Here is a 71,369-nt window from a genome sequence, read left to right on the forward strand (position 1 = left end):
ATCGGTGACCAGTTGGCCGTGGTGAAACGCCCATTGATACGGCCCACCAGCTGATCCATTTCTTCCTTCAGTTCCTGGTATTCTTTCACATCCGTGCGGGACGGGACGGATATCTGCAGCAGACTTACGTTCTCCCGATGTTCGGGATGCTTCTCCAGCAGTACCTCGAACGCCTTAAGCCGATGCACCAAACCCTTCGTGTAGTCCAGCCGGTCCACACCGAGAATGATCTTCTGGTTGGTATTGATCACTTTACGAGCCGTCCGGGCAAGCTCGACGAACCGCTCGAACGGAATGCCGATCGGAAGCGGGCGCACCCGCACCGATCGGCCACCGTGTTCGACGAGCAGATTCTTACGGTCCACACGGCACCCGAGGTTACGCTGGCAGCAGTCGACAAAGTTTAGACAGTAGTCGCGAATGTGAAATCCGATCATGTCGCACGCCAGCACTCCCTGTAAGATTTCATCCGACCAGGGATAGAGCCGGAATATGTCCCACGGCGGGAACGGAATGTGCAGGAAGAACGCCATCTGGTACGGCAGGTTACGCTCATCGGCCGCCTCACGGATCCAGTTAGCCGCCAGCATCAGATGGTAGTCGTGGATCCAGATGATCGGCACACCCTGGTGCGTGTTCTGCTGCAGGCATCGCTCGAGCGCCTCGATCGTGCGGGCGGCGAACTCTTTGTTCACCGTGTAGTACGACTGCCAGTGGTCAGCACAGAACGTGGCCCGACCCGGCATCGAGTGGAACAGTGGCCAGAACGTACCATTACAGCAGCCGTTGTAGTAGCTGTCGAACAGCTTCGGTTCCACGTTCACCGAGACGACTTGCTCCGAGAGCAAACCGGCGGTCGGCGTGACATCGGTCGGATCCGACTCCGGAATCAGTTCGTTCTCATCGTCGAGCGTGATGCCGGACCAACCGACCCACAGTCCTTTGCCCTTGATCACGACCGGGGCCACCGCTGTGACTAGCCCGCCGGCACTGAAACGAAATCAACCATTCATTTAGATTACGTAGATAGTCCGTGCAGCGCACGCGCACTCAATCGCTATCATCCTCCCGGTGGATGGACTATCTGTCTCATCTAACCTAGCTAAACGCGCCTAGTAGCCGTAGATAAGTGTAACTGCAAACAGGAAACCCGACGCGTGGAGCACGCCATCAATGTCATTCGGTATCGTCGTGCAAGGAAGGAGCCATAAAACGGTTCTCGAAGACATTTTACAAACGGCACGAAAGCAATTTTCTTACGGATTACGGTCGCTGCTGATAAGAAGATGATGATAGTTTACACACACCCGCGCATACACACACATAATCCACCATGTGGCGCGTCGATGCGTTCGATGGAGCGTCGTCATACAAGTTTTTCCGGCAGGCCACCAGTGGACCGCAAAAATCCGGTCCGATCACGTGAAGACGGACTGTCTGAAAAATGGTTTCCGATCGCCCGCGAGATGCAAGCTGATATGCTATGCAAGGTAACGACCTCCATAGATTGTCTTCCGCTTCTCGTCTCTTAACACGTGGAGTGAGGTTAGTAGTTAACGTTACCAGGACAGACTCGCGCCTTTTCATAAAGATTACGGTAGATATCGTTTTGCTGGCGAAGAAATGGTAAGGGGGGGAAGTACGACCGCGTGGAACTAAACGTGTCCTCCGATAAGTGGTTGGGAGAATACCCCATCAGAGGGTCGCAGTCGGAGTTTTGAGTAGGATAAAGGTTGCGTATGACAACAGTCTAATCGCAACGGCAGAAAGTGGCTTTAATTGTATTACTGTCTCAATCAATCGGCCAATAAAACGATAAGACAATGTGTGCGGTGCATGGTTATCTTATCGGGTGGTTAAGCGGGTAAGATTAACAGCACAATCAATCTAACTGTCAAATCGAATCGATAGGGATTCTCAAAGTTAAAGAAAGGTGTGGAAAATTAAACCATAATTAGCAGGGGCGTGCCCTTTAATGCTTTTCAAATGGGAAACAGCCCCCTGTTCGGAAGATGTTGGTCAAATTTCGTCCCACGAAGGATCGCGAAGTATCAAACACTGAGCCCACGGAAACGCACAAAATATCAGTGCCGATCCTCTGAGCCCTGTTTGTGTTGTTTTGTTTTTCTGTTGATGTTTTTGTTGAAATTCTTGCCAGCTTCCTTCACCGATCGTCCCGTGTCGTCAGCAGTTAAAGGTCAGCCAACATTGACACACTTTTGATTAACACACCGCGGGAAAGAGTAGGAGAGCAGCAGGGTAAAAGAGAAGCTGTGGAAAAATACTTGAAATAATTGGAGTAAACAAAAAGAACACAAAACAAATGTACTTTGAGGTCATTTACGTAAGTAAGACCCAAGTGGGAGCTAATCGTGCCCGGTGGATTGTGCTAAGATGAGGACGAAGAAGTGGCCATTGTGTGTCATAGACGCTAGACATAAAATAAAAACTCCTAAAATTGTTACTTCAGTACACTTAGCTACCCATTAGAGACGACGGTAATGCGAAGGACTTATCAGAATATTCCATTCCCTAATCAGTTCCCTTTCCTATTGACGTTCACTGTCTGGCGGATAGCGATGACGTTAGCGACCATGGTATATTAAAATCTGACCTGTCTGCTCATCGGATGATTCTCGATTCGCGTCACAATTCTTACCTTGCGTGACGGCTCAACTTGCCCGTCTTGGAATCCCGCTTTAGCACAAATGGCAACCTGTTGGATACCACGATCAGACTGCCCTTGCTATGCGCCTCCTGCGGGCTGGTGATGGTGATCTCACAGTTGGCCGACATCGTGTGGATGATGGTATACAGCCGGGGACGGACACTAAGGGCTCAATCGATCGAATTCACCACATACACGCACACACTGTGCCTTAAGATTTATCTTTTTGTTTTTTTTTCTGCAGGTTCACTACAATGTCCCTTTTCTCTGCCTCTCTTTTCGTAAAGAGTAGAGTATTATTAACAGCGTTCGTTGACGGTTGAATTTTGGGTTCCTTTTGGGATTTTATTGCTTTCTCTGTTTGGTTGTGATTCCAGACTCGATCGACCTCGCATGCAGGATACTCGACATAAAAGACATAAAACGTTCACACACGCACACACACTAAACAGCCACGAAACGGGCCCATAACCGAGTAGACCGTCCTTCTGGTGCTTCCTGGCGCGCTGGGAGCTGCGGCAACACTGTGTCGTCGGCCCGGTTCGCTGCTGAACGCTAATTCACGGTCGCTATCGACTGAAGAGGAGGAGGAGATTGGCCTCGCCACCAGTACAGTTGAGATTCAACTGAGCCCGCAGCACTGTACCGCACCAGCTGATAAAGGACACTTTAAAGCTCGTGCCAGCTGATCCACCGCTGGGCGAAGGAGAGGGCAGCCAGAGGTACGAACGGGGGTGCAAATTCTTGTTGATTTCCAGCAAAAGTCCCCTAATAATAACAGGGCAGCACCGTGATCACCACTACCACAGGAGTCGGAGTGTTCCGGCAAGTAATTGGCCCTTCGATTTGTGCATCGATTTCTTATGTGTTCGTCCCAGCTGCGCTGTTCAATCACAACAAATCGGGAAGTTGTTATTTAGCTTCATACTCCCCAAATTACCGCCGTCCAACGCAAACATCGTTCCTTCCCGTTTTTCCGTTCTTGGACGTTCCACGGCTTTGGATGAAGTGTTCCCTCCCCCGATGGTCCCCGGATCAGCCCTCGAGCCCGTTATCAGCGGATTTGTGATAGTAGGTACTTGAAGCAGCGACATCGGTCGGTTTGTTCGTGAGCACATTCAATGGTTGTTGTTTATTTCCCGGTCGGTTCGAGAGTAACGAGTGGCCAAAGCTCTTGCGACCGGAACGGTCTCAACAAACCGCGCCGAGGAAAAACACCAGCCTTCGCATGCGCCCATTAATGGCTGGAGAGTGGATGGCTTGGCCGCGCATTCTAAACATCATGAGGGAATATTTTCGGATGGAAAAATTATGAATCGATCAGTTCGTACAAAGAACTTGGGGATGCAAAATTCAACGCCACACACACCGAATCGAACTATCTCTCAGTGAGTCCCTGATAAGCACCAGGAATAAGACCATTGGGCACCGTTCCTGGAAGATGCACTTTGTCCCCCGCCCGGTCAAGACTGTCGGGTGTCTTCTTGAGGCGCCCTGAACCGGTCCAATACTGGCTTCGTGTGACGTACCGACTAAAAATCTGGTACAAAGCGGGGCGTGGTTCTTAGTTGGCCTTTGGAAGTGCAAAGACTCCTTGCTAAATCGGTTGAACGTGGCAAAGAACTTTACACGTCAGAGGTTATCGCAGCTTGGACGGGCGGTTGCGATTCCCAACGGGGAACAGAGAAGACTGTACGACAGCACGAGTCGCACGGGTACTACGTCAATTTGGGGATTATCTCCCGAATGGTGAGTTGACGTCTCGGATTTGTTTGAGACCAATTTTTGTACTCTGTTTGTTGCTGATTGGATCCTCAAGTGTACCTATTTTCGGGGACGTGATAAACCCACACCAACAGTTGTTTTGCTGCGGGTCCAGATTAGCATCACGAGTCATGGAAGTTCGCCTGGTTCGGGTGGGGCGCACACAATGCCGAGCACTGTTGGTTTATTTTGACTAGCACCTTCTCAAGGAAATGGATTGCTCCAAACATTCCAGTCAGAGCTGTTCGTGCCTTCGCGTGCGCCGAATGTGTCAATTATAGTGCACAGCATCTATGTTTACAACAATTCTTCAACACGAGATCGATCCGGCAAAAAAAAATGCACCTTGCGCTTTTGATAATGTGCATCCGCACTTATTATAGTAACCCCAGCTGGTGATCCCGGAATATAAGCGAAGGCACAGGAAGGCAGTGATTTTTCATAAACATGGCGCTGATTGAGAGATTGGCAGGATAAGGGCAGAGTAATTATTATTCACAGCCCCGTAAAGAAAACGTTCGATGGCTCCACTAGGCCGCGGATTCAGTCAGCCGAGTAAACCAGAGCCGCCGATGATGCGCTGCAACCGGTTGACGTAATGTCGTGATCGATAGGGCGATCGATAGCGATGATCGTTAGGGGCGAACGAAGGGATGCGGAATAGTGAAGAGAGAAATTCTGTAAAATGCAACCACTCGAACCATCTCGAGTTTGGAACCATTTTTCTTTATTTGATCATAATGCTTCAGCTTCATCTGACTGCGTCCTCAAATATTTTCCTGATGATTTAAAACCATTCCCTAACAGCACTTTCTGGCGATCCCTTTCCCTACACTCAATAAATAGTACTCTGAAGCGGACTATTTCCACCACGAAAAACAAACAAAACGCACTTCCTTGCACGATCCTCATGATTATCTATCCGTCTGTGCGCGTGTTGTAGCCCTTCATCAACACAAGCTTAACCAGTTTAAAACTCTCAATATTTCCGCTGGATCTTCTGGATTTTTTTTATTTCGTATGTTTTATTCAACAAGCTATCAAACTGTGCCCTTCCTAGGCTCTGCCTTGGCAACATTTTTGGTTGAGATTTGTGTTTTTAACATAGGTTTAGCCACCCAATGGCGGTTTTATTTTTATATAGGTATATATGGCTTTGGTTGAACAATTTAGCACTACTACTTTTGTTATCAAAAAACGGTTCTCCTTGCCCTCGTTGTTCTATTTCTGTTCTGCTTGGTTCTATTGGTTCTACACCGCTACGACAGTTCCACGTCATTATGTTTAAAATACTTTCTTGACTGACGCCTTTCCGAGCAGGATCGGAGGGTAGTTCCGGTGTCCTTTCGTATGTAATATATTTTTCTGTTTCAAAGATTTAGTTCTATTATCTGTTTTTTGTTCGTTCACATTTGAGAGTGTGTTTAGTGTGGTAATTTGTCTTCCCTTTTCCATACGGCACAATACTCCCTCCGCGACTTCAACTAGAATGAGAAAAATCTACTTGTCCTTTGACTAACATTCGCGTCCAGAATTGACTTCCGCATGGTGAGGGAAAACATGTCCCAGGAGGATCAAGCATTTACTATATGGAGTATATTTGTGTTTTTTTCCTTGCCCTTGCGTCGCCAGCAACCGACACCTACCGACCCGTCGATGGCACGGTTTCACTACTTGAAGTCATTGCCAATGTTTGTCCTCTATCATTTGGTGAAGAGAGCGAAAAATGTTTGTATTTCCTCCCAACAGTTGAGTACTAGCACTACGGTGAGGATTTCGATAAAATGTCAACACTACCCACTACTACTGGTAAGATCTGGTATGTTTGTAGTTCCCTGGATCGCTGTTATGCTCATTGATTGCTGTTGCATTCGAATTTGTTTTCTACGACAAATTCTGATATCCTTTTGTGGGTGTTTTCGGTAAGGTTGGAGGACTGGAGAGTAGTGAAATAAAAATCAACTAAACGCACAAACATAGGTGTATCCTCTTCTGGTCGTTCAACAACAACTTCATATCATGGGGGTCCCTGGCATGGTTAGATGGTATGTTTATAGTGAGTGTCGTGCGTTGTGTCGCATGCATAAACGAACAAACAAACAAATATTCAATCAAGTTAAAATAAAGTTATACCCATGTAATTTGCAGCACGAGACATATAGCGGCGCACCTGACTTTGTTGTTTTTCCCATAACAAATCGTTCCCCTAAGTTTGTCCCTCAAATGTGTCGGAATGGATCTTTTGGGTGGGCTGTTTTGTAGGCTGAACCATGGCTCCCGTTCCCTCTGAAATCACAATAATTCTTCTGCGGGTTCTCTTTTCGCCCTCCAACCTGAAACCCTGCGCTCTGCTATCACTTTGGCGACTGTCCGTTCGATGGCTCACCCTCGGTGTGGCTCCAGTGTATTAAGTTGGTATTAATTTACGATTAGAGCACGCAACTAGCTGACCGGTTTCTGGTGCTTAGTGTATCGCTTTATCTCTGCCGCCATGTTTGTTTAGTGCTACGCCCGCCTACTTCCGCCCTCTCCCGTCTATATGCGCGTGATTCCGTGTACGTTTTGGATTAATATAATCAGTAGTAATCATCTGTATTATTTCTTCTTCATCCGCTGGCCACACTCGAGTCAATAGTACAGCCGGTCGCGCTTCAGCTCGTTGTCCAGATCGGCCAGCTGCTGCAGGAATCCTTCGTTCGGCCGAATGTCCCGGTGCATCCGGACGGTACGGACCGCTTCCGCGGCCGACATCTTGCGGGCAATCATCAGATACGCCAGGACGCAGGTCGCCGACCGGGACATGCCCATCATGCAGTGGACCAGTACCTTACCTGGATGGTGATGAAAAAGTAAAATCGAAGAAAAATGAGGTTAGCTTTTGAAGTCCTTCAATATCTGAAAAGACTTCGTCTTACCTCCACTGTTGATGCCGTTCTCGATGAACTTCGACGCGATGTAAAAGTACCGGCTGATGTCCGTAGTCGGTTGGTCGATCATCGGGAAGCCCATGTACCTGAAAGTGCACCTTGGCCCACTGAGTGATAGTAGAAAAGCCTGTGCACTCTTGCGCACGACCTGCCAGCTTTCGGGTTATAGCAGATATGGGGTCACTTGGGAAGGCCGTTCGGGAGTATCTCACAACGCGAATGGTGTCTTAAAACCACCGTCACTTTGATAGGAAATCTCTCTGGCGACCGGGGACCCAAGGTTGTATAAGGCCGAAGTGTGTGTGTGCGAGAGTATTCAGGTTGAGGTGCCAAATTTTGCCTAACCAGTCTATGGGAGTTTCTTGTGCTGTGGTAGCAACAGAAGCGGACACTCGTGACTTCCCGCGCGACTTACCTGATGCCGGACATGTCCCGGTAGTAGCTGTGACCGGTGTCAACCTGCCCGAATCGGGTTCCTTCCGCCGTGTTGAGGACGTGCGTGATGCCGATGAGGCGTAAATACTGTTTGTTTTTAGCTGAGTTCCTGTTTGTGTGAAAAAGCGCAGCTGGACGATCATGTCTTCACCGCTTCGATCGATCGACCCAGGGCCCCAATACTTACGCATCACCAATGTACAGCCTTGGGTAAACTTCATCACAGTCAACGTCATATAATGCACATTCGGAACGGCGGAGACCCAGCATGGGCCGGCACGGTGTGACCGAGTAGTGGAGAATCCGCTGCAGCTGCCGGCCAGTCGTCTGCTCGGCCATTTTGTCGTTGTTGCGGTAATGCGTCAGATACTGGAAGGTGGCGGGCGAGAGAGGAAGGAGAAAACAATAGATCATCAGTATACTCCTCCAAATGGTTGACTTTGGTCGATAGGAGCTGTATCGGAAGCCATAATTAAACATCACAAAAACCAATCCCATTCTTCCCGTTGAATGGAACAACCTTTGCGTGACTTGATGGAGCTTTGCGAAGCTTTACTCCCAACCCATTCCGGTGGAATCCTTTCTGGCTTCCATCCTGAGCCCTGCCATCTCCCCACTAACATTCTCGTGACACGCCTTCAGCTCGTGATATGCCATCCACTAGGGCGGTGGGTACGTTGTCTAGATTGAAGTGAGTCATCAAAATGGACAAAGATTTGACTCGGCCGATAAGCACTCCAGGGCACGCGCTAGAGTATTATCACGTCTCACAGCTCGCATCGAGCAGTCGCTGATTATCGATCAACGCTGCCAGCGCTCTAGTGTTTGCCAGCCGGATTGTGTTCCACGCTTGCGGACGAGAATTGTTTTCCATTTTTCCCATCCCCGTGCAGTTCTCGAGTGTCTTCCATTCGAAGGCGTCTCGACAAGTGTATTCGCACTTCATAAATCCCTGATAAAGCTACCTACCCGGGCTGAAGTTTTATATTTTATTTACAGTCCCGCCAACCCGCGGGAGCATCTTTTCCGTCAGCCGTACAACGTGGGCCGGGCCACGTGCCGACACCGGTGCGTGCCGGAAGCCGAACATGTGTCCGTTGTCAACCCACCCCGCTTTGATGAAGGTAGCTTCGGTCCTTCATTTAATCCAATGCTGCAGTGGGTCCGAAATTTCGATTTATCACTACTGTTCTTTGTCGTCCCATCGATAAATACGACAAAACTAATCTATTACCATGATTGATGTACATCTGTCCTTCGCACGGAGGGCGCAGAGCCAAAGGGCACACACGGGTAATGTGCGAACGCATCGAGGAATAACATTGAAATGGAGTCACGAAGGGGTCATAGTCGGTAGACAAGGGAGGAGGGAGAACAGAGGGTACACTTTCATGACCCCACACTAGAGGATGGGTTCCCAAAGACACCCACGCGTTCACGGGCGCAATGGATTGTCTCCGTGTCACCAGTATTATTGGCATTTGATGGGTTTTCGTGTTTTATAGATAAAATATTCAAATCGCAGTATCGATCAGCCAACGGATAAAACGCGGTTACAGCTATGAAGATTCCATCTTCTTCGTTTTTCACTTTATATAAAGCAACATTGTTTGTACTTTAGTATGCCTATGTTACATATATGCATATCAAATGCACACATAAATTTGTTAAATTACGTTCTGTGCCACTTGTTCGAGAAAACTTTTATAGATTATGAACTTTATCTTACTTTAATAACACAAGTTTAAATCTTTTTATATTGTACAATATAGTAGAGTTCATATTTTTTTGGGAATAACTAACGTCTTATGTTTAGAATTCATTAAAGTTTTGTTTAATTTTAAAAATGGTTTAGAATTAAATAAAAAAATAAATCTTCTAAAGTAGAAACCGTCGTGAATGTTCAAAGAATAAAAAACAAATTAGTTTCCACTATGTTGTGTACACATAATTTGCTGAATAAATAGGTTACGTCGTTCGCCTAGACGACAAAGAAAATTGAACACTCATCTGATTGATCCGTCTATTCACCTTTTTAATGGTTTTGGCCATCCTGAACGAACTACGAAACCTGCTTTCAATTTCCTTCCTTTACCGAACACTCGTAACGAGCTACGTTTTAATGGGATTTTGACACTTTTGTCGCTGCTTTCTATGTTTCGCCCCCAAGCGTTCGCTCGGCAGAAGTCAGCAGCGAAAGGACACAACTGTGCGAGGACTATTTTCGAGTCGTTTTGCTCGTTTAGCGGCTTCCACTTTTCACTTCTTGCGCTACGATCCACGGTTTACTGAGGTAAACTTAGATTTGCTTTGCTTCGAATCGCGTGCCACGCTATCTGTTAATAGTTGCCAGGAAAAGTTTCACCGAATTCACGACAGCTCACGCCAACGTCACCGAAAGGAATGACTAACCGCACCGGCAAGTCAAAGCCAGACACCGTTCGACTCCGAAATGCGGCCAGGTAGCAAACCAGGATTCGTATTCAAATGGATGGCCCCATGTTCGGGTTTCGGCTCGGCCACCACGACAGTTTTCCAATCCCTTCAATCGGCGCTGACGAGCTTTCCATCCGCGCACACAGGAAATGTGCGGCAGGATGTGCCGGCGGCACGATTGTATGTGTGCCGACGTTTGAGGACCAAATCGTGTCCGCTATTTGAAACGAACTCCTGTCCCTACCGTTGCTAATGAATAATACAAACTGAACGACCGAGTCGGATTCTTTCCCCTCTGTGGGTGAGCTTTTCCGGATAAGCTTTTTTCCTTTATTTTCCGGCCCATACTTAGAACGGTTCACGGTGGAGTCATAGTCCCACCTTCCATGCGCTTTGTCATTTCTTTGGTGGCATTTTTTATTCAGTGGCCACCCCCGCTTTGGGGTCGACGTACGACGGAAGGAACACACACGGTTTCCGATAACGCCAAAGACGCCATTGTTGTCGCCTTATGCCTGCGGGTAATAATATGCACACATTACTTCTTCTGCGCGTCGACAACTTCCTGCCAGCACGGGGAAACTCGAGAAATCCTTCAGGGCACGTGGTCGTCCTGCCGCTTTTCAATTTGTTTCCATTATTCACCACTTCACGATCGTGTTCCTTTTCACTTCATCTCTTTCGCTCGCTTGTTGACCTCCAATCGTAAAGGACCAATCGTGGGTGGTTTACTAGCACACAGAAAAAAAAGGTGGATTACTTTCCCTTCTCCCAGCTCGAGTCCACCCGAGTGCCCTGTTCCGGTCGGAGGTATGATTGAATTAAGTTCGCCGCACAAACGAAATCCTCTTTTTCATCCTGTTTTTCCACTTTTTTGCGCCAACCGTCGGTGGCAGATTGCTCGTTAGGCCACTTTACTGGACCGTTGCCAAAAATATGTGGCTTACGTTCGTAACATCTTGCTCGAAAGGTGAAACGGAACGGTTTGTTGTTCGGCAAACGGAAGGGTTTACGTATTATTAATTACTCTCAATTGGAGAGCTTTGCGGAGGATTCACCAAATGCGCTGCACATTGAGCGAAACGTGGAATCGTGATTATTTCCCGCTCGGCTTACGTTTCCCCACGCAATTGCCTCTTGTTACAGGAATTTGGGTCTTAAGCGGCCTTCGGTGAAAGATATTTTCGGCCGTGCGGTTTCGGGAAGGCTGATGAATTATGCATAAATGTTTGCAAAACGGTCTCAATACACTTCGCACCCCCACACCCGCCGAAACATGAAAAGGGTCGTCCGATGGACGTATGTTGAATTATTTCATTTATCAGATCCATTTTCTTACAAAGCGACCAAGGGGTTACAAAGTTGTCAACGACGAAACCACGGCGAAGAGTCACAGGCCACGTTCGAAGTGGACACATTTCCAAGCACTTTCCCCGAGAACATCGGGTAGGGCGCCAGGGCGTACGTGAAGCTTCGTTCTTCAATTTTGGCATTTTTTCACTTCCAAGGCAGCAAAGACTAAAGGCAAGGACAAGGGGTCACTTAATTTATGCAGATTGTTTTGTTTCGTCCGGCGACGAACGCAAATGTCTCCGCCGCTTGGATGTGGTGCAAATATTGAAGCAAAAAATAGCCGCAGGAAACGGTGACCGTTTGCCAAGAATGGCTCGTCGAGATTTGCTGGAACACACACCTCCCCCTCCCCTTCATGGGTCAGTGATGTAGAAACGGGTCATCGATCGAAGTCCGCTGGACGCCACTGGATGGAAGCGGTAACAACTTGATCCACTTTCAGTACGTGCCCTATGGACAAGCGTTAGTTCAAGGTCGACGGTAATGTTGTAGGGTGAATGCCACTACGGTTGTCAGTGTTTGGAGTGTTCGGAACGGTTGCAATACATCAAAGTATACGCAAGGTGGCGCAATTCAGACATTTACGGGAAAATAAAAGGCAAAATTCTGTGGAAATTACATTGCGAGAATGATGTTTTGAACATTACTTCGGAATCACTAATATATTCTACTGTACTTTGTTGTGTAAAATACATTCGAGGAATAAATTGGCTTTGTACAAAATGCCCAAATTTCCAAGAGCATTTCAAAAATCACCAATCTAGAGTCAATGTTATTAACATTAAAGTGAACACATCTGAATCTCTTCACGGAATTCGATCCAACTACGGTAGGCAGTAAAGTTGCCACCCTGAACGCTCGAGCAATTAAATAGTTCGAAAAACTACCGCCCATAAAGTTTTTATCCGATACCGACCACCCCTTCAGTTTGCCTTTCGAAGTTTTTCAGGGCTACAATCGAAGGCGTTAGAAGCAGAAACACAAACTTCACTATTCAGTGTTTCAATCGACGGTAGCAAAGCTCCCTAATCCCTAAATGACCGCTTGTTTGTTTGTTGATTGGAAAACCCGCAGGAGTTGAATTCATCATTCCATGTGGTGGAAAACCCCCACCCAAACAACACGCACAACCCAATCGGTCTGGTTCGTTCTTTTCGTAGTAATTTTCTCTTGCCTGACCAGCAGATACAGGGGACTCAATGAGCACGGTGAAAACGGAGGTAATCTGCGCTGGAAATGGACCACATACGAAGTACACTCCCAATCCCCTCCCCCCACTCCTTTCCCAACGATGGCCTCGTGGTTAAGCAAACAGTTTTCCGTTCACATGTTTTACATTTCCCCCTTGGTTTTCCATCACGCGATTTTATGGCCGCTTGCTTTACACTCGCATTCGAACAGATTGGTCTGTTTGCTTGAGCTTCGCCCTTTGTGCCGAGTGTCCTTCAGGCCAGCGCATTCCAGCGGGTGGTGGAAGCCATCCCCAAAGGGTACGTTATTGGCAGGTCATCGTAGTCGAGTTCACCTCGTACCTGGCTCCACGAGGGTCGGCTTGTTGGAAATTATTGGGGCAAGGCCAACCGGAAGTCGACGGCTATGACGGTCGCAAACACTCACCGCTCGGGGGGCGGCCTCCTTCGGCGGAGACACTTGATGTTTCGCTCCACTTTCCACGCCGTTCCAAACACTCGGAAGGTAGCAACGGGCGACCGTTTACTAAACGCGGCAGACGTAACGGTGCTCGAATTGTGTAACCCATCGTAGCGCTTACACTTAGTCACGGAAAACCGTGGACAGGATTAAATTGAAGGTTGTAAAATGAAGTTTCAATAACAATTAAAAATAATATTTTTTCAATTTATTTAAACCATTTATTAAAACCTCCAGGAATTACTAAAACAAAATTATTAAAAGAAAATTTTATCACAAAAAATATTTTTCTACATTCGACAATGTGCAAAAAAAAATCATTTGAAATGAAATAAATATTCATATCAATTTATGTCATTTAAACTTTATGGACTTTGAAAAGAATGCCGTTCGCTTGGTCCAGTTGTTGAAACAAAGATCTACAAACCAAAACGCAATATGCATCAACTCATGCATATCAAAACACATCGTTTAGTTAAGAATTTTTGCAACAATCTAGCTTTATCGGGCTAAAAACGCAATATAACGTGATGCACGTGGCATTCGGGCGCATTTTTTACCATTTTAAAAAGTATTTCCAACCGTACGACAATAAATTAGCAATTCAACCTCAAACCAAGCTGGGTGTGCATGGCACAGGTAAATTTAAAAACTTTTTATCCTTCCATATTTGAGCGCATCTCGTGACAACCTGCTTGCATGGTAAAGAGAGGTCGTCTGAAGTGCTGCAAATAACAAATATTACTTATGGAAGTAAACCTCCGTTACCCGTTGAATGCACTCGACAGAGGGTTTATATATAAATTTCAAATTGATCATCCAACCCCCTAACCATCCCTAAAGGGAATTTCGATCAGGTAAAACGATCAAAACCTCGCACGGTTGCCCTTTTGGGGCCAGCACTCAATCTCCTATCAATCGATAATCCCAGAGAGATACATGTAAAGTGCATGTTTACTTGCACGCCCTCGGCATATTTCGCGATAAAATAGGGCCACCTCCCGGCGTTCAGTACGTTCGTTCGGGGGTGGACAGATCCCGTAAAGTATGGCCATGCTTCATTCCGCCAGGATGGAAGTGTACTTATTTTGAGGTCCCCAGTAAGGGCAATAAATATTTGCGGAGGTTTCGATGTCACCGAGTGGGCAATACATCAGCGACGCCCACGCTAGATGGGACTAATTAGTTCATGCCCTTCCCTCCATTCCTCGGTCTCCGGTTTCCAAGCCTCGTTGGTTTACTCCGTGGAGGTTCCCAATCGAAGCGACCGAGTTGGTTGGTCGGTGTAATTGGATTATAATTGATTACACGCCGTGTCGTCCCCCGAGCGGGTGCATGGGACGTGCGTGTCGTGAGTGGATCATGTAATTATTGATGTTCCGGTGGTTTATTATGCTACCTGCAGCGGTAGAACGGGGTTGTTTTTCGTCGGTTATCGAGTTGTCGCCGGTTGCTGAGAAAATGTACTCAGCTGAATCACGAACGTGAGTGTCTTGAGGGTAATTGAGGATAATTTTGTTTACATACACCGCGGAGCTCGATACATGTGAATATTGGGTGATTTATAAAGATGAGTCAATATTTTTAATTACAAAACACGTCAGTAACTTTTTTTTTGCTTTCCTTGTAAACTGTTGATTAAACGGAATGATATATTTTAAACCGTTTTAGACCTCGACAAAGTTGATCGAAATTTTCCAATTTATTTCTGCACTTCAGAAACCCATCAATGGTTCGATTTTAAACGACTGCGCGATTGATGAGCTATGAAGTGGACAGTTGAAGAAGAAAATTTATAGCAAACTCGTCTTCCCTCGGCTCGTGTGTTCTATATCCCACAAAGTGTATCATCCCGCCAAGCACCTACTCACGACCGGTCATAACTCTAGCATCGTAAAATCACTCAATTCTAAATCCACCCGTCAAGGCTAAGACACCACGCACTCGAAGTGATCCATGTGCCGGCCCTCCTCACGGGCTTTGCTTTCCTTATGCTCCCAACATCCAGGCATTCCAATGTCATGATCTCGTGCCGCACTTTCCCACGCTCCACACGGTTTTGCTATTTTAACGCATCATTCATCGGCTTTCGGCCACTGCGATGGCCACTGCACACGTTCGGCCCGCCAAAAAAAACCGGACGGGCGGTTCCCGTGTGCCGCTAACGTAACGTGATGCCGCGGCGCGTGTTCTAACCGTGAGGAGTAAAAATAGTTTGCGACCGCTTGAGCGTGTGTAAATGTGCCAAACTTCACGCGGAATGCGTATCGAAACGTGAGACTAACAAGGGAGGAGAGTGGGGAGGGAGGGTTGTTGGATTGAATGCCGTCCAAAATGGAGCATAACGGACAAGGGTACACCGGGCACCATCTTGAATTCCACCAGTGGGATTATAATTAACTTTCAGACCAGGTTTTTGGGTCGATTGAGAAGGTTCTGTTCCCATTCGGAAGATTGTTTGTTTTCTTGCATGAAGCATGTTTCCACACTATTGCCCTAACCTCATTTCCACAAAACTACACGGCTTTCTTGTTAATGACGTTTAGAAAGCGTCTCAACTGCAACGAATCATTCCCTTGACTAATGCAAACGCTTTCCAAGAAGCGTTCTAACCACAGGACCACTAACTAATTGGTGTGGAAAGAGGCGACAAATGGTGGATAATTGGAGACAGCAATGGAGAATGTCAGGTGTACCCGATGGGCTCACATCCAACGACAAACGACAGGTACTTCGAGTGGACCCCATACCATCGTTACGCGCGCACAGACACACACGCTCAGCATGAGATTATTTTCTTTTATCCTCCCCTAATGTGCCGTAAAACAAGCTATAGATTTCCTACGAATCCCTCCGGCGGGTATAATTACGAGCCATTAGAATTCTTACACACGAACACGTCCGCGGCACGGGATTACCCGGCGTGGGATTACGGTGTCGGAAGGAAATTATCGTGTCGTCCCTCCATCTCACGGCACGGCTAGGCACGCTTCGGTTCGGTACCTTTTCCTTCCGCCGTCACGACATTGAAGAAAATGGTCTCGTCCGCTCGTGCGGCCATTCGAGCGGCTTTACGAGGACTCCTAGACGCCGCATGAATTCGCCACCGAGCGCCACCGGGGGCCAACGGGGTTCACGCAAGCATACAGCGCACTGGATGTTTTATGGATATTCCAGCCGCCCCTTTTCCCGCTTGCCCGCAACACCGAGATGAGGAATATTGATCCTTCCCGACGGTGTTCCGACAGGTTCGAGCAATTTCTTCATTTCCTACAATTGCCGTCCGTTTCCGAGCACTCCGGAGTACTTCGCTGCGGAATGAAAGATACGTCGGTGGCACGTGTTCATGGGAATTCCCAGAACGGAAGCTTTCCGGTGGACCGGAGAGAACTGGTCACCGTGGATGCCGGTGGGAAATTAATGGAATTGAGGAAAATTAAACAATGAAAACGACAACGACAACGACAACGACGACGACTGCGATGACAACGGTGACGTTCCAGATAAATTCAATCTCAGGAATACTAGTTTTCATTGGAACCGTCGGTGGACCGGGTTGTCTAGGGAGAGAGGTGTACCAGAGAGCATGATTGGCTATATTGCAGGGAGTTTAATTGAACGACGGTGCTTCGTTAGAAAGCTTGTTCCTTGTTTAAAGCCATCCATGGAGACGCCTGGTGTTTGACTGTTTTTGAATCCGGTAAAAATGTAATCGAGAAAAATTGTAGAGGATGAAAATAAAATCAACTTTTCCCGTACAATAAACTTTTTTAATAATTTACTTACTTACTAGGTATAAAGGCCCGGTTACACGGGCCCATGTTGATGAAAGAATTTGCATTAGAATCTGGTAAAATTGTGGCAAATTCAGTAAATCAAAGCCTTAACTCAGTTAGAAGATTTAACCTGTATCAAACTGTGAGAGGCTAATCTAAATCCCGGCATGGCCAAATGGTAATGAAACATTTTTTTGGGGCCAAACAGAAGAATTTTTTATCACTGCAAACTTTACTTGAGGGATGTGTTTTACATTGTCCGGATACAATAATTTTCTGACTATCATACAGCCAAATTCAGTCAAAGAAAAATAACAGGGCCAATGCCTGTTATTTGCCAAGCACCATTAATTGTCTAATGTGTCGACAAATAGTCCTGGTAGATATGGGGTACTCGGGAAATACAGGTTAATTGCAAAGGAACAATTTTAATTTTGCATAATTTAGAAGATCTAATAAAGTGAACATGGTAGATTCAATAGATCAAACGCTGCATCTCCTCAAAACCTCATGCCGGTTGGAAGAGCATTGTCCCAATAGGAAGCCATGGGCTTATGGCATTAGAAGCTTGACCTAAGGATTGTGTTGTAACCCGGTTAAAACTCAGAAGCTGTCACCAAGCCATACGTAACAGTCTAATGTAACCTATTTCAATGAAGTATGAGACCCTCTTCTTTCAATGAAGGATATGTTTTCGATTCCTACTAAATTCGCCCATTTTGTAAATGCGGTATGAGTAAGATAATCTGCAGACCATTGCATATTTTAAATACCGTGCTTAATTTTGTTTGAAAAAATTATGTACAATCATTTCAAGGAAAAATGTGATTAACTTTAAAATCAGGCGAGAAATATAATGTTCTCCTGTGATTTTCTGGCTCCCGCTGTTGATAAAATGGTACTAATCAAGCCATACGGACAGAATGGTTGTCCCACTGTCCCATAACAAACCAACTGATTAAAAAAAATATATTTGCTTTAAAGTGCCTACCAAATACCACTTTCTTTCATTCGTTCGTGTAAAGGTCCAGGCCACTGTGGAACGCATGTTCAATTGAACGCGATTTAAAATTCCCGTCATTGGACCTGTGCAATTGTGCTCTTTTAACGATCTCAATTTAAAAACCGTTGAATTTAAAAATATAATGCAATAGAATTAGTGTTTGGTGAGTTTTTTGTGACTGTGTTTTTGTTTCAGTGATAGTGTTTTGTGCGAAAACTATGTCATATGTGCTTGTTTTTAAGTGTTTTTTCTTCTTTTTTGTGACCTTTCGCGCTTGTTTGAACCTTTCGAAAACACAGCAAAAGTGATTGAATCGAGCTGAACCAGATTGCCCGTGCATATTGAACACGGATTTGGTGCACATTTTTTAGAATCATGTTGAAAGATTCATCCGGTGTTTCCTTGATATGTCTGATCAATAGAACACATTCTTTTCATTTTCCGTCGTTATTCTTTTTATTTTCCAAAATATAAAGCGCGTTTCCCCAGGTCAAGTGTGGTTGCTATAGCGATCCTTCCATTTTCCCCAAGCAAACTGATTGCTATGGCGATCAATGCAATGCAATGGGATGAGCGTTAAGAGAATTTCCATACAAAGATGTGGTTTTGCATCGATTTTAGTGCGTCACTTTATCCAAGTAGGAGCAGCGTTAGGATTTGCAGCGTGACGTTAAGGATTTTTTATAATAAGATTATGAGCGATGGTAAAATTGTCATATCATCGTCTTTTCGCTCAAATGCTATTAAAATGCCATACTCATGTACAGCGGCACTTTAATTGCTAGCATGTGTTTATTTTAATTCTGACAAGACAATTCATTTTGTTGTTTCGATGGCACACTTTCTCTGACATAACCCCGCAGTTATCTCAACCACTGGTATCGTTAACATCATCATCAACCTTGATGTTTTGCTTCTGCTTGCTCGATCGAAAGTGATGCCACATTCTCCGTTTCTACCATCGAACCCGATCTCGTTGACTTGAGACCATTTAACCCAAATGGCAATAACCTAGCTTCATGACAAAAAGTAAAAAAGATGCTGGCATCTCTTCTGCCTTCTGCCGGCCCTCAAGCGGACCACTCCGTGTTCCTGCTCCACGAAAACCCCACACACCTCCGCGTGGGTGAATAAAGCATTCTATTTTCGGTGAGCCAAAACAAAGCGAACATAAAAAAGAAAACAAACGCAACCCGAAAACCGTGAGCAATCGATTTCGGTAGACGAACCGTCATACGGGGCGCGCGTACCGTAAATATAATCGTTTCGCTGTTAATATTTATGCCGCTTGGGGTGGCTTTCCTTCCCATTCCCTTCGCCTTCGGGCGTAAAGATTCGCTTAAGAAGGTGGCATAATCTACAACCGAGCCGTTGGTGAGTAATACGTGCGAAATTATTTATATCACATCCCGTCGGCCGGCAGAGCAACCGTGTGTAGGTGCTGCCCGTGCCATTATTCTGAGCGCACGAGGCGGCAGAATTTATGAACAAACTTTATGCCAAGGGGAAGAAAGCGAAAGTGTGTGGAAGCGTGTTGTTATGCTCCGGTTTGCGGTGGACGGGAGTTGGAACAGCTGCTAGAGCGGGTTGCTGCGATACTCAAATCCCTCAAAGCAACACGGCTGCAGCTGGGCTGCGAACCAATTTATGGCAAACCGCCGGAGATAAGCTTTGCTAATGTGTCTTTCTTGGATATTTATGGGTTTATGTTCATCTCGAGGAATGGTTTCGGTGGGTGGGTCGATGCTGATTTTAGCAATTTAATCTCTTTTTGGAGTGAATGTCATTGCTTTTTTTACGTATTTAATTAAAATTATTAACGACCGCATTCAAATTGTATCTAAAACTTCTACTCTCTATTTTTCACGATCGAGCAGACCATTTTCTATTTAAAAGACTCTCTTCCTATGAGTATTTTAGCATTTTTATCTCTAGCAAAAATAGTTGCAACTCAACTCCACGCCGCATCCAAATGAGGTTGGCATTTAAAATTACAAAAAAGAGCCTTCGTATTTATTCCCTCAAAAGCGCCCCAAAATAGAAACCAGAGACCTCTACTGTATGACCTACTCCACATCCTGGGCTGCATATTTTATTAGTTCCTTCATCCGGCCCTGCCTTTCTTCCTCGCGACCGGCACTGAAACCATAGTTTCAATTGCAAAATATTTCTCTACATTTTTTTGTTTCTCATGTTGGATAAGTCGACCATCCTCTTGTGTCAAGTGTAAGAGTGAAGAGGGGATTACGGTTCATACGGTTCATTCTCTGCCCTCCCCGGCTTGAGTGAAAAGGTCTTCAAGCGATGCGGCTAATATGCTTGCCCGAGAATAAACCCGGTCCGATGCATTCGTGGCGGTCGCAATGAATTTGCATTCGTGTGCAATTCGTGATGCACACACAGCCGCATACACTTGACCCACCACCGCCCATCGATTCGAGTCGTACGCGAAAATAGCAAAGTTCAAACGCGTAAACTGGACGTAAGCGCGTGAAGCAACTCCGGCTCACGTGAGGCGATGTGGGAGGTTTTTGGGTGGGTGTGTACGTGTTTTCCAACCGTCAGTAGAATGTGTGGGGGGGTTGGTAGATGGAAAAAACACACCCTCCAAACGCGTGGCATCTAAAAATGGCATTGCGCGATTTTTTGTTTTGTACCTCGCATATTTTTGCACCTTCTTCTCCTGTTCGCGGTAAACCGGTTGCCGGCGATTAGCCTGAACTTGGACTTGAGGTTCCAGCTGCTTCCAAGGCCTAGCGGCTCGTTCCGCCCCATCGAACTTAAGCCGCATCGCTCGGCTTAAACAATCCCATCGCCCGGCGGCACCTGGTGATAATTGCTATAATTAGATTTTGTTTGCGTTTTTCCATAAAAGGCCGCGCAGCGTATGACGAGGAAGATGCGGGCATCTCCGGTTTAGAATTCGATTGCTCGCCAACGTTGACGCTTGTGATAAAAACGGACCAGTCGCAACCAAAACTAGCTGGGGAGATTAAGAGACAAAATGGAAACTCACAGAGATGAGATGATGCGAAATCCTCACAAATCGAAAGAAGATACAAATATTTAATAAGCTTTGATTGGGGGGAGTTTTGACTTTCGAACAGAAAAGGGATTTGATTAGCACAAAACCCTCCTCATTCGGATTGCGATAAAACGTCCCGGATGTCGTCAAAAACTCAACGAAACGAAATTTAATTAAAACCGATCCGATTTGTCAAGCCAAATAGGAAGGGGATCTGGGAGGAAGAATTCTTCCGTAGAACCAAACCTCAACATTGTCATCATCGGACCAGAGGATGATCTATTTCCGGTGATTCTGATCCCGCAACACATTGTTCTCGACCGCGTAGTTTGGGGATTGGCTCGCAAATCGTTCGATAACTACGATTCAAATTGGCCATAGATCGTATCGTGCACTTCAAGTCACTCGTTGTCGGGTGGTGTGTAAGTTGTGTGTCATTTTTTTTTCTATTGCATCCGTCTGTTTTCCGTGACAAACAATGGTGGCGGAAATCCAAAACTCAAACCCACACCCCAATCACCACGAGAGCCGCTAAAGATGCAGCAGCTAACCGATCGCGATAATATCGTGATGTGATTGCGCTCGATCCAAACGGCGTCATTCATCGAGAGGGACAAAGCAAATGAACATCGCGGGTTCGGAAGGGTGACTTGTGGGTCGACTATATTTATGCTACCAATGTACAGCGAACCCCTATGAGTCACCGGTGGGTGGGGGAGATTAAAAAGATATATTGTTGAACGTGGATGATGCTAACGGGGTTTGTTGCATTGAAGCAATTTGGATCAGATCAGGAAGGTGGAAAATAGCCAACGATGGCTGGATCAAAATAAGTTACGACAGCTCATGAATATCTAATGAAGCATGAAATACGATAACGTAAGGTGTGGTAGTTGCTTTTTACAAGCAAAGGTTGAGGGATTATTAAGGTTACTTTAGTGGCAATGATTGATTCGTAAGTGTCGTTGCATACATTATTCTAAGCTTGTTTGTAAGAAAACCATAGGATATGAGTTGTTTAACAATAAATTAGTTTTAGTAAAGATTTGAAGAAAAGAATAAAATCATTTTCAAGTTGAAATTTTGTCATACATGTAAAGACTGAATTTAGTTATCATATTTTAGCTATAGTAAATCAGATTTTCTATTATTAATTTAACTGTATGTATTACTATATGTTTGGCAAGTTTTGTAAAAAACTGCGTTTTTCTTAAATTCTTACTTTTGTTGAATTGCTACAGAATATTATCTTCGTTGATAATAGCAAACGTTTATCAAAAACCTTTGATTTTGAAAAGCAATTTTTATCGTTTTGCACGTTCTCTGCTTTTTTTAATATTATACTCATTTACACTTTTATCATAGTACCACAAACGATATCAATATAAGTGCCATCCAGTTTTTGTTATTTTTGCAATTATTTTAATTATTAACAACCTTGTTGTAATTATGTTTGTGATGTAAGTGGAACTACAATTTAAATAACATGCACAAACATTTTGCTTGCATCATGTTGATTAATCAGATACTTAATACGAATAACTAAGTTGAATTCATCGGAATACATTATTGCAGAATGAGTGTGGCTTAAAAATTTATACATATTCATTTGTTATACATATATAGAATATTTTATGATTAAAATGAGTGAATGGATGATCTCAAATATCAAATATTTATTTCAGTGTATTCATGTTATGTTCCAAATAAAAACAGAAACTCCCTTTTTCTTCTCTACATACGCAACGAAGAAAGTATAATTATCGCATCAGGGGGAGAAAAAAAACCATGCGAATGCTTAACCATGCTCAACCCTTTTCGAGAAAGGCCTTTGTGCCTCGCGTACACATACCGCGTATCTCCAGGACATTGTGGTTGTGGTGGATGTTGTTTAATCGATGACCAAAAACCGAAATCGCCGAACGCCGATGGCTTCGTTAGATAAAATTCTGGCCGCCGCAGGGGACGGGGATGGGTGAGTTTCTAGTTTGCTACCGAGAATACGTCCGCTTTCCACTGGATGGTGGGGGAAAAACTTCGCTCTAAACCGTAGGCTTTCCCTTTTTATGATTCACTGAATTCGGTTTTTATTTGTGCTACCTTAACCTTTCGACTAGCATTAAGCACACCGACCTCTATTCTAGACTTTTCTTGTGTGATTTGGTTATTCGTTGTTGAGGAACGAAAATTTGTGGCAATTTTTTATTCCGTTTTCGAGTTTAGATTGCCTTGGAGCCCACACGGAGATGTGGAAGTTGCCAATTTTTGACTTTCCTGCTCATTACACAGAACCGTTTTCCGAAACACACGCGATTCCGTGGGCCAATTTTCTACGTGACACAATTAATGCACACACACCGAAACCGGCAGCCGTGGTCAGAAAGGCACTATCAGATTTGCCTCGGGCAGCGGGCAGAATTTTAAATCCGGTGCCAAAAAACGATCTCTATGTTTTTCTTTTCGAAATATCTCAGACGCTCTTAGAGGAATTCTAAATATTCTGAATAACGAAGCGGGGGATTGAAACTGTCCACGGGAACTGTTGCAAAAAACTAGAACCGTTCTGGCACGTGCTGCAACCGTTCCTAGTCGCGGTTTGAGCTCAACTAACCGCTCGCGTCCGAGAAGCACGCCAACTGCATCCAACCAACGCTGGTGGACGGTCTGGGGAGGGTCGGTACGGAGGATGGGAGGACCAACCAACCGGTATCCATCCACACACCAGTTCACCAGTGTTCGTTTTCGTGCCCGTGTGTTTTTCCCTTACTCACTCACTCAAACTCACGGCAATTTTCCTCTCACAGCGGCGGGTGAGGTCGGTCGCGATCGCGGTGGAGGCGCCCGATGCGTCACCCTCGTTCGACGCCGCCGCCGCCGCCAACGATGACGATATGGCGACGACAACCGGCGCGGACGCCGACGGCCTCACTCCCCTTCCACGGTGTGTCTCGGTGTATAAACGGTAACGAAAACAAACCCTCAACGGTGGCTTGAAATGATTTTCCACACCTGTTGGGGGGGAGTACAAGGGCAGTAGTAAGGGAGGGACAGCTTTGTAGTGGATTTTCATTTTCCATTTCGTTCCGCTTGCTTTCGGCGTTTGACTAACCTCACTTGTTGGTATCGTCGTTGCTATCGACGTTTAGGTGAGCGATGACTGTTCACACAGCGAGGCGTGGGTGAGAAAAGCACGTAATGCTAGTGAGATGAAAGCCGCTGTTTGGTTGAAGGAAAATAACATTGTTCTGAACCTGAGTTATTAGACTTTTTCAAAAATATTTACCTTTGGTGCTTTGGTCAAGATAGAAACGTAGTTATTGATCGTTATTTATTATCTTTGATCAATTTTCTGATAAAATATTTATATTAAAATTATTTATTTAATCAGTTTCCCCTTTACCCATTCAGTAACCAATTTTCAATCAAGAGTTTTATATGCTCTCAAAACGTTTGCTATAAATTGGTAGCATTCGACGACTGTAATTTGTTCCTTATCATCTCTTCCAATACCAAATGAACTATCACAAGCAAAATCTCAAGCAAAAAAATTCATTACGAATCCTACCACCATCCAGTTCACATGCCTTTCGCAGATTTAGCTTCAATTGACTTTTTTCTTCGTCAACGCGCATTGCCTCGAAAAAAAAAACAACTTGCATGTCAGCGTGTTGGACAAAAGTAGACAAAACGAAGAACGAAAAACAGTAAACCTCACAAAAACACAGAACATCGACTGTCGGGAAAGTCTTAACTAACCGCGACGCAAAAGAAAAGAACATCCTCATCGCAACCGTAGCGACAAGATAACGTTGGGAGGACTTTCCGTTTTTTGTTTCTTACCATCACTAGGGCTTTTCCGTTTTTTCTCTCGATACCTATTGCCTGCGATTGTACTCTTGTACGCTGTTCCGTCCTCCGTCCCGTACCCGTATGCCCAAAGATAATGATGATATTGTCACGCTTCATTTGGTAAAACTGTTCAGCTGGCCGAAAGGGAATCGGAAAGCCGACTCTATCAACCCGAAAAGGGAAACGAACGGGAAAAAGACGCCTGCTCCACAACCAAGCGTACCGAAAGGCTCGACATTGACGCTCATTAGAGCCGATGAGTCCTTTGCCCTCTGCTCTGACGCGTGACGTGCGCCTCGGAAAAGTGTTGCCCTCGGTTGGGGCTGGAATGGAAAGGCCGGGATTCTGCGTCCCGTTGCTATAAAGAATCGCTGGCGTCTTTCCTCGCCCTGCGACGAGGCGACGAAACGAAAAAGGCGAAGATCAACCAAGAAGTTACATAAAATTTGCCATTTGCAAAAGAAGCACAACAAAATACACGCGCTTCTGAAACGCCATGACGCAAAAAGGGGAGCGCTTTTTGACTGATGAAAAACGCGGCACAATTGAGGGGATTCTGGCTGGCGTGGCAAGTGAAGCCCGATTTGGTAAAGGTGAACCAATTGAATGGAAAAAATGCTACACTAGCAAAAGTTTCACTACCAGCGGAACCGAGAGATGTCAACTTTCCAACTTACAACTTGGTTCTCTCGCTTTTCCTTGCTCCCTTTTTTTCCGAAACTTTTTCAAATGTCATTGCCACTTCTTGCCTTGCGCTGGTTTAATTTGTTTTCTCATTTTCCATCGGTGCCTTTCTAGTTGACTCGCGTAAAGCAAAAAGAAAAGGAAACACTAAAAACATAAAAAGAGGGGAAAAAACTATCATTAAGTGGAGGTGAAAGCTTTCGCTTGATTTCATTTAATCCCGCTCCGATACGGGGTAAAATGGCACGTTGGGTGAAGGAAAGCTGTACGCAATGGTTCTGGCTCTGTTGGCGGAGGTTTATTAAATATTTACTACAGTTTGAAAAACTAGTGCTTCGAAGGCTCGAATTTGAAAAGAAAAAACCCACGGCAACAGCAGGCACCATAAATGGATAAGCATAGCGTTGTTTTTTAACCAGTTTTCCGGAACCAGTGGCACCAGTTGGTTCTTTACCATGTTTTTCGGTAGCAAACTGATTCTCGCGGAAAATTCAGGGCATACCATTCGCGTCTCATTTATTTATTCGACGGAACCTGTTCGTTCGAAGGCTTTTCCGTGTTTTTCCTTCCCTCTGCAGTATTGAATTTTACTTCGGCTAGCGAACACAACGGCTGAAAGATGAATACATAATACATGGACGGGCGATTTTATATTCCATCATTAGTGGATGAATGGGAAAGCAAATTTATTCAGAAGTAAACGACTCCGCTGGCCGGTGTTCCTTCCGACCATTTTGTTACGTTGGATGATTATGTCCAGAACGATTTCTGTTATTTTCCCGACAGGTACAGGTAATTGGAGAAACATTTCAATTCATGTTGTTGTGTTTTTATTCAACATGAAGCAGGTATTGAAAAAGAGAATAGTCTCCGGTAGATGGTACTTCCACTTCATAGGTGCTTAGCGCTAGCAAAATGTTGCAATTTTTTGTTTCAAAATGTGCGCTATCTTTTCGCTAATGATCCATGAAAAACACAAAATCATTCGTGTGTTTGACACCCTCTGGCGGTTTCAAACTCACATTACAAATCACTTTTTAAGCCGTATGTTTTGTGTGAGCTAAGTTCATTTTTCAAACCACTATTTCCCTTGGAGGAGCGCCACACGCGGGACAGGAGATTGAGATTTTCCATAAATCTGACATCACACCCGAACCCTTATCATGTCTGCAGTCGAACAGACAACGTTCCGAGAACTACACCAAATAGAAAAAAAAAACAACATATGAAGGCACAAAAAAAAGAAGCCCGTCCCTCAGCGGCCTGCTTTCATTTGTCATTTCCATCATTTCCTTCGAACTCAATCCTGCCGGTCTGCCCCAAACCGGTTTTCCGAAGCTTTGTCGGCCCGCGGTTTTCTCACCCTGCGCGGTGTGTATTGGTGAGTGTTGGGTTTTGTTGGTGTTGTTGGATGCTGGCTCGAGTTTCCGCCGCAAAGAAAACACAACCAACCGCCCAAACCATTAATCATCCATTTTTCTAAAGGTTTACTGACACCGCGCACCGGTCGGCCTATTCTATGCGGGCGTCGACGGTCATTTTGGTGGTTTGCTTTATTTTGGATGCTTCCTTTCTCACGGCTCACGAGGACGCTTTTCCCGTCGATCCACGCTTTTCCCCACCCGGCCGCTCACGTCGTGCGTCATCGATTTCGGGGGGGAGAGAAAAGCCGCCCTGCAATCACCCCGACAAACGGTGTAAGAATGTGCGATAGAATCATCACAAACGGGTGGAAGGGGGGTCCAATAAAATGTGGCAAGGGAGCAAGGGAGCGCGGGTGCGACGAATACCCTATTTGACCGTGAACTTTAACTGCGTCTCAGCCGGGGCGTCTCGTACGTTCGAAATGGCGCGCGTATTTTTCGCACCCAAACACATCGGACGACCCAAACTCAAACCCGCGAGTATTTGATATCCAGTGTTCTACGTTGATAATCGTACAACGACTGAAGCACCTTAGTACGACGCTACGCTCCAATGCCCAATACCACGTTGGTCGTCGAGCTTGAGCTTGATTTAAATATAGACTATGCATGTACTTACGGGGGATTGTGATGCACTGATGCACACGTCAGTTGTGTGTGAGACCTGCTGCAATTCTTAGTCAAATAAGTGATGCAACCACACGTCGGTTCACTGCAACGAGACGGTGTTGCCTTCCCTTCTAGATATCGAACCGATATAACCGAATAAGAATGCTAAAGTGGTGGAGTTGCCTGGTCCACCAACGTCGACGGCGACGTACGTGTTTGTGCGCCGCGCGGGTGATAAATGACAATTTATTCGTTGACTTTACACCACCCAACGACGAGCCAGCCTCAGCACCGGGCGTGCGTCAGCGAGCTGCTGCTAAAACTTAATTAATTTAACCCGCTTCCGGTTGCACTGCGGGGTGGGTGTTTCGGTTTTGGGAAGCTCCGTCGCAGCTCAAAACTTCAACAACATCGTCCGATGGCGAACCGATAAAAGGGACAGGAGACGTGTTTTTGCGTCGTTCCGAACACGGAACGACATGGAAAAAGCACGAGTAAATAGGTCGACCAAGGCACAGGGAACATGTGATCCCGCGCGGTAGTTTTTGTTTTTCTTCACCTCACCGTTTCAACATGTTACACCCGGTCGCACGAACGCTAGGCTGTTTGTTTCTTAGGGGCACTTTTCCCATCAACTTTTACTACTCGGAAGCTGCTCGGATATCACGACGGTCGGTTGTTTGCACAGGGGAAAACCAGAACAAAAAATAACCAAGAAAAAACAGATCCCCCCGTCACCTGCTGAGCGCGTTGGGGGTGGTACGGTAGCTTGATGTCGTCTCCGAAAGGATGTTGACTTCGTGTGTGTGTGTGTAAGAGTGTTTGTGTGAACAATAACAACGGAAACTACACGGAAATGCCCCGGAACGAGCCCGAGAGCCGACAGCGCTGGAGGAAAAACGGGCCTTAACGAGCGTCTTGCCACGGCAGCGAGCAAACTTTGAATGACGTCGACGTGCTGGTGTCACTAGCCGTTCGCCGTCCTCGTCGTCGTCGGATAAATGGATATAGCACCGGCAGGCGAACACAAGCGCAGGAGCAAAGCGTTGCTGCCGGCGGAATTCATTCCCAAGCCATCGCACATCAAAACAAAACTTGAGGACACGTTTGGAAGTACAACTTTTCCAGTAGATTATCTTTCTATCGCAATCATAGTTATCACAGAAGGTAATCACTAAAGTGCAGCATTATTTAACCATCGCTTATTTCTATCATATTGTCAGTTTATTTAAAGTAGCAGCCTCGCGGTATACGAACTTCCCTGCTTCAATGCTCAAATGGAAAGCTCGTAGGTTCACCACGAATTTCCACTCGCTCGATAGTGAACACGTGGATGAACCACTTTTTTCCACGAAGGTCACTACAACTGCCCTTCCATGCGAGTATTTCTTTGAATGGGATAACGTACTATGGAAAAGGAAGCTCGAACGGATAATGCGAAGGTTACGTATACGTTCACGCTGGACGAAGCACATTTTTTCCAAGGATTCGGCGCACGTATCCTGGGCCCGTTGAATGAATTTAATGGGATTGGAGAAAGAGTTCGACGCACTTATGGATAGTTTTTTGAACTGTTGCCAATGTGTATGCCCAGTGATGGTCGTGAATCATCCGACTCAAATTATGATATAAGTTGTGATGCCTATGAAAGTTTAAATATGAAATCTAGGATATTTTCATTTGCTGATGATAATCGACCAAAAACTCACACAAACAGTACTGTACCATTTAAATGAAAATTATCGTTGTTTTTACTGACTGGAGTTATAGTTTTGTTATAATAACAGGTTGCAAATTTAACATCTATTATTTAACATTTATTTAAAACAACACGCTTGGCATCCACGTTTGATGCGTTACCAAACTGAAACGCTTCACAAAGCTGTAATACATGAGAAACGCTTTGTAACGTATGTCACACTGACGTTTGTTTTTGACGTTTCTTTGTTTTGATATCGTAAACCTCGATTTCTAAATGTTTTATTTCGTGCAAAACAAAATAGTACGACGAGGTGGAAAATAGTTGTAAAATGTGGCCAAAACTCGCTCAAATGTTCTTCCTGTGATTGTCGAAGTGAATTCCTTTGCACCCCTAGAAAAGTGTCCGTTTTAGATAGCCGCCAACATTGAAAACTCTTCCTCACAAAACGGAGTGTAGAGAAGCGTTTGCTTCTCGTGTTCTGCCAACAAAAATGATGTTCCGTTTGCGAGTAAAGATTTTCTACGTGTACATTATCATTTCGTGCGTGTTTAGCGTCTACCTGTTTTACTTGATTTCCAAGTACTCGTTCGAGAAGATTATGAACTATCACCGGCACGCTAGGTAGCAGGAAAAGCACCGTTTCGCAAACATCAATCACTAAACGGATTGTTTTCTTGCAGGAGTAACAAATTCCCTGACCGGCCACGGATACCGCAGATTGTGGGACACTACGTCGGGGTCGGTTCGGTGGGCAATCTTTCGAAAGATTTCATGAATTCGAACAACTTCGACCCGATACCCGGTGTTGGTGAGAACGGGGATCCGGTTGTTATACAGGCGAAAGATTTGCTACGGATGCAACAGTTGTTTCAGATTAATCGTTACAACCTGCTCGCAAGTGACCGAATCGCACTGAACCGAAGTCTTCCGGACGTACGGAAGCCGAAATGCGGCTCGAAACAGTACCCAAGCAAGTTACCCACGACCTCCGTCATCATAGTCTTCCACAACGAAGCCTGGTCGGTGCTGCTGCGTACGGTTTGGAGTGTTATTAATCGTTCACCGAGAGGATTGGTACGAGAAATTCTGCTCGTGGATGATGCCAGCGACAGGCGGTTTCTGAAGCACGAGCTGGACAACTACGTCCAACGGCTACCCATTTCGGTGACCATTCTTAGATTAAGCCAACGGGAAGGGCTGGTAGCCGCCCGACTGCTCGGTGCTAGGATGGCCAGTGGGGACACACTAACCTTTCTCGATGCCCACTGCGAGTGCTCACCCGGTTGGCTTGAGCCACTGCTTGCCCGAGTGCAGGAAAACCCGAAGAAAGTCGTCTGCCCCGTGATCGACATCATTTCGGATGATAATTTTTCGTACATAAAGAGTTTCGAGTTTCACTGGGGTGCGTTCAACTGGCCGCTGCACTTCCGGTGGTACACGCTGAGCGATGAGGAGCTTACGGAGCGAAGAAAGGATACTTCCACCCCGTTCCGGACGCCAGCCATGGCCGGTGGGTTGTTTACGATCGATCGGAAGTATTTCTTCGACATCGGTGCGTACGATGAGCGGTTGAAGATTTGGGGTGGGGATAATTTGGAGATGTCCTTCCGGGTGTGGCAGTGTGGTGGGGAGGTAGAGATTGCTCCGTGTTCTCATGTCGGTCATTTGTTCCGTAAGAGTTCGCCGTACACGTTTCCCGGAGGCGTGAGTGGGGTAAGATTTGATTTGCATTTTTCAACCTTCTCTTTTTCAAACACATTTTTTGCTGTTTCCAGATTCTGAATGAAAATCTTGCCCGTGTAGCTTTGGTGTGGATGGACGATTGGGCGAAATTTTTCTTCAAATTCAACAAAGGCACTGAAGAGTTTAAAAATCTAGTAAGCACCACTTGTTTTATCCTATTTTTATCGATTTTTTAATGTACCTTCTTTCTCAGAACGTGTCCGACCGCATCGCTCTGAAACGGTCGCTTAACTGCAAATCGTTCGACTGGTACCTGCGGCACGTCTGGCCGCAGAACTTTTTCCCCGCACCGAACAAATTCTTTGGCCGCATACAACCGATCGACCTCACGACTAACTTCGACTACCAGGAGTACCTCACGCTGATGAAGAAGATCAACCTGATCGTCAAGAACCTCAACCCGGAGCTGAAGTGGAAGTTTCTCATCAAATACCTCACGGAGAACGTGAAGCGCATCGGTGACTCGATGAAGGCGGCCAAGCACAGCCCGTACTGTCTGCACAAGCCGAAAACCAATCCCGCCATCAACCAACCGTACGGCCAGTCGTATCTGCAAAAGTGTTCACTGCTGATCAACACCCTCGACGAGCAGTTCGTGATCGATGACTATGGTCGTATCATGACCGACGAGGGTATCTGCCTCGATTCGTACCGCAAGACCAGCATCGACGGGGAGGAGTTGGTAGAGGGTGTGCGTAAGATTAAGATGGTTACCTGCGGCAGTCAGAAACCGAACCAACGTTGGGTCTACGAAACGGATACGTACCATCTGAAGAACATTGGCGATGGGGCGGAGTGTCTCGAGCGCAGCGCGACGCTGGTCCGCGATGAAGGAGCGGACAAGTACGAGCTTTTCCTCGGCCCATGTGACGTACGGAATGAGCTACAAAAGTGGATGCTTTTCCCGGTGGCATGGAAGTAATGGCACCCCTCGGTATCCACTGATCGATCTCTGGGATTTATTTAGATTTAAAACTAGTCGTCGACACATTTAGGAGGAAGTCATCCTAAAAAGCGATTTCAACGCACAGGCAGGAACGTAAGATGTACATCATGTTTCCCCACTAGTTAACAAGAGCAATTTAATCCTAGTGAATAACTTAAGAATCAAACAGAAAGGTGGGTAAAACATTGAACCGATACCAGGTGGCGGTAGGGCTAAAGGACAACGCAGTGCCAATCAGAAACGGTCAGTAGGTTGCATACAGAAGGTTGTACCAGTTATTCCGAGAGGTTCCCCCTTGTCTTGCACGAACCTCACCATTCACACACATACACAGACTGTTCCAGTATTATCAGAGGGACAATTTTCCAGTTAGTTGTAAGGAAACGTACGGTATTTCATACAGAGACTTAAGGTGGATAATATTGCAACTTTTTTTTTATATACATTTTCTTCCATTCGGGTCATGGGTTACGGTAACAAGTATTAACTGTTCTTGGGTTTTGCGTTACTTTTTGAGTTCTTTCTTTTACCTGGTCGTGCTACTTACCTTTACAAACTCAAACAAGACTCGCTAGAATACTCTCTTAGACTATGATGTACTGTAGGCGTTTGTTTTTGTACTTCTTTTCGCTTAGACTGTTAGAATTAATATAATTTGAATCTGTGATATTGTGAATGTAACAAAAGCAAGCATATGACAACCTGAAGGAGAAAATCGAACATCACCAATCTACCGCTCAAATATATATAAATGCATAGTTTCTAACACAACTCAAATGGCTTCGTCCGTTTGTTCGTTTTCATCTATCGTGCATGATATTTATTTTTCCATTTGATTTCTTTACTACATATACAGTAACACAAAAGCACTAAATACATGTACACAAGAAAGTATTTCTTATCGCTAGGGAAAGGAAAGGTTTGGGGTTTTTTTTCTTCGTTTGTTTTCCGTGATTGGTGATCAGATTTGTGTTTGTTTCTTCATGCTTCGTTCACAAGGAGTAATAATTATAAAGTAGAAAACGGTAATGGTACTGCGGGCGAAAGTATGAGAAGCTTGTTCAGTGTGTGTAAAATTAAGTACAATACAATAAAATAAAAGAAAGAAAGGATAAAACTGTGCCCTTGCTAACCGTACAAGGGGGAAAGACTAAAAAGGCATGGTTTGAACTTAGAGCAATGTGAGTTGTAACCTGTTGGCATAATACTCTATCGTGGCGACTATTTTGTATTTTTGTAGTTAAAAAAGAAGAAGAAGAATCTTACATTTAGTTGTTGATCGTCGGTATAACCTTCATCCTCACGAGTGTGCTTGTTTAACTATTAGTGCTAGTATTTTTCACTAATTCTAATTTATCACGATGAACTATTCACTCCCATTCATCGTCGGTCAGTTGGTGCGTGTGCGATATTCTATATTTTTTATATCGTTTCCACTCGAATTTTCGTATCGATTGTAGTTTGCTTGTGTATATTTGGACTAATTTAAAAAAAAACGTACAAAACATAAAACAGATAAAATCTCTCCTCAAACAGTAACACAAAGTACTTTACAAACAACAATCCATCCACTACGCACTCCTCTGGAAGACGCCTAGCCAAGACTGCTGCACTCGACTGTTTTGCCGTTGGGCGTTATGTTTTTGTGCTTTGCTTCTGCTACACGGTGGTCCCTAATGTTTGATTAAACTCTGTTTTTTTTGCTACGCTTTCTAACGTTGTCTATATTGCATATCGCATTTGTATTAGCCTGCGGGTTTTCCGTTTCCTTAACTAGATCGCAGCGCAGCGGTTCTTAGTACTAGAAAAAAGCACGCACTCCACTCCTTCGCTCGTCGCTTGCTCTATTGGTAACTAATTTGTAACAGTTGCGTCTGTTTTGTGGCGATTGTATGAGTTTTTAATTGTAGGTAAGTGTGTCTTCTCGTACACAATCGTCCTCGAACGATCAACTCGCGGCTCGTATCTGCAAACTGGAATCAAACCGTGCAAACAGATACGACCGGAATTGGCCAGCCCGGAGGAGGATGGCTGTGGAAGGAGATGTGGTGTAGGAAAGCCAGGGGTTTTTCGTTTGTTTTATTATTCCAAGCCCCTCATATACCTAGTCCCGTCTCCTTCTCCCACCCCCGTGGAGAGGAGTGATGGTAGGTCGCGTTTAATGGGCTATTTCTTGCCCAAGTTGAAGTTGAGTATTTTTTTTTCACTGTTTGCAGTTCGTTTGCGTGTGTGTTGTTTCGCAAATCCAGAGCCTCTTCCGAGACACTTCCGAAGATCTGAAGCTGCGCTTTCGCTTATCATCGTGGCCGTATCGGCTTAGCGATGGTTGTGCGGTTTGTCTTCTCCCTCCCATCCCTTCCTGGTTCGTACAAAACCAATCCCAAAGCGGCCAAAGCAAATGAATGGAACCTGTTGCAGTAGAGCAGAGGCCAAAGATCCGTCGCAGACGTCTTCGTCGCCATCGTCGTCGCTGCCGTCTTCGCCGTCTTACTCTCGACTACGCGGTAGTAAGCGCGTTTACGATCGAAGCCGTTTTCTGCCGATCTTCGGTCCGCGTATCTGAACGTAAACGATCTGCGAACGGTATCAGAGATCAGGCGACGCGTGTTTTATGTATGTTTTCTTGCTCCATGCGCATGTTGTTGGCGGGGTTTATTCTTCTTGTTGATCATCTTCTGCCCTGCTTTTTATCTGTCTACCTATTGTCTTAACTTTCCCCCGCCGTCTAAGCGTCCCCGGAAGAACGGATGAGGTCAAGTTGATCCTTCGCGGGTTTAAAGTGGCCGTTTTATAGTGGCTTTTTCGCACCAGGAAAACACACAGACAAACGAACCACGAAACTAGCAGAGTAGTACCTTCAATTGGGAGAGTTTGTTTGGAACTTAATTAGAACAAAATGATTAAAAAAAGCACTTCCACGGTAAACGATCGGACGGACCGGACACTTTCCTTTTAGGTTTTCGTTCCCAAACGTTGGGCTTAATTAACTAACAACAGCGCTGCGCTTCGTTAACTGCGCCGCAGTTTTTAAACAATCGAACTCGCTAATCACTAGAAGAACTAAAACTCAACAATACTTTAACATTTCACAATTAATTTTCCCGCCCTTCTTCGTCGTCCACGTGGGGTTTTGCACGTGTGTCCGGCACGGAAGAAATGTACATCATTCCTAACTAATTTTACACATTGTTTCCATATCTATTTATCCACCTTTAATCTCTCTTTCTCTGTCTCTCTCTCTCTCTTTTGTGCCATTTCTCTGTCCTTCCCCTAGCATCACGTTCCCTCCTTTTGCCCCATTGGTTCGTGGCATTGCGCATTTCCTTTTTCGAGCAGATTGTATTTGGCTTTGGTTGAACGATTACGATTTGAACGAGTACCATGTATGTTCTCTTAGTTTTTCTTTATTTTTACATGTTTTGAATCCTCCCAATTTGCACTTGCGTGTGTAACTATAATTGATCGAATGGATCCTGCTCCAGGTCCACGGTTAAAACGTAAAAGTAAACCATAGTTAAAGAAAGAAAAAAACAAACAATACTAATCAATGCAAGGAGCAAACAAGCATGTATGGCAAACAGTAGGAGTCATTTATCTCTTCGTATCACCCATCCGTGACTCCTGGTATCCTGGCGGCTTCCGCACGTTGGGAAGGAACGAGAACTCATCTCCTCCACGATAAAGGTATAAGATCTTATTAGTGCTTGATCCCCCAAACAACGCACGGGTATGAGATAAATTGGGGACAGAAGGTTTAAGTGGAACACTTCCGACTCATCGTCGAGTCGATGCACGGTCTCTTAGCACGGTAAACTTATATCAACGATCAACGAGCCTTCGTTGTAGCAATACTAATCGAACGGTATCTAAAACACACAATACTATTGGTTAGTGGTAAACTGCATCGCGCGGAAGCAACTGCTTACATTAGCTGCCCATGTTTGGGGCACAACACCGTCGAACACACGCTGAGTCGGTTCTCGTTTTATCGCTACATCGGTAGCAAGTAGTAACGTGGCGGAATCTTAAACTACAATTAGGATCGGTTGTACCTTGCGGTTGTGTTTGCTTTTTTTTGTCTGTCTACAATGTCTGCGATGCTTAAGATTTTGTTTTATTTGCCACTCGCTCTGTTTGGCTCAACATAATCTGCCACTGTGTTCGGCAGGACGAGGATTTAATTTGTACAAACGCGTGTGTTTACAATACTCCAGATCAGTACGGTAGGCCGCAGTAAAACACTCGCAGGTGGATGCGAGAGCTACTGCACGAATACTATCGAAGGAACCATCTAGCAGGGATTGATCCCCTTGGACACGCGTCTTCAGATCGTCACGAGCAGCTCCGATCGGCTCCAAGCAGCGGCGCCGGCGATCGGTCAGGTGACCTGTAACGGTTCATCGCCGTCCTCGTTGTTGTTGGTCTCCATCTTGATGTCCTCCTCGCCCGGGTGGCTGCCGATGCTGGCCGCCGGCGACACCGGTTCGTCGTCCGACGGTGTCGAGCTGCGGGACGAGTGGGTGTCGTTCTGCAGGTCCTGATGACGTCGGCCGAACGGACTGTCCGTTCCGGAGTTGGACTGGTGCGTCTGGGACGAAGGTTGCTGCTGCTGTTGCTGCAATCGAAGCGGAATCGGTAGCTGCGTCACCTTGCCCATGAACGAGCGGATCTCCTCGAAGTACGAGTCCTCCGGGATGCCGCGTGAGTTCCGCCGCGCCGCCCGTAGCCGCTCGTCCAGGCCGAGTCCGAGGCCGGCCGCGTCCGCCTCGTGCTTCTTCAGGTGCCGGTCGAGGTTCGTCTGCTGCCCGAAGCATCGCTCGCAGAGGGCACACTTGAACGGGCGCTCCTTGTTGTGGATGTTGCGCACGTGACGCTGCAGGTTGCTCGAGATGCTGAAGGACCGCTCGCAGTACTTACACTTGTACGGCTGCTCGCCGGTGTGCGTCCGCAGGTGGCGCGTTAGGTTCGCCGACCGGGGGAACACCTTCCCGCAGAATTTACACGCATACCGGTCCTTGTTTTTGCCGTGAACTCCCGGACCACCGGCACCTGGTGGTAGATTGTGGTTGATGATGTTCGCGTTGTTGTTGTTCAGCACGTTGTTGCCACCACCTCCTCCCCCACCACCACCTCCACCTCCGGAGCCGTTCGTCGCACTCTGGCGAAGCTGGGACAGGCTGGCGGCCAGGGCTTCCCGTTCCTTTAGCCGCTGCAGATCGTAGGACACAGGCGACCGGGGTGGCAGGAAGGAACCACGGTACGGAAGCGGCAGTCCCGCCTTCGCGATCGCCTCTAGCATGAGCGGGTTGAGACCGGGCGGCGGGAAGAGCGCCGATGGGCTGTGGTTCGCTAGGGTCGATATTCGGAACTCATCCTTGATGTTGATGTGGTTGTTGTTGGTGTACTTCGAGCTGTTGTTGTTGTTGTTGTTGTTGTTGTTGTTGTTGTGATGATTCGTGGGACTCGGACTCTTATTGCTATCGGAAGTAGACTTGGTGTGGTTGCTACTGCTATTGTTGTTGTTGTTGTTGTTGTTATTGTTGTTGTTCAGATTGTTGGAGTTGTTGTTGTTATCGTTAAAGAATATCACATTGCTGCTCGGCTTGCTGTCGGTGGAGCTGGCGCGCGGCGGATCGGTGCCCTCGTCGTCGGACGAGGCGGTGGTGGAGGTGCCGCCGCCTCCGCCGCTCGCGCCGGAGGACTTCTTGCGCTCGACCCGCAGATCGAGCGGCTGCTCGGCGAGGCTCTGCTGGTGTTGCTGCTGCTGGTGCAGCAGGTTGGAGGACGAGGACCGGTTGACGAGCGAGAGATCGAACGGGGCGGGCAGGGTGGATCCGAGACCGAGCAGCGGGTAGACCGCGCCTTGCTTTGGACTGGGCAGCATCTTGCGCGGTGAGTGATCCTTCTCTCGCATCTTGCGCCTCACTGCATTCGCGCAAATCGCGGCGGTCGCGGCCGTGGTTGCGACTCCTTCGCTCCGGCGGACGACTTCTTGTTGTGTTTTTGCTTCTCCCTCTGTGGAACAGACAAGAAGAACGGAACGAAATGTTAAAGCAAAGCAAGCACCCAGTAAGTCAATTGTCACGGGGAGATCTCTCCAGTCTTTTTCAACTCCCGAAGGCTCCTTAATTGAGTCATTCATTTACCGCGCGCGAACCCCTTCGAACAAGAATGGACTTTCCTAAGGGGGTGGGTGTGTGTAAGCGCCCAAAGAAGACACCGTCTTTTCAACCATCGTCAGCAGTCGCATCCCGGGGAGGTAGGAGAGAGTATAGGCAAGCAACAACAAAGACTTCTATTGAAGCACACAAGACAATTGGATCGGGCACGCGATCTCGCGAGTCCGAGTTAATCCCCCCCTCTCCCGCGGGTGGGAGATGGGCTGGGGGTCGCGACTTTCTTCGTGATGGAGAGGACCCGAGCGCTAGCGACCCAGTTCGAACAATGTCCGCGCTTCAGGTCCGGGCTCTACCACCGACCACTCCGAGGGTAAGTGAGCATGGCAAAATAAATCCCAACTGTCTCCGAGCAAATATTGAACTTGCTATCATCTTTTGATATTGTCTAGTGGGCTCGTGGCCCCCCTCCTTTGCCCACGCCCCGCTCCCTTTCCCCGCGGGGTAAAAGAAAAGAGTGTTCGAGCGAGTCGCCGTTGTTGTTACCACTTGGAATGTTAATCAAAAAGGCCGCCAGTTCCGTCTTCCCTTGCGGAGCCCATTATAACACGACGATGATGATGGTGGGGATGATGATGGTGATGATGATGGGTAGGATGATGCAGCTGTGTTGCACCGAGACCGGACCTTGGGATGGACAGCGGAAATGGCACCTAAGACAAAGCGGATCGCCATTCGCCAGGCAATGTTTCGAATGGCATGCATGGGCAGAGAACGCCGCTACTCCGGATCCTGAACCTCGGAACGTTCCCACTCCCCCTACCCCCACACGTGGTGGGTAAATTTTCTTCGCTTCACTTTTCTACACCGCTCCAGATTTCCTTTTATGAAAACCCATTATTTGTTCGGGCCGTGTCGCTGGAAGAAGTGTCCGAAGGGTGGCGGGTGGCGCGCACGACCCCGAATGGCACGTGGGTGCTGGGGCTGACGTTGCCGTTGGCCACTGGTGCCGGCCAGTTGATGGTTATTTTCCTCCTCTTTCTCGCCTTCCCTCCCAAAGGGTGGGGGAAGCAACATCTTCTAACACGTTGGACAGTTTTTCAAATGGCGTCCGACGATCGCGTGTTGCTGCGGTTTCCGTGGCGTTTCAGCGGTCGCTGGGCATGTTTGCCATCCACTCGAACTCGTCCACTCGTGGGCTCGGCCGGGGGAACATGGGGATGGGGTGATTTGCGCTTCGGCAAACTTTCCCTTTGCCTTTTGCCAGATGATTTCACCTTCCCGTTATCAGCAGGATAGCACGAGCCCCGGCACGAGCCCCACGAGCAACGAAAAGAGATCATTCTTGTGTCCATCGAAATTCGTCACGGAACCGTATGTTTGTTTCTTCGGCCCTCTTCGTGTCGAGAGGACGATGTTAGGAGGAGGAGTAGTAGGTGGTTAGACAGGAGGTCGGCCCGCACCAATGGTGTGGTGGTCAATTCCGCGCGAGACCCCGATTAGGGTCGGGTTGAAAATTGAAAAAGTCTGAACGAAAACGAGACGCGGGGCGAAAATCGAGCAGGAAAAACGGAAACGGGCGCGAGATCGAACGTCATGCGAAAATGGGAATCGTGATACGCGATCATTATCTGGCCCCGGGTTGGCTGGTGTTGCATTGGTTATGCTGAAGTCACCCGAACCGTTTGCCTAATGCTTTCCCCCTCAGTATGTATGTGTGTGTGAACTAAAGGCGAAGGGTGGTTGATTCGTCGGGTGAAATGATTTGTACCGATTTCGCAGATTGGTAGATAATGATGTTCAAATTGCTTCACGGCTTCTTGGTTTTAGCAGTTTGGTGAATGTATGTGTGTATGTTGGATGCATTTTGCTGGAAGATAATAATGCTTTATGCTTGCACAGGGTTATTCTTGCTTTGCCGTATTGAGAATAAACGCGTTTGGAGATGAAAAATTGCAAGAAGCAAGCGTTGAACCGTGATGGAGTTGTTACATCTTTCTAGCGGGAATAACAATACTCCGATGCTTGTTACATTTTCTATGGAGTTCAAATCATACCTCTAAGAATGTAACAACTAAACAAAACTGACAATGGCACATCCAAATGAAGAAAAGAACAAACCCATGAAGCCTTCATTAAAAAGTAAATCAGATGACCAGCGACAGTAATGGTTATCTTTGTTGCTGGAAAATCTATTACCAGACGTTCAAACACACATACACAGATAGAGGAAAAAATGGGCCAGTAACTATGCCATTAAATCCCTGCCGGCATGATATTTATTTTTGTCATCTCCATGCGCAAACAATATCAAATCGCTCTATCCGCCCTCGGGACGGACTGCGGCTTTTTCTACGATTGCGCAACCGGTTCTGCAACGTTCGGTTGGTTCGTTAGTCGGTTCGAGCAACCCGCGTGGACCGTCTCCGGCACACGATCCTAATAGTCCTAATAAATAGACGAAGCGTGTTGAATTTCTCCATCTCCGGCGAGCACCACGGGTTGGAGGAGGGGAGCTCGGGCGAGCAGAAATTGATATAAATTTGATTTGAAAATAATAAATAACAGCTGCAGAAGTGATCGCGGGCGCCCGCGGCTTGCCTAAGCCTTGCTTCCAGGTCGGAGTTCGTTTGGGGAAGGAAAAACAAAACAGGAATTTAATAGCACCGAAGGAAAAATGGCGGGGCATGTTGATCGAAACAATGCATAAACGAAAAACATAATAAAGAAGAAAAAAATAAATCGCTTTGTTGCACCGAACGGGTACATCACCGGGGCGAGGATCCCCGGTGAGGATGCTACTCGCGACGGGCAAGAAGGGGTGCAAGAAATAGACGAAGACGTTGATGAAGTTAATCGAGAGCACGAGCCGTTCGCTCGTTCGTTTTTATGCAGCCCGCCGCAATGATCATTTCCATTGCCGTCCGAGCCGTCCTCCACCCTCAACTGCTGGAGATGGCTGGCGGGAAAACGTCACGGCTCAACATCCCCAACTACGACGACGACGACAACATGGAATCAACATGCAGCAGTCAACAATCGAGAGTTTTACGACGGGCCGCAGTATCGATTCTGAGGCGAATAAAAATGGCCAAGGGATCGATGCTGAGGGTTGGTTCTTTTTGCTGTTACCCTACGGAGCAGGAAGATGGTCGAGGAGTGGTGCCGGAGTGCCGGAAAGGGGAACGGTGATGGAAAGCACGTGCGAGCACGAGGGTGAAATCAACTACACCGGTTTCCATTATGAATAAATATAAATAATCATTACGAGTCATGCGCCAGCGACAGCGATCCTCCCCCACTGGAATGCTCCACCGCACGTTGGGGACGATGTTTGGCCGAGCTAAGTCCTATGACCACCCGTAAGCCGCTCGACAGCATGCGACACAAAGATTCGTTAGAAAGACCGCTAGATCTATCGTTATTCAAGGGGATGGATGAACCTTATTAGTTTACAACTGAATTCGAAAACTTTAAATGTTCGCGAAATGAAACGCAAGTAATACCAGGAGTCTCAAAATACTTGGAACATTACGTTATCCAAGCTCTACGAGTTTATAATACCTAGAAGTATTAGAATACATTTTGTTCTAGCACAGAATATCACTAACCGACACAACTATGAGCAAATCTCGTAGAAATTCCCAAGTCGATCTTCGGTATATCCAATCTCAAACTCCCAACTGATCCCCCAATCCTCACTTCAATCTCTAACTCCACGTTCAGGACGTTCAACAGGAAACGGTGACGATGAAAGAATGATTGATTGCCGGCCTGTGCCTCCGGTGGAAGGTCCAAGGTTTTCGGTCTACGTCGCTCGCTTGATACCCAAGGCTTTCCGAGTGATCGAGTTCCTAATCGGATTTTCGGATGAATTCCAAACGGCTGCGGTTGCAATCCCTTGACAAGAAGCGCTTGGATGGATCTTCCATATGGAACCCATCGCGGGCTAAGGTTACAACGGGGAATATTTGGAACAACAAACCCTCTCCAATAGCAATTTCAACGCTCCAAGGATCGATGTTGGAAATCATTTGCAAGAGAAGAAGTAGAAAAAAATGTGGATACTTTGTATACCTAACGATTGTCTGGAGGTAGTGTGAACCAGTTCCCCTACGTTCCACCGGTCATTTTTTTTTGCAACTGGCTAATTCAAGAGCCCTGTTCAAACTGTCCGTTTCTATTCTCCCTTTGGGTGATGAGATGTCCGAGGGATCACCAACCGGTAGACCCACGTTTGACCTGGAATATTCGATTACTTCCAGCGAAAGAATGCCAACCGCGCGGAATGGTAGCTAGCTTAAAAGGAGATGAAAAAGCATGCCGTACAAATTCCTCTCCTTAGGCTCCCTCCCTCGGTCATCGCCTGGATGACGGTAGACGGTGATACTGGCAATCGGTTGGGCGGTACGTACATCATCATCATCATTAGGTATCGCCAGGGTATCGTCTGCTCCCGAAGACGAAGACGTCGCTTTGTTTGCCACTGACCGCGATGTCTTGCGGCGAACGTCTTGTGAGGAGCGCTCCGTCCATCAGCATGCACACACCTTGGCCTTAGAAGAGAAGGAGCTCTCTCCCACACGGTGGGGGAGACTCAAAAGAAAGAAAAAAAGACACACACTCCCGGTGACGTCTCGGGGGAGCTGACGGGTTATTTCTCTTCCTGTTCCCCCGACAACTCCCTTCTATTTGGCTACATTCGGCTGCTTTCGTTTGATTGAGTGATGGACATTTTCTGGTTAAAAAGTGTATCTAATTTCTACAATCAAATTAAATTGAAAGTTTCATTTCGTCCCGTTGCCGCCGGGGAGCGCTGGGATGCCTGGCTGGCTACTGCTGGCATCTTCTTTTTCTACGCTGGAGCCCAATCTCGGTGGCAGCACTGTGACACCGGTGGTGTTCATTTACATGTCTCCCCAGTTGGTCTCCGACCAGACGCTTCTGAAAGAGTGGTGGTGAAGAGCATCTGGAGTGGAGTCTGTCGGCAGAGGAAAGCAGATTGACAGCGAGCAGCGGGTGGATTGGCTTGTTAGCCCGAGGTGGCAACGACGGAGGAAGGCCACACGATCTTCCGGCGAACCGGCGAAACTTTCATCCAACTCCTGAAACTGCGATGGATCCCCATCCAAGATTGACATTTCATGTGGTTTCAAAAACTAGTGCAACTGGGCTAACTGTGGACGACTGGGAAGCGCATTCAGTGGACGAGCCGCAACTAAGAAGACATAGAAGGTGCGATGGGAGGTGGCTCTACCTTGTCCATTTCCCATTTTTGTGAACCATGATTGTCATCCGATCGGTTGGGATGGACCCCGGAGGCCGATTCAGCGACGCCGTTGCGTGAGGAGTTATGAATTGTGAACACGACATCTACGACTTCAAGTCTACGACGAGTCAAGCCAACGTTGGAGAGTAAAAACAGAAGCCTTCCAATCAATTCTGGGTTCGAAAGCAACTGGTATATCCCTTGAGACCCCTACCGTGCCGGAGACAACTCGCACTCGGAGATCAACTTAGACACGTGACGGTGGGAAGGAGTGATACACCATTGTCTAGTAGCTTCATTCCTAGGATGATGCTCTAATGCCGTTTGGAACTAGACACCACCATGCATGCCGTCGTTTCGGCTGGAATTTTCACATTTTTTTCTCCCGAGAAAGGTATTCAAGGTCTCCACCGGTTGATGGGTTGCCTAACATAAGCAAACCAGATGCTCCCAGAGATTCCCCCAAATCTACTTTAAGATCCTATGGTACGCAGAGCATGACACACCACCTCCAAAAGGGAATGCCGCGGCATATGCAAAGCAGCCTGGAGCGAAGGGAAACCAGTGTTGAGGGGTAGAATGGCATCACAGGTTCAGTTGTGTGATGGATTTCTTGACCGCTCCGAGTGTCGTTGATCGATGCAGTGCCGGTGAGAATTTGATACATTTTTGGGCTTCTGTACTCCGGCGTGTTTTCCCGCTTTGATGATGAAACCGCGTGCGCGTTGTTTTCTTCGCCAGCGATGTTGTATCTACAGTTTTTTTTGGGACCTCGAGAAAAATGACCACTCATTTCCACTCCCCTTTAGGAACCCTTCCACGGTGACACTGACTCCCAGAAAACAAAAAAAAAAAAGTTTCCAAAAAATCCCGTCAGTGATCGATTGACGGCGTTAGTGCGAGTGGCTGCGGCGGCCTTCTTTTGCGCACCGGGACCGGTTGTCTGCGTGCGTAACCGGATCCTGGGAACCGCCGGCAAACCGAGCGGCCCGGCGTGACGGCGCCTTTATCTTTGGTCGATGGTACCGAAAAAATAATAACCGCTACAATAAAATAAGATATCAACAACGGCTAAATGGCCGAAGTGGCGTAATAAATCAAATAAACCGATTCGATACGCCGGAAATCAGATACGTCGCAAATAAGCGCGTGGATGCGGGAGCATTTAAAACCAAGCAAAAGCATTTCCACCCGTTCATTGAGCCCCGCGGTTGGGGTGGTTTATTTTTCAACCGGTCGGGGTTTATTTACTGTCATTTCGAACTCAAACTTTCTACTCTTTACGTTGAGAGACCAAACCGGAGAGGAGTGTTCGTTGACCGTTGAAGGAAATAATTGGAGCAGAAGTGCATCGGTTAGTATCGTCACCGACTTATCTGATCCCGATCCGTCTTGCTCCATCCCGATACGCTGCGGACCCGGCATTGGATGCTACCAGATGACGGCCGATCGATAGTGATATGGCTCGTGTTTGAAGGTAAAACCACACACTGCTCTCAAACCATCATCTGTGGTCGGCTTTAAGGTCGAGGAAGAAAGGATTGGACGCGATGGGGCGGCCTGTGTGTCACAACACGGGGAGGCTTAATTGAGACGTTATAAATTCACGATTGCAGCTCCCGTTTACCGTACAGTGGGGCTTTTTCTTTCGCAAAAAGGGTGACAAGCCATCGTAGGGTGAAGCATTTCCACCGAAGACCGATCTTCTCTAGGACCGCTCAAAGAAAGTGGAATGGCCTTTGAGTTTCGCTTTGCACTTCGATAAGCGCGGTTTCTGCATTAATTGAATCGTTAATTTCCATGCTCATCCTTGCGAGCAACGGTACCTCCGTTGAAAGAATTCGGTTCATCATGATTCATCCCGGATCTTCAATTAACCTGCAGCCCTCGGAGGAAAGACGGAGAAAACCGCTAGAGCCGTGCAGGAAAAGCTAACGCTTCGACGGAAAGTGAAGCAGGTGAAATGGAAATGGAAATGATTTTCGCCTCCGCCACCAATCGGAGGGGCCATCTCACCGCGTTCGAGGGGCCGAGACCCCGAGTTGACAACTTGGCTAGGACTAAACGTAAAGTGCAGACGACGTGTTCGACGCTAAAAGCACAGCCCTGGAATTCGTCTCCTGTTCGATCCTATCGCATACCAGAGCAACACAAGCCGGAGAGGTCTGGTTGTGGTGGTGGAATGCGTTGGGTAGTTTGAGGTAATTGGAAGGAAATCTTACGGCAGCCAATTGAAAGGCGGCCAGTTTTTCTTGAAAAACGGTCGCTAGAAAGGTAGCTATTTTCGTGACAGTTGAATCGGGCTCCGGATGCAAAGAGGGCCGCATGCCGACTGTCGAGCAGTTGCATCGATACACACACCACCTTCCTCAACCGCCGAGGTATGAATGGTTTTGAGGAGGAGCCACAAACGTCACAAATGACAGTCGGGTTGGCCGGGTGACTCCAACGCCTTTCGTGGTGGTATTTTTCCTGGTCGGAGTGTTTGAGAACTTCCTGAATTCCGTCTGTAGTGACAAGCGTAAGCGGTTTCTCAACAAAATAACAACTTTTCTTAATGCATACTTGTTTTCATCTATGAACGAAAATTAAGCTAGAGAAATTGAAAACTTAACACATAAACACATCCTTTTCATTTTTATAAGAAAATAAATAAATAAATTTTGTGATTCTGTTAGTCAATCAAGCAAATGAAGAACACAATCATTAGAATAGCATACCTAACTAAAGGATGTAAACTATTTCGTATGGTTACAGTTGTTACATAAGTTTTATTAAAAATCAATTTCTAAGTTGTTATCACTTATTTATATTACCACTGGCACTTATTATTCGTCAGTTAATCCGTTGCCCTATGTTTGGTATCATTTAACCTCTTCTTCCATCAGTTTCACTTTAAACATTCCTCTACCCATTTCAAACGCTCAGTTATTCAGTTTTTCCAATCCGTTCCGTATATCCGTTCCCTAATCTTTGAGACTGCCGTTCTATGTTACTTGCGGTAGTGTTAGGTTTGCGAAGCGGATATATAGAAATTGAAATACAAATACAAATTAAAGTGTCAAAAGGACATAAATGGAATGTAGGATCAAATGGTAATAACATAATAATATCTGAACAAATCGAATTGTTAGTAAATAATCAGCAGACATCAACCAACCGCTGAAAGGATACATCTTGTTTCGCAAACGCTTGATGCATGATCGACTTTTTGCAAGTTTTACAAAGATCGAAAAGGCGGAACGCTTAACGAAAAGTTGATTTGACAAATTCCTACACGCTGTCGAGTCATGCCGTGCCGTGCAGTTGGCAATCTCAAGCCGCAACCAAATAACAACACTACAAAGAAAACCGACCGGCCCGGTGTGTTCCAAAACATCCAAGGACACCCCGTGGGGTGGGAGACGAAATAAAAGACGAAGAAGAAAAAAAGATCGGCCAAAAAGAACGCTCAGCCTCCGGGCGACTACTGGTATTAAGCGGCAGAACGGACGACGACGGCCCGAAATTGGAACGCCGACGGTGAATTAGCCCAGTTTTCGATTACGCGCTCGGGTCGGGCAAACTGGAAGAAGAAGTCATGTGACCCCTCCGGGGAGCAGATATAGCGGGGAACCACTGGTGGTTCGAAGGGATAGTCCGCTAGAACCGGAGCACCGGAGCATGACACGAAGGGGAGCGCAGGAGAACGTCGTCTCGCATCTCGTATCGTGTTTCAACATCACCCGGTGTGTTGTGGGGGAGACTGGACTGGGGTTGGGTTGGGTTGGGTTTGGATTAGATCGGTGGGGGGTGGTTGAATGTTTTGGTCAACGACGGCGACTCCTTCGTGTTGACTCTTCGCGTAGAAGCCTATCGCATAGAACCCTTCGCGCAACAAACTTTCGCAAACTCGCGTGATCTAGGAGAACCAATTAATTTCGAGGTGATCATGGCTTCATGAATATTGATCGCCCCGTTCGGTTCGGTTCGCCGCGGCGCTCGTTCGTTCACCGGTGGTGCGTTTCGCCGAGGTTGCCGCTGCTGCAGTGGTTGTTGCGGCCACCAGCCTTTCACCTTGAGCACTTCTCTCGTCACTCGGAACGGGGGTAGTGGTTGCTGGCGTTGGTCAGCCGACGCCACCCTGATGGTGGTGACGCCCTTCCTGATTCCGGCCGAAGGCTGTGCCCGGGTGGAGTGGCGGTCTCGGCGGTGAGTGGATGCGAACGTGCGCGTTGATAATCGCGTCACGTAATGACTGGTTCATCGATTAGACCATCGCTCAGTGACCGGCGCTCGGTGAGTTCTAGTTTCGCATCGGACCTCCAATCATTCTAATGATTACAAGATAATTGATTGCTTTCGCGAATCTTACGCTGCGTCCTTTCGAATCGTCGGTGAACCCTCCCCCCCCTACCACTCCGCCACGAAACCGGTTCACCATCCGGGGTCGGCCGGAAGCAGCCCCTAATCGACGCCATTCTTGGCCGTGTCAGAAATTGATTATTTGGCAAAAGAGGATTTGTCATCCGATTCAGCCGTGGTGTTCAACTTTTTAGTTTCTTTGTAGCTTTACGTTTGCCCCGAAATGTGTTCGAAACAACTTACTCAATCCAAATCAGCTCGAGCTTCGCCTACCGGGGGCGAGCAGAGAAACCATCCATCCTGGCGGCGGCATAGCCACCACAACCACCACCACCGTCCACCGCCGTTGGCGAATTTCATGGCCGAAGGCGATCGATTGCTTGATCGATCGAGCGCGCGCTTCGAGATCTACGTAAAGTTAATTAATTATGTGCTCCGATTCGCCGTACGACGAGCAGCTCGCTCCGAAAAGGGCCTTTGAAAAGGATGGCTTGAGGTGGATTTAGATCAGTGCGATTGATCAGCGCGCGCCCGTGTGTGTGTGAGTGTGTGGTGTCGGGATCATATTTAGCAAAACATGTTTAATGACTTCGGCTTCTTCATATATTTCATCGTTAGGCGCGCTCAGTCTGACACATTAAATTAATTCGGACGGTGCAGCGCCGCGATAAGGTCAGACCTTGCGCGCCCGGGGATTAGCGAGCGCTCGTCAATGCGTGGACGAGCTGGGAAACCTAATATATCGGGCAGCATTTTCGCAGATTTTGGCGATACGAAACCGACCGGGCCGTGGCCGGGAGGATGATGTAAGTGGGTTGTGATTTCAGCCTTTTTATCGTATGTCACGAACAAGCGAGCATTAAAATGTTATACAGTCAATTAAAAATGTTGAATTTTGGCCTTATGTCGGTGGCGGTTTCTGCAAGAGGTGGATGATAACAATCGTGAAAGGAAACATGATTCTCCCGGCTATCTAGCTCGTCGATACTTTTGGTATGCTTGGTAATTCAAAAATTTTGAAAATCAAATTTTGTACATTTCGATTAAACCTAGCCAATTAATGTCCAATAAAATCATTTTTTCTGTAACATTCAACCCAGACCTAAGAGCTGAGATTCGTTTTTACAACCAACAAATTTTATATAATTTTCATAAACCTTGAGTGACTGCAAATTGTTTGTTAAAGAACTTCTTTTGTAAATCAAGACGAGTAAACAATTTCATTTTTTCAATTTCAATTTTATTGTCACAAATAGCTCATGAAATCTGGTCTAAATCAGGAGAAAGAAACCAACCAAAGAAAGATGCTCCTCTTGTGTTCGGCCCTTTCGCAAACATCGTCCATTTTATAGCATGTGTAGGTTTTATGTGTTGCGGTGTAATTGCAAACTGACAGAGCGACAGCGACGACAGCCTTCAGGTCGGTCGGTGGTGAAAGTGTTGAAAGCCGACCACAATCGGATCAGATTGGATTCGGAATGAAGTGTTGTAGCAAGCGAGTGTGGCGGATCGGCGCCTGCTCCACTATTGAGGTCGGCATCCGTTCGTCATACACCTTCGAGGCTTCCAAAACACCGCTGGACATCACCGATCGATGTTCGATGCTTCCCTGCAGCTCGTCCCTGAAACGGAAACCGATAGCATCGGCTGGGATGCCCTTTCGGTGCCGTCCAACAACATAGCCCGCTTTCGGGAAGGATGACGGCGATGACAACGGTGTAGTTGGCTCCTCCACCGACGGTGCGATGTTGCATGCCGGTGGCACTCGTCCGGCCCAATAAAACACTGGCCCCCGCTTTGACACGCGCTCCTGCGGGAGTCAAATATCGTTCGCGATCATCAATGACGGAAGGTGTAGGGTGGGTGGAGGGGTGAGGAAACTTTCACGGGGATGAAACTGCAAATCAGCCCGCACGATAAGGCTTATTATTAGACCGCATACGAACCCTTCCACCGGCTGACGCTGATGGACGCTCTAATCTCCAGCCTCGGCCTCGACTCCTGCTTGGTCGAAAGGCTCCGTTGGAGGAAAGGCGGACGCACCGATTCTCGATTCCTATCGCCACAACCCGAGCGGCCACTCGCTAATGCCGACGACGCGATGATGATGGTGTTAGGAAAAGGTTTTTGTGGAATGGCCCTACCATCTCAAACGGTTCTCTCTCGAGCACGGATACAAAGAAGACGGTTTCGGTGCGGGGTCTACTCGGGGTTCAGGTAGGGTCCGGGTGTTGCATCCAATGCAGACCCGCATGTGTTTAACCTCCCATGTTCCCGCGCCTTCCCCGAGGACCGGGCGTGCATTAAATAAAAAGGAACATCCTATCGTGACCGGACAGAAAAAAGCGTGCCCCACTCGCGCGAAAATTCTTTCCTAATACCTAGTAATCACACTGACCTAGAAACCGTGAGTGGGGCCCGAGAAGCGGCACGGGATGCTTGATGACCCATCATCAAACCACCGAGCGCCGTTTGATTCAATTCTCATCACAACCTGATCCGCGTGCGGTTTTGCACTTGGCGGCAGCAGAATTGGACCCGGGGGGAGTTCACACACACACTCTGCTCGCGAAGAAGGTTCAGAGGCTTTTAGTGTGACAATGACAGCAGCTCCAAGCTGGGATTGGGTCCAATGCGCCGGATGGGTTGGAAGATGGACCTTACCTGAGTGGAGGGTAATTTTGCATGCCCCTTTGTGTTGCGGACGCATTTCACAACAAGTGGGGCGCTGTTTCGCACGTCTCGCGAGTTCGCGCGGATCTTCACCTGCGCAATGTCGCGTTAGTACTCGCGAGGTCACCAAAACAATGGCCATCGGTGGCATTAGGTGTACAATTAATAAATTGTTCTCCAAGTTAGAGCTCACTAGCTCACCAGGTTAAAGTTGGCTCGGCGTTCACCCAGTTGTGATATGATTTAATTACGCAAATGACGCTCGCCAAGTCGTGACATCTGAAGGAGGTAGTGGACAAGTTCCGACGAAGCGCACTAGTAGTCGCTAGGCTGAGGAGGATGATGATGGAAAAGTTGTGTACGTTGGCGAGAAAATAATTCATTCAAGCCCCCCCCGAGCTCCTAAGTGATGCCCGGCGCACGATTACGTCAGATTACGACTGCGATTGAAATGATGATGGTTATGATGAGTCGCGTGTTTCTACCTGGCTTTACTTACTCGGCTTGGCTTCTTCATGACATTGTAATACTTTTGCGCCGGTGCATACCGGTCGTGTCGCTACACCGGGCAGCCACATCTGTGGCTTTCGGATGTCATCCTGAACTCGGGCGAGGGAGCAACAGTGCCAGGAATGCTGCCCCAGGCCCATGGGGAGATGCGGCAACGTTCGGTCATTTGTTCGGTTGACGGCGAATTATGATTGATGATGCTACTGCGCGTCTTCTGTTCCGTCGGCCGAGAGTCCGCACGTCCCGGCAACTCGTATGCAAAAATGAAAATGGAAGCTGCATACAGAAGGAACAGTCCCCACAAAAGACGACTGCCCGGCAGAGGCCTCCCGTGGAGGGACAATGTAGTAAAAGCCGGGGGATGGGACCATTAAGCGGCGACCTGTCGCCTAGGCGTTCCCTCTTTAGTTGAGATTTTGAAGGGCAGCGGTGTTGTTGTTGAGGTTTGATGTGATGTTTAATATGTTGTTTACGGTTAATGAGGTGCGCTGGGGGTTTAACTCAAACGGTTGTCAATATTATTTCTCAACAAAATATGCTGTATGGTTTACGCTTGTCTACTTCCTTAAACACATAAGTTTTGTAAATGTAAAGCCGGCTGATTCCATCGCGGATCATAAACGTGTCAAGAAGTAGCAACATCCACGGCTTCCTGCTCAGTCCTCAGCGTGTCGAACGCCACCAGCTTATGTCCAGCGAAGCCGGTATCAAGTCTCTTCCAGTAGCGTTGCGTCTGCCATAGCTAGACCAGCTATTGCTTTATATCTCACGTCCAGCGGATACCTCTAACCGACAATTCTCACGCGTCAAAGTGTCCACCTATTCGGTTGGCGATCAGCAAAACCTACAGAAAACCCCTCGCGGACGCTGTAACATGTTTACTGCCCCGGTTGAAACAATCGAAAGCTGGGCATATATGTCCGTGGTCCGGAGGAGGAGAAGGAGGTTAGATATACTGACACTGCGCCACCGTTGGGGCCCCGTTTTTTCCTCCTTCCTGTTATGATTGACAGCTCCGACAGCGTCGCTACTCCCGAGGCCCCGGCTCCGGTGGAGGAACTTTTTCCATTCTCGGGAGGGAAACCGACACGGTGTCTTCGACGCCGAGGGGTAGCTCCGCGCGATAGCTGTCAATCCAGTTTCGGGTTTGGCCTTGCTACTACCATCCGTGAGATCGGACTGCGCCAGACCGTTGCATCATGGCCGGGCCGGGTCGGGCAATCGAAAGGGAGAGTGAACGCCGTTTGGCAGCAAGCCAGTTTACCGGACCCCCCATTTCCTATTTCTGCGATCCGGTCTGCGGCGTTCCCTGCGTGGTGATTCTTGCGCCGAGTTCCGTCGCGACGCACATCCTGCCCTTGTTTGGGCGGCGCGAGACGCGTCGAGTCGGTGCGATTGACAGCCAATGCAACCAGGAAGCGTTTAATGCCCGGACCGGTAAGACAAACAATCCCGCGGCTTCGGTTTGGTTCGCTGCCAACGCGATGTAAGGTTGGCGTTGGCGGGCTGCAGTTTGCGGATGCAGAAACCAGAGCACATCATCTTGAGCGAAATACTGCGTGTTTACGTGGGGAGCCATCGATGCCAATTGAGACGTGTTTGCTGGTGTGTGTGTGTGTGTGTGCGTGTGGGTGCGTGAGCAGGGGGCGAGATAATTTCTCAATCACACCGTGGTCGTGCGCGTGACCGCGAAATGCCGCCGACACGCTTGCCGCGCGGTGACCATCGCCGGAGACACAATGTAGATCACTCGAGAGACTCTATCCTTCCCCTCCGAGCCGCTGTCAGCTGGCCTTCGATACGGCGGGGTCTATGGCGTGAAAAATGTGCCCCAATGTACTCGAAAGAAAAGCCATCTCGTGATCGTGAGGTTATGGCGAACCCCTATTCTCTCCCCCTACCCCTCCCGTTTATATGTCACACTCCGATCGTGTACCGGGAATTCGTCACGCCGGAATTGGGCTGAATTTCACGCTTCCCCCAAGATGCTTCTCCCCGATCCGATGGATCGAGTGTGATCGATCGATGCCCCGGGGAAGGCTAGTTACGTGTCTCACAAAACCCGGCAGCCTTCCGTTCACAATCAAAGTGTCAAAGTGACTACCGTCCAGCTGCCTTCGGTACTGGGGATGCTTCCCCAGAAGCAACCGGGAGGCCACCGATTAGTGGCGCTTCCAATTCCGACGTGCCATGGCGGGGACCGACCCTGTTGACGCGGGGTCTGAGAGGGCCAAGCGAAATTGACCCGCTGGCCAAAGACGTGCAGCACTTCACAGCGAGACCACAATAGCATCCTCGAGTGCGGCGAACATGCTTGCGTGCCAAGCTGCGCTGTTGTGGTGAATTATGCCCGCCGAACAACATTGACCATCGAGAACTGAGTGTGTCATTAGACGGCGAGGCTGCGGAGGGTGCTGGCAGTGTGCTGGAACTACTCTATATTTTACCCTCGAGAGACAAACACGAGCGAATCGAACACGAGCGAGGGGGAGAGGGTGAGGGAGGTAAGGAGGCGCCCACGAGGTACGACAAGATTCAGCTCGAGCCGAGGGCTGAGGACAGACATGGAAGCAGACACGAGACGTCGACAGGGGTAGCAAAGATAAAATCCATAGATAGGTAATTTGCTACTCGCAACTGTTTACAATCATCTCTCACGCGTACGTCCCTTAGGTATGGTGGGTGAGGGGTAGCCATTTTACAATTCCTTCTTACACTGCAGCCTCCGGTGTGCCTTCGTCCGCTGTTTGTTGTCTAGGCGGGTTTGATTTGTGAGTTGTTCACTCGCGATTACGATGATCACTCGAATGGCTGCGTAGATTCCGGGCTGGAGTGCTTCGCGCGAACTTCATCCACTGATTACGGCCTTGGACTTTTCACGCACCAGAGTACCCTCGTGACGGTGTTGGTGGTGTCCACTTCGCATAAGCTTTCGGCCACTCGGGTGATAGCGATGCAATGACCTTCTCGTGTGGAGATTTTCGGAGAATCACCGTAGCCGTCCACCGGTGGTGTGAGTCACAAGTATAGTCTAGAGTCTAGACTCTTAGAGCTTAACAGATTTAGGTAGAACTCACATTTGGGAATTTAAAGACCGGTGTGTGGTTTTTTGTTCCATTTGCTTGAAGAGCATGAAACAGTTACGACACGGTGACTTAGTGTCCATGGAAACTCCACAACACCGTGAGGTTTTAAAGTAGGAACGGGAGGTTCATACGGACCTCTAAACGGGGTGGTAGACACGGGCAAGGCGATCTGCGACGATCACAACACATCCCCATACCACACCTACCGGAGCTATTCCACTCAAGGACTCGCGAAGTGAGCGCACCGTTCGCTCTAGATCTATTAAATCTCGTTCCCCTCCTCGTCGTGCTGTCCTCGCCCCCGGGTTTGGCTCCACCCCGGGGACAACTTCTCGAGAGGGAGATCGAGAGGGATCGTGCTTATCCACCACGAACGACCGCGACGGAATGACGGAACATGACGCGGCGTCGGTGACTTGTACATTTATACCACCGAGAAAGCACCAGCAACTCCCTTGTCCCGGTCCGGGTGGTGCACTTAGTATTTCGCTGGCTTTGCGTTTTGCCTAAGTGCGAAAATAAAAGTCAACCACGGGGCGAGGGGGGGAAGGATCGACGGTCTCGGACTGCTCATCAACTTCAACTTCCGCGTGTCGGACGCGTGCAACGCACACGCTTTATATGTTCCTACGAGTAGGACGCAAACCGTCCACGGGTTGTTCTCAGCCCTCAGAAGTGGACGGATCCGGAAGGCTAAAGTGTTAATTAGGCTACACCGCCCAGTGTCCGATGACAAACGAGCTGTGCTTATAGGCAAAAAGGTTGCGGACGCCGTGCTTCGACACCGTGGTCGTGTCTCGAGATGAAACCAGAGGAAGAGAGTGTGCGGGGTAGTAATAAGTTTGGCACGATATGCGCGGTAACGCTATTTCGTGAAGAATCGACCATAGAATCGATCGGCAATGGATTGACCTCTCGTTAACCTGTCTCTCCCGCGAGATGGCTCCTGAAGTTGAGGAGCTCGGGTTGCGATGGTTGGCGAGAAGCCCAGCTGGACCCAGATCCTTGGGCGGATGTAGCGCTAGAAAGCTGATGAAGCACCCGGACCGTTTTGCCGATCGGGCAATAGGCCAATTAGTTGTGCTACATACCAACAGGCCAATCATTGAGTGAAGCTCCAAACCCGACCCGGGTAGGTAGCATCTCGTGGCGCACGCGGAACTTCAACAGCGGTGCGGGATCGTGATATCCTCAATCGCCCAAAACTAATCGGACGGACACGGACAACGGCCTGGATGGCTGCGCGTGCGAGACCAGCTAATCGAATGACCAGCCGCTTCACCATCTTTCCTCACGGAGCCCGGAGGATGGGCACCGCTCATCCCGCTGTTGGAGTTGCTGGCCTGTGCCCGCCGATGGCCGCCAGCCCCAGCCTTCGGAGCGGAAAGGCCAATCACAACAATTTATTAATTAAAGCTCATGCATAGGAAAGTCCCGCTGCATGCATGACGGAAACCCGCGAGCGGTTCGGCAGGACGCTTATGGGCGCTCGGGTGAATAATGAAATCGATCGTCGACTTTCCACCGCTTTCCACTGGGCGGTTTGACAGCCGAAAGGGATCTATCCATCCCCGGTCGCGGTTTGGACGGAAGCAGTGTAACGGAGTAACGACGGAGACCCCCAGAAGTGATATCGTGACTCACCTCACGAGTTTCCCCGGTTTGTGATGCTGCTTCCGTGCCCCTCCCCATCGCCACGTCTATTGCGATTGTTTGTGTTAGGTCTACTTTTTATTCCTTCATCGAAATGCCAGCATTCGGCTGCGGGGATGCGCTCACATTTGCACACGTCATTAATTCCTCCGGGATGTATGTACGGCGGGAGCACGTCGGTCACGTGAGTGTCTCAAAAACAACCAACTCAAGGGTTAGTTAAATACATTAACGTGGCACTGCACATTCAGTCAGTCGGTCTAGCCAACGAAGTGGTGATATCCTCGGCATGCGCCAAGGAGCAAGTAATTTACATAGATTAGCACCTCGCAGCATCGCTTCCCTGCTTTGCCAAAGTTTCCGCTCGTGAGGGAAAGCCAAAGCCGATGCCAAAGTGTAGCTAATTGATGATGGTGAGGCGAGGTTCGTGCGAGAAAAGGGCACCGAGGGTGCCGATGTGTCGTTTAGGAATTAAGTTGGGCCGGTTTACGTTAATGGGTAATTTAATTGATGGATCGACGAGCATTGCTGTGACGAACACGGCTTAGTACATCGATTAAGAGACCTTTGACTGGAGGTTTTGTAATCGAGAAAGTGTACGCAAATAATGTGTTTTATTTAATCCGTTTTGGAAGTTGAAGTATTTTGAATAAGTTTGTGATTTTATCCACTAAAAATTACCGTATTTTTGAGTGTATAACACTCTTTAGTATAGCGATTGTTTTTCATACGTTGTTACATTTTGTTCATTTAATAAACACGTTGACTGCCATGACTATGATTTTTAAGAGCCAGCTGCCATTAGTTTTAAAAACTTTTTGCTCAATAAAATAAAATGCAATATAAAAACCATAGTAGTATGTTTTGGTTTTGCTTAGCTTTCGAAAACCATCGGTTTAATGAACGTTATAAACACATTTTTCACACAGTCAACGAGTTAAAGAATTGTTGTCTGTACTAAATTGCTCAAATTACCAAAAGATTTAGATTAAACAACAAAAGAAACATTCTTATAACTGCTTGTTTCACTGTTGATGCATTCGTTTCTGTTTGATATGTTTTTAGTTCATGTAGATCTTACTAAATTTAGTTCATTTCCATCGAGGTTTCCATTCCGTACATTTTTAAACAATTCTCTTCAACTGGTTGGTAAATATGATTTTCAGTTGTGGTGAAAAAAGAACTACTTATATTATTAAAAAGTAAACTCCATCTTATCGAAAAAGACCGAAACATCGAAATAAGATGGGCTTGGATTGGATAATGAAGGTAAACATTTTATTCGATCAAAGTAAGACTTATTCCCGTGTATGAAAAAGTAAAAAATTCATCTTTTTTTCCTATAACAGCGCACGCGCGACAAAGTTGCACCAGTTGGGCACGAACATTTGCGGCAAGTATCATTTAAGTCGCCATTCGAACCCGCGGCCGTCAGTTTTATTGTAACCGCTGCCACCGACCCCCCATCCCACCCTCCCACACCCGTCAAAGGGCACATGAATTATGTGTTTTACTTTACGCGAAATAAAACGCCGCTCTCGGTCCCATTTCGCTCCCTAACGAGCTGCTGAGCTGACCCCTAACCGTTTTTCCCCATTTTCCACCCGGGGAGCGGCTTGATCGAGCGCTTCCCGTTCCCGTTGCGATCGCCCGTGGGCGTGGATCGGGAAAACGCTTCTGCACAACGAGCGAACGAGGAAAAGCAACCGTCGCCGACCTCGATCAAGCGCGCCCGATGCGATGCACCCCGGAGGCTCTTTGGCTTCGCACCGCATCGATCGATCGGAATCGAGCTGGTTCGGCGGCGGCCTGCTCCAAGGAGGACAACGGGCTCTCGACTAAATCGATCGATCGCTATCGTCCGGGGCCATCGGGGGTGGACTGTGTTTTTCTGCGGCTGCGATCGCCTTCCAGCGCGTCCCCGAGCATCCGATCGATCCCAATTCTGACGATGGGCCGCGCGGAAAACAAGGCGCACGCGATTACTGCCGGCTCCATTCTTCGTTCCGATCCGGTCCGAAAAGAAAAGACCTCTCGCTCGTATCGGGACGGATCTCTGGAGCGAGCGGGAGGGCGGGATAATGGGATGAGACAGGACTGGGGCTTAACGAGACCGAATCATAATTTATTGTTGCTGCGAAAATAGGAAAATAAAGAGGTTGTTTTCCCGCCCCGTCGGCTTCCACCATGACCATGTCTTCCCTTTCTTTGTCCGGCTTGTGTGTATGTCGCACGGGGTATTTTCTCCTAAGAAAAGGGCCTTTTCTACAACTCATCTTCATCATCGATCGCAACGCGATTATCATCGGAGCGTCGGTTTTGACGCGACGGCTAAATTCGATTGGCCTCGTCTCTTCCTTGTTAGGCGCTTCCACCTCGAACAGATTTTCCGGCCAGCACTCCTACGTCGTCGGTGATAGGGTCATCGCAGCATCGCTTCTGTCTTCTTTGTTGCACGTTCACAACTCCCGAAGCCATCCATCCCTGGGCCTGAGGATGATTGGGTTTTTGTTTTGTTTCTTATCGGGAGCTGATGCTCTTTATTCGAAGTGTTCGAGGTGGTTTTGCCGTCGACGGAATTGCGTTCAATATCGAACGCATCTTTTTCCAACCCGTCGTGGTGGCGTTTTCCAGTTGGCCGTTGTCTTCTCTTGCCCTTTCATCCCGTTGTTCCATTCTTTTAATTTTGTCCGGTTATTGGTTTCTTCTCTTGAAATTACCGGAAAATTATGAGCGCAACAATGCAGATGAAGGTGGGGCGCGGGGAAGGGCGCCGAGGTGGTGGGCTTACATTGAATCATGGTTAAAGTGAGGCAGCTTTTCCCTATGGCCAGGCACACGCCTTTTTATCTCCTCCTGCAAGTCGTGCAGCCGCTCGAGAGGAATGTTCTTTGATTCGCTTGGTTTCCTACGGTGGATGGGTGTCTCGTAAGGGAATTGGACACCCCCGTTCCAACGGACCAGGTCCAGCTTTTAGCCGTGGAGTGCGAAAACTGGGCAGATGAAAACATCGTGCGGCTACTGGCAGAAGTGGGACGCGCGTTTGCATGCAGATCCCGGACCCTGTGCGAATGGGTTTTAACAGCAAATTCCCCGTGCCCAGTGTGTATGTTTCCCTTCGCAAGGCATCGCGAAGGATTTGGGATGGGCACACGACACAACCGGCGTTGGCCGTTAGACACACTGGCTTTAATCATCTTTAAACAGGCGTACAATTATTTCTCGCCCGGTTGTTTCTTTTCTCCCCAACCCAAAACAAGCGGGAAAGCTATTTTCCTGGGCCGCCCTATGATCAAACTGGACGATCGTGCCGTTGATGAGGCGCCAATGAGAGGCCGGTGGTGGTGTGGGGCTGGGGATCTATGAGCTTGTACGAGGACGCTGTTGCAACTCCGCTCGGCTTCTATCGATCCCAACCGTTCCTTGTATTACATCGAGGGAGTACCGTTCAACTCCGAACAACTTCGATCGTTGTTCGCCGGTATACCTTAGCAACTAATACTAGCAAGGACGGGCCTGGGCGGTGCAGAGGTGATCCATTTATGATAAGTAAGGTACGGTGGCTAGTTTAAATGTTATTTATCGCAGCAGGAGGCGCGTGCAGAGCCTTCTGCCCTCACGATCGATTCGAGCTCTCCAAACATTACAGAGTGGTAGGGAGAGAAAGAGGGGGAGAGAGTGCCACGCCAAACACGCAGATTTAACAGTAACCAGGGGCGTGGCGGGGATGGTGGACACGGCAACCGGTCTTCGTGACTGCTGTTTGCGAAGGAGTCCATTAGATCTTTACGGTTGATTTATTACGGAGTTTACAGGAGGCGATCCCCGAACCGACCAAACCCGACCAGGTGTCAGAGTCCGGGAGTTCGGGTAGCATACGGGGATTGGGAACTCGGGGGACAAGTCGCTCCAAAACAGGCTACGGTCTAAGAGACCGATCCCGCCGTATACCTTCACAGCTCGAATTTCAGGCAGAAGATCTTGACATTTATTGATGGTTAAGCCGGTTAAGAAGCCTCGTGAAGACTGGAGGTAAAGTGCACCAAGAAGTGGAATGGGATGTACGTACCGTGTTCGGAAATTCTAGTCCCGAATGTTTAATACCCGGTCCCACGGATGACATTTCAAGTATGTCCGAGCAACCACTGCTAGACGCCATCTTCCCGCGTGTCCAGTGATGAACTTCTTCGGTGACCAGCGGCGGAGGAAGTGGAAAAACTGGTCGGGTTGGAAATGGGGAGGGAGAATCGGTTCACCAAAATACCACCGTGACCCTGGCAGATAAGCCAGAGGAGTCCACCGAAATGTCATATCATCGAGCCGTGTACGATGCTGCCGGTGGCCTTCGGAGTGTCTTCATGTTTCCGTTCCTCTTCCTTTCCATCGCAAAGTCTAGCCTTCTGCACTCGATGTACAAGTTAATCTCCAAGATGTCATCGTTGGCAGCGGCTATTCGTCAATTTTTCTGCCGAAACTCTCGACCGAGAGTGGAGAGTGTCTCTTCGTCGCTCGAGCGTACTTTGATCGCACTTGATCCGCAACGCACGGCTAATAGGGCAATGATTTATGATGTCGCCCCCGTTTACGACTGTAAAATTATCGTCTAACAGTGTGCGCCGTCGGAAGCGGTTTCTTCTTCGCCTGCGCGGTTTGACATTTGCGGTGTATAATTGCCGGAGTGAGGCTTTTGGGAGTAATTCAATTATTTGTCATTCTGAGGACCTGTGTCAAGTATCGTGCCTCATTGACCCGGAAAGAATGGCACCGTTTAGGTGCTGCTTGTCTAAACCTTTTAGAGGCGTTTGATAAAATCGACATTAAACCACTTGATGCTGGACAGATGGATAAGTGTTTCTTTCCCTCATCTTTCTTCACCGCATACATTGTAAACCTTCAAACTTTAAATTAACCCTTAATGATGACTCCACAGCGCAAGAAACGGTGAAATGAGCAGACCATTGAAATCAATCAAACCAATCGTTGACTTGGTTGAGCGCCTCCACTGGAAGAGAGCGCTCTTGAACGCTCGCAATTACGATCTTCCCGGTAATAACGCTTCCCTGCTGTGCTCCTTAACATTTACCCTCTGCGGTGCGGAACCGGGTCTTGTTATCTAATCGGCTGGTAACCTTGTTCGTACCTTGTCCTAGCGCGAAGGATCCATCGTTCGGGTGCCGGCATAACCCTGGTTTCTCATCAGCTCACCGTAGCTGGAAGTCAACGAGAAGTACCTCTAACAAATGATCCAACTCGGCAGACGCATTGTGGCCTATCATCATCAGGCTAAGGAGCATCAGCCGTGATCACCATGATCACGAACGCCTTCGTCCACCCCACCCATCTTCCCTCTCTCTTTCGCTTTACTTTTGCATCACACACCCTCTGTCGGCATTGGCTGAAATTAAGCTGTACTTGAAATTATAATTTGAGATTAACTCACAATCGGATCATCGTTTTGAGCACTCGTTATGTTTTGCGCTCCTAGAGCTCCCTGGCCCGCAGCCAGCGCCCGAGCACTCTCGGTAACGAACGCCTTCGCCTAAAGGGAGCAAGGTTACGAGGTAACGCTACGGTCACGGGCGAAGAAGGCGGGTGATCGCCACGGTTTACGTCTTTCTCGTTGTTGGCGTAAAAACGGTCAGAATAAAAGGAGGTTAGGAGTCGCTTCTTATCGCACCGACCATATCTTTGGCGCGCTAAGTTTGGCCCGTGCTGCACGAATGCAGCTCCCCCATTTCAACCTTCTCCCATCTTCCCCCCCACCATCCTTTGAGGTTTTCTTCACAGGAAGCTTCCTAACGTCCAACGCTGACGTCGTTAATGTTTTGAACTTTATGTCAAATTTCATTAGATCGACCTCGGCAACTCCCTTTCGTGATATATATTTTTTCTCTCTATCTTCACTTTATTACCCACCCTCTCTTCCTCTCTCTCTTTCTCTCGCCTCCTAAGGAGGTTCGTTTGATGGTTCATTCAGGCGCGATTGAACTGGCCCGATAAGCCCGATCCGAGTCGGGGCGAGAAGTGATCTCGAGAGAAGCAAAAAAGAATAAGCCTCATTTCCCTCCCCCGGTCGGTTGGTCGGTAGGCGCACATTAAATACGCGATGATTCATGGCTTTCCGTCAACCCTACCACCCTGCTTCTTCAGGCCCCCGTTTGTCTGGGCGCGAAAGACTTCATCTGCCAAGGCGTCTTCTTAGACCCACGCCGGAGCGCAATGGTAATCTCATGCCGGTGGATCTTCGTCGACCGTCAGGTGATTGGGTCAGGCTCGACTAAAACGGTTTGTGGATGCGTCAGGCCACCATCGACAGCCTGTCGATAGCGTGCGGATTTGTCGAAGCAAAAAGAAGGCACCTGACCTTCTCCGGCCGCGAAACCCGGGCACGAAACTGGCTCACACTCACGCCGGGGTGTTGGAGGAGCGCTGGGTGGTTAATCTTAATTAGTATTATTTTATAACAATCCCGGTCCACGGTGCAATCCCTCCAGGAGGGCGGGAGAAGGGAGGCAGGGCGGAAAACGATCGAGATGGTGCCGTTGGTGTTTTTTTGCAAAACTCACCAGTGGGTTCGACGGATTTGTCTCGATCTAGACCGTGGCGTCCCGAGCCTCGCCGCTGCCATGGTTGGCTATCATAAATAACAGACCTTATTAGGAAGAGGATGATTGGATCCGATGTAGATGCGGCTGTGGCAGGGAGCGTCGATCTTCGTCCGCGATGCGGCCTTCGCATGGATCCCAGGTCCGCGCAGGTAGAAGAAAGCGGATTAGCTCGCGCGTGGACAAAGATTGCAGAAGCGTTAAATTAAAAAGTCGCAAAACGCTCGCAGGAAAGAAACCCCCGGCACGATAGGGCACCTTCGATACTGTTCCGCAACCCGTGGGGTGTGAAATGGACAAATAAGCCTGCCCCAAGGATGCAGGATTAGGGAAGGGTGTGAATTGACAAACTGCTTGTTGAAGGTCCGCGGATTTCTACGCCTGTTTTTTTTTTTGTTTTTTGCACCACTCCTGGAGCTGCATCCGTTTCGGACTGCAGCATTTCGTAGGCTTATGTCGACATGCTGCGATCTCAGGTCTGGTAGAATCCGATGCGGCTCGTCGGAATGCCCTAATCTACCGAAAATTGATCCACAATTAACACCGAAACGTGCCGGTTCGGGCAGGTTCGGGAAATGGCGTAAGATGGGATGCCCATTCGGTGCTGAATAAGGCATCGTTAGCACCCATTACGCCCAAATGCCATCTGGGATCGGAGGCTCCATAGAGCACGCATATGTTGGCGATTTGTTTTCCAGTTTATTTTCATTTCGCCTAAGGTAGTTAAAATTTTATGGCCCCCGCCAAAGAATGCACTTCTCGCTTTCTGCACGAAAATGCCAAACAGCGTTCCTCGGACGGACGGGGAAAAGGTCAGCAAGCGGGATGGCGGGTAGAACGGGCCCATGTTTGGGCAGCTCAAACAGCTCGAGGCTGGATGCGGGGCGATAATCAGAACAACGGTCGTGAAAAGTGTCCCAAGCCGGAAGTCGTAAATTCGCGGTGCGAAGAGCTCCGATGCGCGGAATGTCGCGAGTGTCTTCCAAAGGTTGATAAGACGCTTCGCGTGAACTGAAGACGGCTAAGGCGCTTTATTTCACCTCATAAATGGGTTTAAGCGGCTGATATTAAAAAAATATGCATATCTGCTTTTCACTATTTCGTCTCGAGTTTGAGTGTCAAAAGATGAGATTTTAAACACTTTAAACGAACGAGATTCGGTTGTGAAATACCGAAAAAGTATTCCGTAGCGAAATCGCACCAGTTGATCGAAATTTCTTATACGCCGTTGCAAAGGCGCGCTTGTTACTTCATCCTTCAACTTCGGGTGTCCCGCCAGCCGTCATTTATCTTCAGCGTTTGTTTGGTCAGAGCACGTCGCGTCGCAGGCTCCCGTTAGGGTCTGCGTTCGTGAAAGAGGCCGCGGATTGTGTGGAATATTTGAAGATTCCTCAACAGAGCGATGCGTCGTCTTTGGGCAGCGCGGTCGGAAGCGCGTGCAGCAGCAGCAGCAGCGTCGCCACCGTCTTCAGCATGATCTTCATAATCGCCGTGATTCCGCCGGGCTTATGTTGTGAGGGGGCTATTGAAATCAATCATTTTCCTTCGGCGCGTCAACCCGGCGGTCGTCGAGGACTTGGCTTTCGAATCTTGTCCTAGACGAGCTCGGGAAACGAGTGGCCCCAGGTGAGTCAGATACTGCCGGCTCAAACTGCCGGTCACGGCGCATTTGTGGAGTGCCTCGTGTTCTTTCGCTCCTCCCCCTCGTCCAACTCTCCTTACCCTTTCTTCGCTCGTTGTCGTTAGCGTACCATTTGCCCGGTGGGGACGCCGCGTTGTGGTTGGCTTTTTGCTGCTCAAATATTTTTTTCGGGACCTAAAATTATGAATATCGATATCGCCCGGACGGAATCTCTCACGCGTGGTAGCCCCAAGGAGGGATACCATTTTTCAAACGCAAACGCGTCTCCACACACACACACACACACACAGATACACCGCAACTGCCTTAGTTTTTCCTGCTTCAGCTTCAGCATCCACCGTTATTATGCTCTTTGCTGCTCGTTTGCATCGCACTATCGATCGCCGCTGCCGTAAGGTCAACGTGAGGCCATTTCGTATCCGTTTCGGGGTGGATAGTTATGATGGCTCGTTTCTGCGGTGCGGGTTATGCTGCCGGTACGGTAGGCCGTCGCATGGCGAATGGCGCAGACTGGCAATAAAATCAATCAAATTACCTTCGAGCACTACTGCGGGGGTGGCAGAGGGCGAGGTGGTTCTGGCCCGCATTGTCCATGTGGAGTCCGCAAGAGTGGACGATTTTAGATCATCCTCACGACCCATATTGATACACACATTGTTGGTGGTTTATTGTTGTTTTTTGGTGGTTTTTTTTATTTGGATCCTTATTCCACTTGGACAACTTAACACGATCGTATGAAACACAGTTTATATGATGTACAAAAGTCTAGCAAATGAATTATGTTTGTCAAAGTGGAGATCACCAGGCTACCCTAGGACCGTTTGGAATAAGTAACGCCACGGGGAGCTCCGATGGAAGGGCCGTTTGATCTCGCCACCGCCTGATTGACAGTGCGATCAACAATATCATGACAAATGATCGAACAAATCGAGTGACGACAAGCACACGAAACGGATGGATCGGGCACTAATCAAACCCACATCGACATTGTTGCCGGCTGCAAATAATTGTCCCCTCTCCGGACCGACCGCTCGTTGGTTTTGCTAAGAAAACATCCCGCAGCAAAGAGGTGATCGTGGTTTTTTCTCTTGGGTTTTTGAACGGAAAATCGGCGGAGGAGGGCGGGCGCGGGGAACGGAAATGAAAACATCATCATCGGAACCATTACTCATGGGCCACTCATCGAGGCCGGGCCCGGCGGCTCATTACTCATCGCACGGCTGATCGTCACTTTGATGAGTCGAGTTCATCATTATCATGATCGTCGTCGTCGTCGTCGTCGTCGTCATCGTTGCCATTCGAGATGCCACCGGGGACTGCAGCTGCAATTGCAATTGCACTCCGCGGAAAAGACACACTTTGATGCCACGATGATTGCACGATTGATGGACTGCCACCGCAGCCGTTCCCCCTTCTCCTCCCCCCCTGAGTGTGTGATTCTCGACTCGACGAGGGAAATTCCTCGTCACTCATCATCATCGCGCCGCAAAAGGGGATGAGGTGAAAATTAAAGCAAATGATCACCTTTTTCATGGCTGCCGAAGTTAAAACACCGTGCCCTTCGCGCCGGATGACACCGCGGCGAGTCGCATTCCGTCACCGCTCAGGGTGAACCGGGTGCTGTGCGTGCGTGTAAAATGCGTATGGGAAAAATCACTTCGACTTATCGATTCGCGCCGCTCGGGCTCGGGCTCGAGGAGACGGTACCGTTTAATGGGTAGCCTGGGCAAAGGGAATTGCCTTATATGAAGCAATGAGACAATCATCTTCGCCACGGGCGAGCTCACCAGTGTGCGCCGCCGCCACCGCTGTTGCCTTTCTGATTAACATTCTTCCAACCCCGCCCGAAAAGGGGGGGCCATTTATTTTTAAAGAAGGAACTAAAGATGTACGGCATGATTATTTCATCATCCGCGATTACCTTCGATTCTCGCCCCGGAAGGGCGATGGACTGAGGTGTGAGGGGGCGCGGGGTAGTGCTTTATTAGTGCCAGAGAAACCGCCTCGTGGATGTAACCCGATGATGAGTTGCCATTAAACTAGTTATTCACGTTAATAAGTGATTTTATTTTCGTATGTTTTGTTCACCCAACGTTTCTTGCGTCCGTTCAATGTACGCTCGGCCAGAAAATAGGGCTCTTTACCCTTCGAAACACCGAACATCGTGTTGCGGTACCCTTCGTGTTATGGTTTTCTTTGCCTTGATTGATGAAGCAACAACCTTCGATTCAAAGGCCCTGCGAACGGGCAACGCGCAAGCTGAAGGATTCGCATAAAATATAGGCCATACTGTTCGAGAAACATGGCCGCACCGTGTATGGACAAATTTTGTAAATTTTGTAGCTAATTTGTATGACACACTTTCCCTCCCCCCTTCATGGGTGGCGCTCGGACCGATTCGGACAGGTAGGGCCATAAAATTAAATCATTTACAATACTACCTCGTCATAACGGTCGGAGGACACTGGCGGAGGTCCCAAAACAACCCAACTTGTGGCTTGTAAACATTTGCGCCGGGAGATCGTCCGCACCCAAGGAGGCATCACACGATTGACCCTTGATTGACCCGTTGGAGGGTCTGATTTTTTTTTCTCCTGAAACAGTTGGGTACCTTTCAACCTGCCAGGCGGGCCAGGAGGCTGTGGGCAAATTAAATTAATGCCGTTTCAATTAGCGAACCACTCAGACATGAACTGCCAATTTTCTGTGGCTCATGTCCATTACGATAATGTTGTCTGCTTTATTAACTTTTCCGTCGCCGACCGGCGTGGCCCTCTGCGATTGAGGGGGAAAAAAAGTTCCCGCGCTTCGGGATCGTGCAGTGAAAATTATTGTCCCATGTAGACACACACACACGCGCGTACAACATACGAAATCGATAACAAGCAGATATGGCAACCAGATAAAGTAGGAAATCGATCGGTTCGAGCCGAAATCGATCATGGCAATTGCGACCCGATGTCGGACCGTGTGTGCACTTTTAGTGCATCTTTTATTCAAAATTGCTTCCCAGTACTTTTGGCTGGGTCGGTCAAAATTGAAAGCGAGAGCAAGTTCGTGAAAACCGACATACCGACCGACGCAGAAAACCCATCGAAGAAAGTGCAGGCCCTGTGCCTGGGGGCCATTTATAGAGTCAACCGCTTGGCGGATGGCGCTGCATCTTTATGCATTTGCCGTTTATGTCGCTGATTGTACGGTAACGATATGTTCGTTGTTGCAAAATGCGTAATTAATTTGACATTTTTGTAATTGACAGTTTAATGGCGCAGCATCTCGCAGATGGGTTGATGCATTCTGAAAGTGTTTTATTTTCTTAAACTGACCACAACCGGTTGTAAATAAAATATTTATCTGCTAGTTACAATTATTTTTGATATTTTCCCCCGGATTTTTGCCACAAAACACATCAAAATGTGCAATTTTATTGCAATCGAATTTGCCCGCTCATCGTTCCATCGTTCATTTGTTTTCCTTTTCGAATGGCTGCCAAAGATTGCATTTTAAAAGGGTGCAGAATTTATGCCCATTACCCAAGTGTGACTGAGGAGAAATTTAACGCCAATTTAATTGAATTCAATTTAGGACCACTATTTCTCAAGACAACCATGACAATAACAATAATCATAACAATAAACTGCCCACCAAGCGGCAGGACAAATGGGATTGTTTTTCGGCAACCTTTTCGGTGTGACGGTGTGTTTTTTTCTCTTTCCTTTCCCCCCCGCCACAACTGCTCGCCATAATGTCCTCGGGAACGTCATCAGCCATCAACCGAACGCACTCACACTCGACCTTGCAGACCACCCAAGGTGCGAGCGCGCTGCGAATAAAATGGATGATAATTTCGGTGAAATTGGCCAGCGGGATGGTACGCTTTCAATGGTTCCGGAGGAGGATTTTTTGTTAACGTCCAGTGTTCGTTCGGTTCGCTTCGCCTTTGGGCTTTGATCCGCACGGAAGCCGCTGCTCCATTCGCGATCCTCGCAGGATTCGCTTCGGTTCGGGTGAAGAACGAAGAACCACGATGATGTATGTTAATGCACCGCTTTATTTTCTCGCGGAGGTGAAAGAAAAATCACACGTGCCTCCGTCGGGGGTGAGTTTAAGGTTTGTGGCGAAGCAGTTTATTTTATCTTTATGTCCGTTCCCTCTACACTTTTGCCCGGGAGGGAAGAAAATGAGATTACTTTTGGAATTCAAGTCCACCGCCATCGTCAACGCTGATGTTTGCAAAATAAATTTAAAAAAAGAGGAAAATAATATAAACCATCCGATCTACCGCAAATATCACTTTCTCCAGGATGATCTTTCCAATGACATTGCAATTAAATTTGATTCGAACTGGTAGGCTCGTCGTTTCGGTTGCGATTTGAATTATTCACCAATCGATGACATCTCGCGGCGCGACGTCCCCCCCGCGGGTGGTTTCACTTTCGCCGAAATAAACCTACCGAAAATCATGTAAACTCATCATCGCCGGCGCTCGGCCGCTCCCATTTTTGGGCGTTAATCAAACGTCGCCTTCCCGCCGAAGCGCCGAACTGGAAGAAGGTAGAAGCAAACTAATTAGCGGATGTTACCGAGCCCACGAGTCGCGCGCGCCTTTCGATTCGAGGGCTCTGCAAACCCATTCCGGTGTGCTCGATTTTGGCACTGGACATGTCCACTGGATGGTGCCGTTCTTACGTGAACAACCACGATGGCAACCTAACGCTTGCCCGGTGGATCGTTTATGAATGAGCTTTAATGTTTTATTTATTACTCGTCTCGCTATCGACATCGTATGGGATGCGAGCAGGAGTAAATAAATAAATGGACCCCCCTAGTATCCACGTGCAGCGGATGACAAGCAGCTCGTACTCACGAAATGTGATTACGTGAAGGGGGCGGCCGCCGTCTCTTTGGCGAATTCCGAAAATAGTCACATAGTTGGCCCGGTGTGTATGTGCGTCCTTTTTCGATCGGAGCGAAAGATTGCAATCCACAGAGTCCAGAGTCGAGACGAGCGCGGTTTGATTGGGAAACATCGCCCAGATCGGCCGTCGTCGATTTTCGGGGCAGGGTGCGCACGAGTGCGGAAGAAAGAAAAACGATCGTGTTGGTGTGGTACAGTTTTATGTCACAGGCGATCGCGAGACGAGCTGACGCCGGGTTAAGTATTCGCATAAAAATCGTGGCTTGATTTATTTTCTCTAATGAGCGCGATTTGATTTATGCCGCGCGGGAGATGGCGCTGTCTCGCGGCCGGGGAGGTCTGTTCGTGAAAGCTCCGTTTGATTCGTCCGCTCGGGATGACGAGCCCGTATCGATTTCGATCGCTATTGCCATTCGACTGTCGCATCTAATGTGACCGGGGTGGTTTGATTGCTGAACACTATACCCGTGGAAATTGTAACAATCTGCGACGTCGAAGGCTTCCCCATAGAAAAAACTTTTCCAACGGTCCCCCGCGGTGGTTAGGTGACGATTTGGGGACAAAAGACACCCAATATTCCGGCCGATTTGTGTCGCTTATTAGCGGTTCGAAAACAAATCAAAAGACTTCACTACCCGACCGTAAGCGACGAACCTCGGATCGCGTGCTATAACGGCGGTGGTGAATGCCTTCTCCACACATCCATTCATTCATTCATAGCGCACATACTACCAGCCAGCTTGGTGTCAACTTGTTTGGCCGTTTGAACGCCCGTGGCTAAACACCGCGAGGTTTTTTCTTTTTCTTTCCACTACCATTCTTGAGGAGCTGGTGGCAAACGAAATTAATCATAAATCATCGCTCACCGTCAGCGGCGACAAAATGGGCGGGCGTACAAAAAAATAAAAAATAAAACGGCAAGAAAACGAACCGAAATGAATGGCATTATTCGTACGCAGGGCACCCGCTGGCTGCTCGTCTGCGCAGATCATCTTTTAAAGAAGCGCCCCCGGTGTGCCGGTTTGGGTGCCAGGGGGAGGTCGGAAGAGGAACGCGAAGGCGCAAACGAAACATTAGATTTTTGAATGAACATTGTTCGCCGGAATCATGTTGCTTCAGTTCGGGAGGCGTTGTTTGGGTTTTGGGATTGATGTTGTTTAGCGCTTGATGTTTTCTTTTACCGCCCGTTCTGCTCATACTCGCGCCCCCCGTTTCCTCCTCGGTTGTTGTGTCGTTGTGTGTTGACGCGTGGTTTAAACGGTGTTCCATCGCGTGGGGAAGATCGCGTTGCCGGCAGCCGTGTCTGCGCCTGTAAACAGCTATCGTTGTGCCGCACCGCATCGAAACCCTTCGCTCTGGCGAAGATGAGTTCACGATCCGAAGTGAACCGAAATGAAGCAAGCCCCTCGGGGAAATTGAGAATGAAAGAAACACCTCGAAACGAAACGCGCTCCAAAACCGCGGCCCGACGATGACGCGCACTTGAATTATCGAAAAGTTCGTTTTTGGAAGTGCTATGAATATTTATTAACATTTTCAGTCATGTTTCTGCCACTTGAATGGTCCGCTCGGTCGATTTCCTCCACACCTTCCCTCTTCTCCCGCAATCTTCTTTCGGTAGGACCCTCCTAGGGCGAGTGAAAGAGGAATGAAAAATGTATCGGCAAAGGGACGGGTGAAAAAAAAAGCTCACAGCTCGACATGAGAGCAGCGTGAGTTAAATTGCAACGCGACGCCATCAATCGTTCGATGGTGCCCGCCTTGGCGTTTGGCAGTGCGCGCTCTCGTTGTTCGCCGAGGAGCGGCGGCCTTGCTCGTTTAATTTCACTCCGTCAAACGTCAAAAGGATCGCCTGGGATCGCGGTCGGTGGCAAGGAGGCACTTTCGGAACAGGTGGTCAAGGGTGCAGATCTTCAGATCGACGCCAAGGAGGAGGAGGAGGCGGTGGAAACAAATAGATCTTCACCGGCAGATTCGACTGGACGGCGGGAGATGTCAGGGTTCAAGTGCTGGCGCTGGGTGGATGTAGGTTTTTTTTGTTGGTATCCTCCTCCTTTGCGGCTCATCAGCATCGATTGCTCAACCGCATCGTTTTGGGAAGGCCAGGGTGATCTGAATTCTTCGAATTGTGACCTGCTTTTACGAGGGGTGTGGATCTGGAAGATGTGCCGGTCGGCGAGTATTGCCCAACCCAAGCGGTGACGGTGACCTTGCCCAACAGGGTGCATCGTGAAAGACTTTTTTTTGTGCCTCAACAAACACACCTTCGTGCGCTAAAGTATGGTTCACACATGTGAGCAACATATTTCTCACAGCCATCGTTTCGCAAAAAAATGTGATTTCGTTTCGGAAGGGCAATAAATTAAACGTTCTTGCACAATTCACTTCCATTCTTTTGCGGGGAAATCTGAACCTATTTTGTTCTCGGACATCATTTTCAAACTCGAACCGAGGGGCCGGTTTCACTTGATTCCCATCATTAAGCGATCGTGCAACATGTGTGGTGCTTTGTGTGGAAGTTACTCACACGTGTGCCACGTGTACCTGATGTCGCGTGCT

General features: G+C 48.0%; 4 protein-coding genes across 4 annotated transcripts in view; 1 reads left to right on the top strand and 3 right to left on the bottom strand.

Moving 5' to 3' along the window:
• Positions 1-3,265, bottom strand: part of LOC131287999 (uncharacterized) — a 5,207-nt gene extending 1,942 nt beyond the window's left edge. Inside the window, exons 1-2 of the mRNA XM_058317098.1 lie at positions 2,660-3,265; positions 1-990 (exon numbers count right to left, since the gene is read on the bottom strand). The exon at positions 1-990 is cut by the window's left edge and continues 435 nt beyond it. Of these exons, the coding sequence (XP_058173081.1) occupies positions 1-990; positions 2,660-2,796 (1,127 nt within the window). The 5' untranslated portion in view covers positions 2,797-3,265. The remainder of the gene's footprint in view (positions 991-2,659) is intronic.
• A 3,795-nt stretch (positions 3,266-7,060) lies between these two features.
• LOC131281523 (dual specificity protein phosphatase 3) lies at positions 7,061-9,846 on the bottom strand. Its single transcript, XM_058310857.1, has 5 exons — positions 9,826-9,846; positions 7,982-8,163; positions 7,775-7,903; positions 7,348-7,457; positions 7,061-7,263 (listed from the first exon to the last, which is right to left on the bottom strand). The coding sequence occupies exons 1-5, from the start codon at positions 9,844-9,846 to the stop codon at positions 7,061-7,063; spliced, it is 645 nt and encodes a 214-aa protein (XP_058166840.1).
• Positions 9,847-29,754: 19,908 nt separating this feature from the next.
• Positions 29,755-32,873, top strand: LOC131291155 (polypeptide N-acetylgalactosaminyltransferase 3). The gene is made up of 4 exons (XM_058320383.1): positions 29,755-29,926; positions 29,986-31,018; positions 31,081-31,182; positions 31,242-32,873. The coding sequence occupies exons 1-4, from the start codon at positions 29,796-29,798 to the stop codon at positions 31,968-31,970; spliced, it is 1,995 nt and encodes a 664-aa protein (XP_058176366.1). The 5' UTR covers positions 29,755-29,795; the 3' UTR covers positions 31,971-32,873.
• Positions 32,874-36,372: 3,499 nt separating this feature from the next.
• Positions 36,373-37,908, bottom strand: LOC131281719 (protein glass-like). Its single transcript, XM_058311065.1, has one exon. The coding sequence runs from the start codon at positions 37,906-37,908 to the stop codon at positions 36,373-36,375; it is 1,536 nt and encodes a 511-aa protein (XP_058167048.1).
• Between the last annotated feature and the right edge of the window lie 33,461 nt (positions 37,909-71,369).

Source organism: Anopheles ziemanni, chromosome 2 (genome assembly GCF_943734765.1).
Source record: "Anopheles ziemanni chromosome 2, idAnoZiCoDA_A2_x.2, whole genome shotgun sequence".
Lineage (NCBI taxonomy): Eukaryota > Metazoa > Arthropoda > Insecta > Diptera > Culicidae > Anopheles > Anopheles ziemanni.

Bases quoted from the DNA above. Each gene is read 5' to 3' on its own strand.
- LOC131291155 (XM_058320383.1), top strand. From the start codon at position 29,796: ATGATGTTCCGTTTGCGAGTAAAGATTTTCTACGTGTACATTATCATT. The intron at 31,019-31,080 runs GTAAGATTTGAT...TGCTGTTTCCAG, and splicing joins TTCCCGGAGGCGTGAGTGGG to ATTCTGAATGAAAATCTTGC. The intron at 31,183-31,241 runs GTAAGCACCACT...CTTCTTTCTCAG, and splicing joins CTGAAGAGTTTAAAAATCTA to AACGTGTCCGACCGCATCGC.
- LOC131281523 (XM_058310857.1), bottom strand. From the start codon at position 9,846: ATGGCCAAAACCATTAAAAAG. The intron at 8,164-9,825 runs GTGAATAGACGG...GCCACCTTCCAG, and splicing joins TGGCCAAAACCATTAAAAAG to TATCTGACGCATTACCGCAA. The intron at 7,264-7,347 runs GTAAGACGAAGT...ATCACCATCCAG, and splicing joins GAACGGCATCAACAGTGGAG to GTAAGGTACTGGTCCACTGC.
- LOC131281719 (XM_058311065.1), bottom strand. From the start codon at position 37,908: ATGCGAGAGAAGGATCACTCACCGCGCAAGATGCTGCCCAGTCCAAAG.